Source organism: Ascaphus truei, chromosome 1 (assembly GCF_040206685.1).
Source record: "Ascaphus truei isolate aAscTru1 chromosome 1, aAscTru1.hap1, whole genome shotgun sequence".
Lineage (NCBI taxonomy): Eukaryota > Metazoa > Chordata > Amphibia > Anura > Ascaphidae > Ascaphus > Ascaphus truei.
This window is the reverse complement of record NC_134483.1, coordinates 285,251,815-285,323,903: the sequence shown is the minus strand read 5'-3', so window position 1 is coordinate 285,323,903 and position 72,089 is coordinate 285,251,815.

The window sequence follows — 72,089 nt, the reverse complement described above, 5'->3', positions numbered from 1 at the left end:
ATTTTATGCACTGTATATGAGCTGGCGATTTCTAAGTCTGTGGTTCCGAGAGGGGGTAACCAGGCTCACTAATAAAGGTCAAGCCACTTGGCTGCCAGAATGCCCTGCTTCAGCACAGACCAGAAAGGCATTGTGATAAGCGTATCCCCGGTATAGTCAGGGGTTAATGGGAGTCGTCCCCGTCCCCCCAGTATACGCCCAGAGCCATCGACCCGGTACTTGTGGTTCGGACTGTCTCCAACCAGCCATAATGTTGTGAGAGTGAAATTATGTCTAAGTCCAGCTTTGGTACATTAGAAGCAACTCTGAAACTTAACCTAAGCGTTTTTCGAAGCTACTTTTTGGCTAACTTCTTATAGGAAGGTCTAGGAGCGCTGAAAATGAACGTGCGCGTCTTTCACTTTTCCCGAGGGACTTAGAAGAATTTTGTGATATTTTTTATTAAAATGGTGTATAAGGGTATATATATAAATATATTTTATGCACTGTATATGAGCTTGCGATTTCTAAGTCTGTGGTTCCGAGAGGGGGTAACCAGGCTCACTAATAAAGGTCAAGCCACTTGGCTGCCATAATGCCCTGCTTCAGCACAGACCAGAAAGGCATTGTGATAAGCGTATCCCCGGTATAGTCAGGGGTTCATGGGAGTCGTCCCCGTCCCCCCAGTATACGCCCAGAACCATCGACCCGGTACTTGTGGTTCGGACTGTCTCCAAACAGCCATAATGTTGTGAGAGTGAAATTATGTCTAAGTCCAGCTTTGGTACATTAGAAGCAACTCTGAAACTTAACCTAAGCGTTTTTCGTAGCTACTTTTTGGCTAACTTCTTATAGGAAGGTCTAGGAGCGCTGAAAATGAACATGCGCGTCTTTCACTTTTCCCGAGGGACTTAGAAGAATTTTGTGATATTTTTTATTAAAATGGTGTATAAGGGTATATATATAAATATATTTTATGCACTGTATATGAGCTGGCGATTTCTAAGTCTGTGGTTCCGAGAGGGGGTAACCAGGCTCACTAATAAAGGTCAAGCCACTTGGTTTCCAGAATGCCCTGCTTCAGCACAGACCAGAAAAGCATTGTGATAAGCGTATCCCCGGTATAGTCAGGGGTTCATGGGAGTCGTCCCCGTCCCCCCAGTATACGCCCAGAACCATCGACCCGGTACTTGTGGTTCGGACTGTCTCCAACCAGCCATAATGTTGTGAGAGTGAAATTATGTCTAAGTCCAGCTTTGGTACATTAGAAGCAACTCTGAAACTTAACCTAAGCGTTTTTCGAAGCTACTTTTTGGCTAACTTCTAATAGGAAGGTCAAGGAGCTCTGAAAATGAACGTGCGCGTCTTTCACTTTTCCCGAGGGACTTAGAAGAATTTTGTGATATTTTTTATTAAAATGGTGTATAAGGGTATATATATAAATATATTATATAAATATATTTTATGCACTGTATATGAGCTGGCGATTTCTAAGTCTGTGGTTCCGAGAGGGGGTAACCAGGCTCACTAATAAAGGTCAAGCCACTTGGCTGCCAGAATGCCCTGCTTCAGCACAGACCAGAAAGGCATTGTGATAAGCGTATCCCCGGTATAGTCAGGGGTTAATGGGAGTTGTCCCCGTCCCCCCAGTATACGCCCAGAACCATGGACCCGGTACTTCTGGTTCGGACAGTCTCCAACCAGCCATAATGTTGTGAGAGTGAAATTATGTCTAAGTCCAGCTTTGGTACATTAGAAGCAACTCTGAAACTTAACCTAAGCGTTTTTCGAAGCTACTTTTTGGCTAACTTCTTATAGGAAGTTCTAGGAGCTCTGAAAATGAACGTGCGCGTCTTTCACTCTTCCCGAAGGACTTAGAAGAATTTTGTGATATTTTTTATTAAAATGGTGTATAAGGGTATATATATAAATATATTATATAAATATATTTTATGCACTGTATATGAGCTGGCGATTTCTAAGTCTGTGGTTCCGAGAGGGGGTAACCAGGCTCACTAATAAAGGTCAAGCCACTTGGCTGCCAGAATGCCCTGCTTCAGCACAGACCAGAAAGGCATTGTGATAAGCGTATCCCCGGTATAGTCAGGGGTTAATGGGAGTTGTCCCCGTCCCCCCAGTATACGCCCAGAACCATGGACCCGGTACTTCTGGTTCGGACTGTCTCCAACCAGCCATAATGTTGTGAGAGTGAAATTATGTCTAAGTCCAGCTTTGGTACATTAGAAGCAACTCTGAAACTTAACCTAAGCGTTTTTCGAAGCTACTTTTTGGCTAACTTCTAATAGGAAGGTCAAGGAGCTCTGAAAATGAACGTGCGCGTCTTTCACTTTTCCCGAGGGACTTAGAAGAATTTTGTGATATTTTTTATTAAAATGGTGTATAAGGGTATATATATAAATATATTATATAAATATATTTTATGCACTGTATATGAGCTGGCGATTTCTAAGTCTGTGGTTCCGAGAGGGGGTAACCAGGCTCACTAATAAAGGTCAAGCCACTTGGCTGCCAGAATGCCCTGCTTCAGCACAGACCAGAAAGGCATTGTGATAAGCGTATCCCCGGTATAGTCAGGGGTTAATGGGACTTGTCCCCGTCCCCCCAGTATACGCCCAGAACCATGGACCCGGTACTTCTGGTTCGGACAGTCTCCAACCAGCCATAATGTTGTGAGAGTGAAATTATGTCTAAGTCCAGCTTTGGTACATTAGAAGCAACTCTGAAACTTAACCTAAGCGTTTTTCGAAGCTACTTTTTGGCTAACTTCTTATAGGAAGTTCTAGGAGCTCTGAAAATGAACGTGCGCGTCTTTCACTCTTCCCGAAGGACTTAGAAGAATTTTGTGATATTTTTTATTAAAATGGTGTATAAGGGTATATATATAAATATATTATATAAATATATTTTATGCACTGTATATGAGCTGGCGATTTCTAAGTCTGTGGTTCCGAGAGGGGGTAACCAGGCTCACTAATAAAGGTCAAGCCACTTGGCTGCCAGAATGCCCTGCTTCAGCACAGACCAGAAAGGCATTGTGATAAGCGTATCCCCGGTATAGTCAGGGGTTAATGGGAGTTGTCCCCGTCCCCCCAGTATACGCCCAGAACCATGGACCCGGTACTTCTGGTTCGGACTGTCTCCAACCAGCCATAATGTTGTGAGAGTGAAATTATGTCTAAGTCCAGCTTTGGTACATTAGAAGCAACTCTGAAACTTAACCTAAGCGTTTTTCGAAGCTACTTTTTGGCTAACTTCTTATAGGAAGGTCTAGGAGCTCTGAAAATGAACGTGCGCGTCTTTCACTCTTCCCGAGGGACTTAGAAGAATTTTGTGATATTTTTTATTAAAATGGTGTATAAGGGTATATATATAAATATATTTTATGCACTGTATATGAGCTGGCGATTTCTAAGTCTGTGGTTCCGAGAGGGGGTAACCAGGCGCACTAATAAAGGTCAAGCCACTTGGCTGCCAGAATGCCCTGCTTCAGCACAGACCAGAAAGGCATTGTGATAAGCGTATCCCCGGTATAGTCAGGGGTTAATGGGAGTCGTCCCCGTCCCCCCAGTATACGCCCAGAACCATGGACCCGGTACTTCTGGTTCGGACTGTCTCCAACCAGCCATAATGTTGTGAGAGTGAAATTATGTCAAAGTCCATCTTTGGTACATTAGAAGCAACTCTGAAACTTAACCTAAGCGTTTTTCGAAGCTACTTTTTGGCTAACTTCTTATAGGAAGGTCTAGGAGCGCTGAAAATGAACGTGCGCGTCTTTCACTCTTCCCGAGGGACTTAGAAGAATTTTGTGATATTTTTTATTAAAATGGTGTATAAGGGTATATATAGAAATATATTTTATGCACTGTATATGAGCTGGCGATTTCTAAGTCTGTGGTTCCGAGAGGGGGTAACCAGGCTCACTAATAAAGGTCAAGCCACTTGGCTGCCAGAATGCCCTGCTTCAGCACAGACCAGAAAGGCATTGTGATAAGCGTATCCCCGGTATAGTCAGGGGTTAATGGGAGTCGTCCCCGTCCCCCCAGTATACGCCCAGAGCCATCGACCCGGTACTTGTGGTTCGGACTGTCTCCAACCAGCCATAATGTTGTGAGAGTGAAATTATGTCTAAGTCCAGCTTTGGTACATTAGAAGCAACTCTGAAACTTAACCTAAGCGTTTTTCGAAGCTACTTTTTGGCTAACTTCTAATAGGAAGGTCAAGGAGCTCTGAAAATGAACGTGCGCGTCTTTCACTTTTCCCGAGGGACTTAGAAGAATTTTGTGATATTTTTTATTAAAATGGTGTATAAGGGTATATATATAAATATATTATATAAATATATTTTATGCACTGTATATGAGCTGGCGATTTCTAAGTCTGTGGTTCCGAGAGGGGGTAACCAGGCTCACTAATAAAGGTCAAGCCACTTGGCTGCCAGAATGCCCTGCTTCAGCACAGACCAGAAAGGCATTGTGATAAGCGTATCCCCGGTATAGTCAGGGGTTAATGGGAGTTGTCCCCGTCCCCCCAGTATACGCCCAGAACCATGGACCCGGTACTTCTGGTTCGGACAGTCTCCAACCAGCCATAATGTTGTGAGAGTGAAATTATGTCTAAGTCCAGCTTTGGTACATTAGAAGCAACTCTGAAACTTAACCTAAGCGTTTTTCGAAGCTACTTTTTGGCTAACTTCTTATAGGAAGTTCTAGGAGCTCTGAAAATGAACGTGCGCGTCTTTCACTCTTCCCGAAGGACTTAGAAGAATTTTGTGATATTTTTTATTAAAATGGTGTATAAGGGTATATATATAAATATATTATATAAATATATTTTATGCACTGTATATGAGCTGGCGATTTCTAAGTCTGTGGTTCCGAGAGGGGGTAACCAGGCTCACTAATAAAGGTCAAGCCACTTGGCTGCCAGAATGCCCTGCTTCAGCACAGACCAGAAAGGCATTGTGATAAGCGTATCCCCGGTATAGTCAGGGGTTAATGGGAGTTGTCCCCGTCCCCCCAGTATACGCCCAGAACCATGGACCCGGTACTTCTGGTTCGGACTGTCTCCAACCAGCCATAATGTTGTGAGAGTGAAATTATGTCTAAGTCCAGCTTTGGTACATTAGAAGCAACTCTGAAACTTAACCTAAGCGTTTTTCGAAGCTACTTTTTGGCTAACTTCTTATAGGAAGGTCTAGGAGCTCTGAAAATGAACGTGCGCGTCTTTCACTCTTCCCGAGGGACTTAGAAGAATTTTGTGATATTTTTTATTAAAATGGTGTATAAGGGTATATATATAAATATATTTTATGCACTGTATATGAGCTGGCGATTTCTAAGTCTGTGGTTCCGAGAGGGGGTAACCAGGCGCACTAATAAAGGTCAAGCCACTTGGCTGCCAGAATGCCCTGCTTCAGCACAGACCAGAAAGGCATTGTGATAAGCGTATCCCCGGTATAGTCAGGGGTTAATGGGAGTCGTCCCCGTCCCCCCAGTATACGCCCAGAACCATGGACCCGGTACTTCTGGTTCGGACTGTCTCCAACCAGCCATAATGTTGTGAGAGTGAAATTATGTCAAAGTCCATCTTTGGTACATTAGAAGCAACTCTGAAACTTAACCTAAGCGTTTTTCGAAGCTACTTTTTGGCTAACTTCTTATAGGAAGGTCTAGGAGCGCTGAAAATGAACGTGCGCGTCTTTCACTTTTCCCGAGGGATTTAGAAGAATTTTGTGATATTTTTTATTAAAATGGTGTATAAGGGTATATATATAAATATATTTTATGCACTGTATATGAGCTGGCGATTTCTAAGTCTGTGGTTCCGAGAGGGGGTAACCAGGCTCACTAATAAAGGTCAAGCCACTTGGCTGCCACAATGCCCTGCTTCAGCACAGACCAGAAAGGCATTGTGATAAGCGTATCCCCGGTATAGTCAGGGGTTCATGGGAGTCGTCCCCGTCCCCCCAGTATACGCCCAGAACCATCGACCCGGTACTTGTGGTTCGGACTGTCTCCAACCAGCCATAATGTTGTGAGAGTGAAATTATGTCTAAGTCCAGCTTTGGTACATTAGAAGCAACTCTGAAACTTAACCTAAGCGTTTTTCGAAGCTACTTTTTGGCTAACTTCTTATAGGAAGGTCTAGGAGCGCTGAAAATGAACGTGCGCGTCTTTCACTTTTCCCGAGGGACTTAGAAGAATTTTGTGATATTTTTTATTAAAATGGTGTATAAGGGTATACTGTAAATAGAAATATATTTTATGCACTGTATATGAGCTGGCGATTTCTAAGTCTGTGGTTCCGAGAGGGGGTAACCAGGCTCACTAATAAAGGTCAAGCCACTTGGCTGCCATAATGCCCTGCTTCAGCAGAGACCAGAAAGGCATTGTGATAAGCGTATCCCCAGTATAGTCAGGGGTTCATGGGAGTCGTCCCCGTCCCCCCAGTATACGCCCAGAACCATCGACCCGGTACTTGTGGTTCGGACTGTCTCCAACCAGCCATAATGTTGTGAGAGTGAAATTATGTCTAAGTCCAGCTTTGGTACATTAGAAGCAACTCTGAAACTTAACCTAAGCGTTTTTCGAAGCTACTTTTTGGCTAACTTCTAATAGGAAGGTCTAGGAACTCTGAAAATGAACGTGCGCGTCTTTCACTCTTCCCGTGGGACTTAGAAGAATTTTGTGATATTTTTTATTAAAATGGTGTATAAGGGTATATATATAAATATATTTTATGCACTGTATATGAGCTGGCGATTTCTAAGTCTGTGGTTCCGAGAGGGGGTAACCAGGCGCACTAATAAAGGTCAAGCCACTTGGCTGCCAGAATGCCCTGCTTCAGCACAGACCAGAAAGGCATTGTGATAAGCGTATCCCCGGTATAGTCAGGGGTTAATGGGAGTCGTCCCCGTCCCCCCAGTATACGCCCAGAACCATGGACCCGGTACTTCTGGTTCGGACTGTCTCCAACCAGCCATAATGTTGTGAGAGTGAAATTATGTCAAAGTCCATCTTTGGTACATTAGAAGCAACTCTGAAACTTAACCTAAGCGTTTTTCGAAGCTACTTTTTGGCTAACTTCTTATAGGAAGGTCTAGGAGCGCTGAAAATGAACGTGCGCGTCTTTCACTCTTCCCGAGGGACTTAGAAGAATTTTGTGATATTTTTTATTAAAATGGTGTATAAGGGTATATATAGAAATATATTTTATGCACTGTATATGAGCTGGCGATTTCTAAGTCTGTGGTTCCGAGAGGGGGTAACCAGGCTCACTAATAAAGGTCAAGCCACTTGGCTGCCAGAATGCCCTGCTTCAGCACAGACCAGAAAGGCATTGTGATAAGCGTATCCCCGGTATAGTCAGGGGTTAATGGGAGTCGTCCCCGTCCCCCCAGTATACGCCCAGAGCCATCGACCCGGTACTTGTGGTTCGGACTGTCTCCAACCAGCCATAATGTTGTGAGAGTGAAATTATGTCTAAGTCCAGCTTTGGTACATTAGAAGCAACTCTGAAACTTAACCTAAGCGTTTTTCGAAGCTACTTTTTGGCTAACTTCTTATAGGAAGGTCTAGGAGCGCTGAAAATGAACGTGCGCGTCTTTCACTTTTCCCGAGGGACTTAGAAGAATTTTGTGATATTTTTTATTAAAATGGTGTATAAGGGTATATATATAAATATATTTTATGCACTGTATATGAGCTGGCGATTTCTAAGTCTGTGGTTCCGAGAGGGGGTAACCAGGCTCACTAATAAAGGTCAAGCCACTTGGCTGCCACAATGCCCTGCTTCAGCACAGACCAGAAAGGCATTGTGATAAGCGTATCCCCGGTATAGTCAGGGGTTCATGGGAGTCGTCCCCGTCCCCCCAGTATACGCCCAGAACCATCGACCCGGTACTTGTGGTTCGGACTGTCTCCAACCAGCCATAATGTTGTGAGAGTGAAATTATGTCTAAGTCCAGCTTTGGTACATTAGAAGCAACTCTGAAACTTAACCTAAGCGTTTTTCGAAGCTACTTTTTGGCTAACTTCTTATAGGAAGGTCTAGGAGCGCTGAAAATGAACGTGCGCGTCTTTCACTTTTCCCGAGGGACTTAGAAGAATTTTGTGATATTTTTTATTAAAATGGTGTATAAGGGTATAAATAGAAATATATTTTATGCACTGTATATGAGCTGGCGATTTCTAAGTCTGTGGTTCCGAGAGGGGGTAACCAGGCTCACTAATAAAGGTCAAGCCACTTGGCTGCCATAATGCCCTGCTTCAGCAGAGACCAGAAAGGCATTGTGATAAGCGTATCCCCAGTATAGTCAGGGGTTCATGGGAGTCGTCCCCGTCCCCCCAGTATACGCCCAGAACCATCGACCCGGTACTTGTGGTTCGGACTGTCTCCAACCAGCCATAATGTTGTGAGAGTGAAATTATGTCTAAGTCCAGCTTTGGTACATTAGAAGCAACTCTGAAACTTAACCTAAGCGTTTTTCGAAGCTACTTTTTGGCTAACTTCTAATAGGAAGGTCTAGGAACTCTGAAAATGAACGTGCGCGTCTTTCACTCTTCCCGTGGGACTTAGAAGAATTTTGTGATATTTTTTATTAAAATGGTGTATAAGGGTATATATATAAATATATTTTATGCACTGTATATGAGCTGGCGATTTCTAAGTCTGTGGTTCCGAGAGGGGGTAACCAGGCGCACTAATAAAGGTCAAGCCACTTGGCTGCCAGAATGCCCTGCTTCAGCACAGACCAGAAAGGCATTGTGATAAGCGTATCCCCGGTATAGTCAGGGGTTAATGGGAGTCGTCCCCGTCCCCCCAGTATACGCCCAGAACCATGGACCCGGTACTTCTGGTTCGGACTGTCTCCAACCAGCCATAATGTTGTGAGAGTGAAATTATGTCAAAGTCCATCTTTGGTACATTAGAAGCAACTCTGAAACTTAACCTAAGCGTTTTTCGAAGCTACTTTTTGGCTAACTTCTTATAGGAAGGTCTAGGAGCGCTGAAAATGAACGTGCGCGTCTTTCACTCTTCCCGAGGGACTTAGAAGAATTTTGTGATATTTTTTATTAAAATGGTGTATAAGGGTATATATAGAAATATATTTTATGCACTGTATATGAGCTGGCGATTTCTAAGTCTGTGGTTCCGAGAGGGGGTAACCAGGCTCACTAATAAAGGTCAAGCCACTTGGCTGCCAGAATGCCCTGCTTCAGCACAGACCAGAAAGGCATTGTGATAAGCGTATCCCCGGTATAGTCAGGGGTTAATGGGAGTCGTCCCCGTCCCCCCAGTATACGCCCAGAGCCATCGACCCGGTACTTGTGGTTCGGACTGTCTCCAACCAGCCATAATGTTGTGAGAGTGAAATTATGTCTAAGTCCAGCTTTGGTACATTAGAAGCAACTCTGAAACTTAACCTAAGCGTTTTTCGAAGCTACTTTTTGGCTAACTTCTTATAGGAAGGTCTAGGAGCGCTGAAAATGAACGTGCGCGTCTTTCACTTTTCCCGAGGGACTTAGAAGAATTTTGTGATATTTTTTATTAAAATGGTGTATAAGGGTATAAATAGAAATATATTTTATGCACTGTATATGAGCTGGCGATTTCTTAGTCTGTGGTTCCGAGAGGGGGTAACCAGGCTCACTAATAAAGGTCAAGCCACTTGGCTGCCATAATGCCCTGCTTCAGCAGAGACCAGAAAGGCATTGTGATAAGCGTATCCCCAGTATAGTCAGGGGTTCATGGGAGTCGTCCCCGTCCCCCCAGTATACGCCCAGAACCATCGACCCGGTACTTGTGGTTCGGACTGTCTCCAACCAGCCATAATGTTGTGAGAGTGAAATTATGTCTAAGTCCAGCTTTGGTACATTAGAAGCAACTCTGAAACTTAACCTAAGCGTTTTTCGAAGCTACTTTTTGGCTAACTTCTAATAGGAAGGTCAAGGAGCTCTGAAAATGAACGTGCGCGTCTTTCACTTTTCCCGAGGGACTTAGAAGAATTTTGTGATATTTTTTATTAAAATGGTGTATAAGGGTATATATATAAATATATTATATAAATATATTTTATGCACTGTATATGAGCTGGCGATTTCTAAGTCTGTGGTTCCGAGAGGGGGTAACCAGGCTCACTAATAAAGGTCAAGCCACTTGGCTGCCAGAATGCCCTGCTTCAGCACAGACCAGAAAGGCATTGTGATAAGCGTATCCCCGGTATAGTCAGGGGTTAATGGGATTTGTCCGCGTCCCCCCAGTATACGCCCAGAACCATGGACCCGGTACTTCTGGTTCGGACAGTCTCCAACCAGCCATAATGTTGTGAGAGTGAAATTATGTCTAAGTCCAGCTTTGGTACATTAGAAGCAACTCTGAAACTTAACCTAAGCGTTTTTCGAAGCTACTTTTTGGCTAACTTCTTATAGGAAGGTCTAGGAACGCTGAAAATGAACGTGCGCGTCTTTCACTCTTCCCGAAGGACTAAGAATAATTTTGTGATATTTTTTATTAAAATGGTGTATAAGGGTATATATATAAATATATTATATAAATATATTTTATGCACTGTATATGAGCTGGCGATTTCTAAGTCTGTGGTTCCGAGAGGGGGTAACCAGGCTCACTAATAAAGGTCAAGCCACTTGGCTGCCATAATGCCCTGCTTCAGCACAGACCAGAAAGGCATTGTGATAAGCGTATCCCCGGTATAGTCAGGGGTTCATGGGAGTCGTCCCCGTCCCCCCAGTATACGCCCAGAACCATCGACCCGGTACTTGTGGTTCGGACTGTCTCCAACCAGCCATAATGTTGTGAGAGTGAAATTATGTCTAAGTCCAGCTTTGGTACATTAGAAGCAACTCTGAAACTTAACCTAAGCGTTTTTCGAAGCTACTTTTTGGCTAACTTCTTATAGGAAGGTCTATGAGCTCTGAAAATGAACGTGCGCGTCTTTCACTCTTCCCGAGGGACTTAGAAGAATTTTGTGATATTTTTTATTAAAATGGTGTATAAGGGTATATATAGAAATATATTTTATGCACTGTATATGAGCTGGCGATTTCTAAGTCTGTGGTTCCGAGAGGGGGTAACCAGGCTCACTAATAAAGGTCAAGCCACTTGCCTGCCATAATGCCCTGCTTCAGCACAGACCAGAAAGGCATTGTGATAAGCGTATCCCCGGTATAGTCAGGGGTTCATGGGAGTCGTCCCCGTCCCCCCAGTATACGCCCAGAACCATCGACCCGGTACTTGTGGTTCGGACTGTCTCCAACCAGCCATAATGTTGTGAGAGTGAAATTATGTCTAAGTCCAGCTTTGGTACATTAGAAGCAACTCTGAAACTTAACCTAAGCGTTTTTCGAAGCTACTTTTTGGCTAACTTCTTATAGGAAGGTCTAGGAGCTCTGAAAATGAACGTGCGCGTCTTTCACTCTTCCCGAGGGACTTAGAAGAATTTTGTGATATTTTTTATTAAAATGGTGTATAAGGGTATATATATAAATATATTTTATGCACTGTATATGAGCTGGCGATTTCTAAGTCTGTGGTTCCGAGAGGGGGTAACCAGGCTCACTAATAAAGGTCAAGCCACTTGGCTGCCAGAATGCCCTGCTTCAGCACAGACCAGAAAGGCATTGTGATAAGCGTATCCCCGGTATAGTCAGGGGTTCATGGGAGTCGTCCCCGTCCCCCCAGTATACGCCCAGAACCATGGACCCGGTACTTCTGTTTCGGACTGTCTCCAACCAGCCATAATGTTGTGAGAGTGAAATTATGTCTAAGTCCAGCTTTGGTACATTAGAAGCAACTCTGAAACTTAACCTAAGCGTTTTTCGAAGCTACTTTTTGGCTAACTTCTAATAGGAAGGTCAAGGAGCTCTGAAAATGAACGTGCGCGTCTTTCACTTTTCCCGAGGGACTTAGAAGAATTTTGTGATATTTTTTATTAAAATGGTGTATAAGGGTATATATATAAATATATTATATAAATATATTTTATGCACTGTATATGAGCTGGCGATTTCTAAGTCTGTGGTTCCGAGAGGGGGTAACCAGGCTCACTAATAAAGGTCAAGCCACTTGGCTGCCAGAATGCCCTGCTTCAGCACAGACCAGAAAGGCATTGTGATAAGCGTATCCCCGGTATAGTCAGGGGTTAATGGGATTTGTCCCCGTCCCCCCAGTATACGCCCAGAACCATGGACCCGGTACTTCTGGTTCGGACAGTCTCCAACCAGCCATAATGTTGTGAGAGTGAAATTATGTCTAACTCCAGCTTTGGTACATTAGAAGCAACTCTGAAACTTAACCTAAGCGTTTTTCGAAGCTACTTTTTGGCTAACTTCTTATAGGAAGTTCTAGGAGCTCTGAAAATGAACGTGCGCGTCTTTCACTCTTCCCGAAGGACTTAGAAGAATTTTGTGATATTTTTTATTAAAATGGTGTATAAGGGTATATATATAAATATATTATATAAATATATTTTATGCACTGTATATGAGCTGGCGATTTCTAAGTCTGTGGTTCCGAGAGGGGGTAACCAGGCTCACTAATAAAGGTCAAGCCACTTGGCTGCCAGAATGCCCTGCTTCAGCACAGACCAGAAAGGCATTGTGATAAGCGTATCCCCGGTATAGTCAGGGGTTAATGGGAGTTGTCCCCGTCCCCCCAGTATACGCCCAGAACCATGGACCCGGTACTTCTGGTTCGGACTGTCTCCAACCAGCCATAATGTTGTGAGAGTGAAATTATGTCTAAGTCCAGCTTTGGTACATTAGAAGCAACTCTGAAACTTAACCTAAGCGTTTTTCGAAGCTACTTTTTGGCTAACTTCTTATAGGAAGGTCTAGGATCTCTGAAAATGAACGTGCGTCTTTCACTCTTCCTGAGGGACTTAGAAGAATTTTGTGATATTTTTTATTAAAATGGTGTATAAGGGTATATATATATAAATATATTATATAAATATATTTTATGCACTGTATATGAGCTGGCGATTTCTAAGTCTGTGGTTCCGAGAGGGGGTAACCAGGCGCACTAATAAAGGTCAAGCCACTTGGCTGCCAGAATGCCCTGCTTCAGCACAGACCAGAAAGGCATTGTGATAAGCGTATCCCCGGTATAGTCAGGGGTTAATGGGAGTCGTCCCCGTCCCCCCAGTATACGCCCAGAACCATGGACCCGGTACTTGTGGTTCGGACTGTCTCCAACCAGCCATAATGTTGTGAGAGTGAAATTATGTCTAAGTCCAGCTTTGGTACATTAGAAGCAACTCTGAAACTTAACCTAAGCGTTTTTCGAAGCTACTTTTTGGCTAACTTCTTATAGGAAGGTCTAGGAACGCTGAAAATGAACGTGCGCGTCTTTCACTCTTCCCGAAGGACTAAGAATAATTTTGTGATATTTTTTATTAAAATGGTGTATAAGGGTATATATATAAATATATTATATAAATATATTTTATGCACTGTATATGAGCTGGCGATTTCTAAGTCTGTGGTTCCGAGAGGGGGTAACCAGGCTCACTAATAAAGGTCAAGCCACTTGGCTGCCATAATGCCCTGCTTCAGCACAGACCAGAAAGGCATTGTGATAAGCGTATCCCCGGTATAGTCAGGGGTTCATGGGAGTCGTCCCCGTCCCCCCAGTATACGCCCAGAACCATCGACCCGGTACTTGTGGTTCGGACTGTCTCCAACCAGCCATAATGTTGTGAGAGTGAAATTATGTCTAAGTCCAGCTTTGGTACATTAGAAGCAACTCTGAAACTTAACCTAAGCGTTTTTCGAAGCTACTTTTTGGCTAACTTCTTATAGGAAGGTCTATGAGCTCTGAAAATGAACGTGCGCGTCTTTCACTCTTCCCGAGGGACTTAGAAGAATTTTGTGATATTTTTTATTAAAATGGTGTATAAGGGTATATATAGAAATATATTTTATGCACTGTATATGAGCTGGCGATTTCTAAGTCTGTGGTTCCGAGAGGGGGTAACCAGGCTCACTAATAAAGGTCAAGCCACTTGGCTGCCAGAATGCCCTGCTTCAGCACAGACCAGAAAGGCATTGTGATAAGCGTATCCCCGGTATAGTCAGGGGTTAATGGGAGTTGTCCCCGTCCCCCCAGTATACGCCCAGAACCATGGACCCGGTACTTCTGGTTCGGACTGTCTCCAACCAGCCATAATGTTGTGAGAGTGAAATTATGTCTAAGTCCAGCTTTGGTACATTAGAAGCAACTCTGAAACTTAACCTAAGCGTTTTTCGAAGCTACTTTTTGGCTAACTTCTTATAGGAAGGTCTAGGATCTCTGAAAATGAACGTGCGTCTTTCACTCTTCCTGAGGGACTTAGAAGAATTTTGTGATATTTTTTATTAAAATGGTGTATAAGGGTATATATATATAAATATATTATATAAATATATTTTATGCACTGTATATGAGCTGGCGATTTCTAAGTCTGTGGTTCCGAGAGGGGGTAACCAGGCTCACTAATAAAGGTCAAGCCACTTGGCTGCCAGAATGCCCTGCTTCAGCACAGACCAGAAAGGCATTGTGATAAGCGTATCCCCGGTATAGTCAGGGGTTAATGGGAGTTGTCCCCGTCCCCCCAGTATACGCCCAGAACCATGGACCCGGTACTTCTGGTTCGGACTGTCTCCAACCAGCCATAATGTTGTGAGAGTGAAATTATGTCTAAGTCCAGCTTTGGTACATTAGAAGCAACTCTGAAACTTAACCTAAGCGTTTTTCGAAGCTACTTTTTGGCTAACTTCTAATAGGAAGGTCTAGGAGCTCTGAAAATGAACGTGCGCGTCTTTCACTCTTCCCGTGGGACTTAGAAGAATTTTGTGATATTTTTTATTAAAATGGTGTATAAGGGTATATATATAAATATATTTTATGCACTATATATGAGCTGGCGATTTCTAAGTCTGTGGTTCCGAGAGGGGGTAACCAGGCGCACTAATAAAGGTCAAGCCACTTGGCTGCCAGAATGCCCTGCTTCAGCACAGACCAGAAAGGCATTGTGATAAGCGTATCCCCGGTATAGTCAGGGGTTAATGGGAGTCGTCCCCGTCCCCCCAGTATACGCCCAGAACCATGGACCCGGTACTTCTGGTTCGGACTGTCTCCAACCAGCCATAATGTTGTGAGAGTGAAATTATGTCAAAGTCCATCTTTGGTACATTAGAAGCAACTCTGAAACTTAACCTAAGCGTTTTTCGAAGCTACTTTTTGGCTAACTTCTTATAGGAAGGTCTAGGAGCGCTGAAAATGAACGTGCGCGTCTTTCACTCTTCCCGAGGGACTTAGAAGAATTTTGTGATATTTTTTATTAAAATGGTGTATAAGGGTATATATAGAAATATATTTTATGCACTGTATATGAGCTGGCGATTTCTAAGTCTGTGGTTCCGAGAGGGGGTAACCAGGCTCACTAATAAAGGTCAAGCCACTTGGCTGCCAGAATGCCCTGCTTCAGCACAGACCAGAAAGGCATTGTGATAAGCGTATCCCCGGTATAGTCAGGGGTTAATGGGAGTCGTCCCCGTCCCCCCAGTATACGCCCAGAGCCATCGACCAGGTACTTGTGGTTCGGACTGTCTCCAACCAGCCATAATGTTGTGAGAGTGAAATTATGTCTAAGTCCAGCTTTGGTACATTAGAAGCAACTCTGAAACTTAACCTAAGCGTTTTTCGAAGCTACTTTTTGGCTAACTTCTTATAGGAAGGTCTAGGAGCGCTGAAAATGAACGTGCGCGTCTTTCACTTTTCCCGAGGGACTTAGAAGAATTTTGTGATATTTTTTATTAAAATGGTGTATAAGGGTATATATATAAATATATTTTATGCACTGTATATGAGCTGGCGATTTCTAAGTCTGTGGTTCCGAGAGGGGGTAACCAGGCTCACTAATAAAGGTCAAGCCACTTGGCTGCCATAATGCCCTGCTTCAGCACAGACCAGAAAGGCATTGTGATAAGCGTATCCCCGGTATAGTCAGGGGTTCATGGGAGTCGTCCCCGTCCCCCCAGTATACGCCCAGAACCATCGACCCGGTACTTGTGGTTCGGACTGTCTCCAACCAGCCATAATGTTGTGAGAGTGAAATTATGTCTAAGTCCAGCTTTGGTACATTAGAAGCAACTCTGAAACTTAACCTAAGCGTTTTTCGAAGCTACTTTTTGGCTAACTTCTTATAGGAAGGTCTAGGAGCGCTGAAAATGAACGTGCGCGTCTTTCACTTTTCCCGAGGGACTTAGAAGAATTTTGTGATATTTTTTATTAAAATGGTGTATAAGGGAATATATATAAATATATTTTATGCACTGTATATGAGCTGGCGATTTCTAAGTCTGTGGTTCCGAGAGGGGGTAACCAGGCTCACTAATAAAGGTCAAGCCACTTGGCTGCCAGAATGCCCTGCTTCAGCACAGACCAGAAAGGCATTGTGATAAGCGTATCCCCGGTATAGTCAGGGGTTAATGGGAGTCGTCCCCGTCCCCCCAGTATACGCCCAGAACCATGGACCCGGTACTTGTGGTTCGGACTGTCTCCAACCAGCCATAATGTTGTGAGAGTGAAATTATGTCTAAGTCCAGCTTTGGTACATTAGAAGCACCTCTGAAACTTAACCTAAGCGTTTTTCGAAGCTACTTTTTGGCTAACTTCTTATAGGAAGGTCTAGGAGCTCTGAAAATGAACCTGCGCGTCTTTCACTCTTCCCGAGGGACTTAGAAGAATTTTGTGATATTTTTTATTAAAATGGTGTATAAGGGTATATATATAAATATATTTTATGCACTGTATATGAGCTGGCGATTTCTAAGTCTGTGGTTCCGAGAGGGGGTAACCAGGCTCACTAATAAAGGTCAAGCCACTTGGCTGCCAGAATGCCCTGCTTCAGCACAGACCAGAAAGGCATTATGATAAGCGTATCCCCGGTATAGTCAGGGGTTAATGGGAGTCGTCCCCGTCCCCCCAGTATACGCCCAGAACCATGGACCCGGTACTTGTGGTTCGGACTGTCTCCAACCAGCCATAATGTTGTGAGAGTGAAATTATGTCTAAGTCCAGCTTTGGTACATTAGAAGCAACTCTGAAACTTAACCTAAGCGTTTTTCGAAGCTACTTTTTGGCTAACTTCTTATAGGAAGGTCTAGGAGCACTGAAAATGAACGTGCACGTCTTTCACTCTTCCCGAGGGACTTAGAAGAATTTTGTGATATTTTTTATTAAAATGGTGTATAAGGGTATATATATAAATATATTTTATGCACTGTATATGAGCTGGCGATTTCTAAGTCTGTGGTTCCGAGAGGGGGTAACCAGGCTCACTAATAAAGGTCAAGCCACTTGGCTGCCATAATGCCCTGCTTCAGCACAGACCAGAAAGGCATTGTGATAAGCGTATCCCCGGTATAGTCAGGGGTTCATGGGAGTCGTCCCCGTCCCCCCAGTATACGCCCAGAACCATCGACCCGGTACTTGTGGTTCGGACTGTCTCCAACCAGCCATAATGTTGTGAGAGTGAAATTATGTCTAAGTCCAGCTTTGGTACATTAGAAGCAACTCTGAAACTTAACCTAAGCGTTTTTCGAAGCTACTTTTTGGCTAACTTCTTATAGGAAGGTCTAGGAGCGCTGAAAATGAACGTGCGCGTCTTTCACTTTTCCCGAGGGACTTAGAAGAATTTTGTGATATTTTTTATTAAAATGGTGTATAAGGGAATATATATAAATATATTTTATGCACTGTATATGAGCTGGCGATTTCTAAGTCTGTGGTTCCGAGAGGGGGTAACCAGGCTCACTAATAAAGGTCAAGCCACTTGGCTGCCAGAATGCCCTGCTTCAGCACAGACCAGAAAGGCATTGTGATAAGCGTATCCCCGGTATAGTCAGGGGTTAATGGGAGTCGTCCCCGTCCCCCCAGTATACGCCCAGAACCATGGACCCGGTACTTGTGGTTCGGACTGTCTCCAACCAGCCATAATGTTGTGAGAGTGAAATTATGTCTAAGTCCAGCTTTGGTACATTAGAAGCACCTCTGAAACTGAACCTAAGCGTTTTTCGAAGCTACTTTTTGGCTAACTTCTTATAGGAAGGTCTAGGAGCTCTGAAAATGAACCTGCGCGTCTTTCACTCTTCCCGAGGGACTTAGAAGAATTTTGTGATATTTTTTATTAAAATGGTGTATAAGGGTATATATATAAATATATTTTATGCACTGTATATGAGCTGGCGATTTCTAAGTCTGTGGTTCCGAGAGGGGGTAACCAGGCTCACTAATAAAGGTCAAGCCACTTGGCTGCCAGAATGCCCTGCTTCAGCACAGACCAGAAAGGCATTATGATAAGCGTATCCCCGGTATAGTCAGGGGTTAATGGGAGTCGTCCCCGTCCCCCCAGTATACGCCCAGAACCATGGACCCGGTACTTGTGGTTCGGACTGTCTCCAACCAGCCATAATGTTGTGAGAGTGAAATTATGTCTAAGTCCAGCTTTGGTACATTAGAAGCAACTCTGAAACTTAACCTAAGCGTTTTTCGAAGCTACTTTTTGGCTAACTTCTTATAGGAAGGTCTAGGAGCACTGAAAATGAACGTGCACGTCTTTCACTCTTCCCGAGGGACTTAGAAGAATTTTGTGATATTTTTTATTAAAATGGTGTATAAGGGTATATATATAAATATATTTTATGCACTGTATATGAGCTGGCGATTTCTAAGTCTGTGGTTCCGAGAGGGGGTAACCAGGCTCACTAATAAAGGTCAAGCCACTTGGTTGCCAGAATGCCCTGCTTCAGCACAGACCAGAAAGGCATTGTGATAAGCGTATCCCCGGTATAGTCAGGGGTTAATGGGAGTCATCCCCGTCCCCCCAGTATACGGCAAGAACCATGGACCCGGTACTTGTGGTTCGGACTGTCTCCAACCAGCCATAATGTTGTGAGAGTGAAATTATGTCTAAGTCCAGCTTTGGTACATTAGAAGCAACTCTGAAACTTAACCTAAGCGTTTTTCGAAGCTACTTTTTGGCTAACTTCTTATAGGAAGGTCTAGCAGCACTGAAAATGAACGTGCACGTCTTTCACTCTTCCCGAGGGACTTAGAAGAATTTTGTGATTTTTTTTATTAAAATGGTGTATAAGGGTATATATAGAAATATATTTTATGCACTGTATATGAGCTGGCGATTTCTAAGTCTGTGGTTCCGAGAGGGGGTAACCAGGCTCACTAATAAAGGTCAAGCCACTTGGCTGCCAGAATGCCCTGCTTCAGCACAAACCAGAAAGGCATTGTGATAAGCGTATCCCCGGTATAGTCAGGGGTTAATGGGAGTCGTCCCCGTCCCCCCAGTATACGCCCAGAACCATGGACCCGGTACTTGTGGTTCGGACTGTCTCCAACCAGCCATAATGTTGTGAGAGTGAAATTATGTCTAAGTCCAGCTTTGGTACATTAGAAGCAACTCTGAAACTTAACCTAAGCGTTTTTCGAAGCTACTTTTTGGCTAACTTCTTATAGGAAGGTCTAGGAGCTCTGAAAATGAACCTGCGCGTCTTTCACTCTTCCCGAGGGACTTAGAAGAATTTTGTGATATTTTTTATTAAAATCGTGTATAAGGGTATATATATAAATATATTATATAAATATATTTTATGCACTGTATACAGTATGAGCTGGCGATTTCTAAGTCTGTGGTTCCGAGAGGGGGTAACCAGGCTCACTAATAAAGGTCAAGCCACTTGGCTGCCAGAATGCCCTGCTTCAGCACAGACCAGAAAGGCATTGTGATAAGCGTATCCCCGGTATAGTCAGGGGTTAATGGGAGTTGTCCCCGTCCCCCCAGTATACGCCCAGAACCATGGACCCGGTACTTCTGGTTCGGACTGTCTCCAACCAGCCATAATGTTGTGAGAGTGAAATTATGTCTAAGTCCAGCTTTGGTACATTAGAAGCAACTCTGAAACTTAACCTAAGCGTTTTTCGAAGCTACTTTTTGGCTAACTTCTAATAGGAAGGTCTAGGAGCTCTGAAAATGAACGTGCGCGTCTTTCACTCTTCCCGTGGGACTTAGAAGAATTTTGTGATATTTTTTATTAAAATGGTGTATAAGGGTATATATATAAATATATTTTATGCACTGTATATGAGCTGGCGATTTCTAAGTCTGTGGTTCCGAGAAGGGGTAACCAGGCGCACTAATAAAGGTCAAGCCACTTGGCTGCCAGAATGCCCTGCTTCAGCACAGACCAGAAAGGCATTGTGATAAGCGTATCCTCGGTATAGTCAGGGGTTAATGGGAGTCGTCCCCGTCCCCCCAGTATACGCCCAGAACCATGGACCCGGTACTTGTGGTTCGGACTGTCTCCAACCAGCCATAATGTTGTGACAGTGAAATTATGTCAAAGTCCATCTTTGGTACATTAGAAGCAACTCTGAAACTTAACCTAAGCATTTTTCGAAGCTACTTTTTGGCTAACTTCTTATAGGAAGGTCAAGGAGCTCTGAAAATGAACGTGCGCGTTTTTCACTTTTCCCGAGGGACTTAGAAGAATTTTGTGATATTTTTTATTAAAATGGTGTATAAGGGTATATATATAAATATATTTTATGCACTGTATATGAGCTGGCGATTTCTAAGTCTGTGGTTCCGAGAGGGGGTAACCAGGCTCACTAATAAAGGTCAAGCCACTTGGCTGCCATAATGCCCTGCTTCAGCACAGACCAGAAAGGCATTGTGATAAGCGTATCCCCAGTATAGTCAGGGGTTAATGGGAGTCGTCCCCGTCCCCCCAGTATACGCCCAGAACCATGGACCCGGTACTTGTGGTTCGGACTGTCTCCAACCAGCCATAATGTTGTGAGAGTGAAATTATGTCTAAGTCCAGCTTTGGTACATTAGAAGCAACTCTGAAACTTAACCTAAGCGTTTTTCGAAGCTACTTTTTGGCTAACTTCTTATAGGAAGGTCTAGCAGCACTGAAAATTAACGTGCACGTCTTTCACTCTTCCCGAGGGACTTAGAAGAATTTTGTGATATTTTTTATTAAAATGGTGTATAAGGGTATATATAGAAATATATTTTATGCACTGTATATGAGCTGGCGATTTCTAAGTCTGTGGTTCCGAGAGGGGGTAACCAGGCTCACTAATAAAGGTCAAGCCACTTGGCTGCCAGAATGCCCTGCTTCAGCACAGACCAGAAAGGCATTGTGATAAGCGTATCCCCGGTATAGTCAGGGGTTAATGGGAGTCGTCCCCGTCCCCCCAGTATACGCCCAGAACCATGGACCCGGTACTTGTGGTTCGGACTGTCTCCAACCAGCCATAATGTTGTGAGAGTGAAATTATGTCTAAGTCCAGCTTTGGTACATTAGAAGCACCTCTGAAACTTAACCTAAGCGTTTTTCGAAGCTACTTTTTGGCTAACTTCTTATAGGAAGGTCTAGGAGCTCTGAAAATGAACCTGCGCGTCTTTCACTCTTCCCGAGGGACTTAGAAGAATTTTGTGATATTTTTTATTAAAATGGTGTATAAGGGTATATATATAAATATATTTTATGCACTGTATATGAGCTGGCGATTTCTAAGTCTGTGGTTCCGAGAGGGGGTAACCAGGCTCACTAATAAAGGTCAAGCCACTTGGCTGCCAGAATGCCCTGCTTCAGCACAGACCAGAAAGGCATTATGATAAGCGTATCCCCGGTATAGTCAGGGGTTAATGGGAGTCGTCCCCGTCCCCCCAGTATACGCCCAGAACCATGGACCCGGTACTTGTGGTTCGGACTGTCTCCAACCAGCCATAATGTTGTGAGAGTGAAATTATGTCTAAGTCCAGCTTTGGTACATTAGAAGCAACTCTGAAACTTAACCTAAGCGTTTTTCGAAGCTACTTTTTGGCTAACTTCTTATAGGAAGGTCTAGGAGCACTGAAAATGAACGTGCACGTCTTTCACTCTTCCCGAGGGACTTAGAAGAATTTTGTGATATTTTTTATTAAAATGGTGTATAAGGGTATATATATAAATATATTTTATGCACTGTATATGAGCTGGCGATTTCTAAGTCTGTGGTTCCGAGAGGGGTTAACCAGGCTCACTAATAAAGGTCAAGCCACTTGGTTGCCAGAATGCCCTGCTTCAGCACAGACCAGAAAGGCATTGTGATAAGCGTATCCCCGGTATAGTCAGGGGTTAATGGGAGTCATCCCCGTCCCCCCAGTATACGGCAAGAACCATGGACCCGGTACTTGTGGTTCGGACTGTCTCCAACCAGCCATAATGTTGTGAGAGTGAAATTATGTCTAAGTCCAGCTTTGGTACATTAGAAGCAACTCTGAAACTTAACCTAAGCGTTTTTCGAAGCTACTTTTTGGCTAACTTCTTATACCAGTAGGAAGGTCTAAGAGCTCTGAAAATGAACGTGCGCGTCTTTCACTCTTCCCGAGGGACTTAGAAGAATTTTGTGATATTTTTTATTAAAATGGTGTATAAGGGTATATATATAAATATATTATATAAATATATTTTATGCACTGTATATGAGCTGGCGATTTCTAAGTCTGTGGTTCCGAGAGGGGGTAACCAGGCTCACTAATAAAGGTCAAGCCACTTGGCTGCCAGAATGCCCTGCTTCAGCACAGACCAGAAAGGCATTGTGATAAGCGTATCCCCGGTATAGTCAGGGGTTAATGGGAGTCGTCCCCGTCCCCCCAGTATACGCCCAGAACCATGGACCCGGTACTTGTGGTTCGGACTGTCTCCAACCAGCCATAATGTTGTGAGAGTGAAATTATGTCTAAGTCCAGCTTTGGTACATTAGAAGCAACTCTGAAACTTAACCTAAGCGTTTTTCGAAGCCACTTTTTGGCTAACTTCTTATAGGAAGGTCTAGGAGCTCTGAAAATGAACATGCGCGTCTTTCACTCTTCCCGAGGGACTTAGAAGAATTTTGTGATATTTTTTATTAAAATCGTGTATAAGGGTATATATATAAATATATTATATAAATATATTTTATGCACTGTATACAGTATGAGCTGGCGATTTCTAAGTCTGTGGTTCCGAGAGGGGGTAACCAGGCTCACTAATAAAGGTCAAGCCACTTGGCTGCCAGAATGCCCTGCTTCAGCACAGACCAGAAAGGCATTGTGATAAGCGTATCCCCGGTATAGTCAGGGGTTAATGGGAGTTGTCCCCGTCCCCCCAGTATACGCCCAGAACCATGGACCCGGTACTTCTGGTTCGGACTGTCTCCAACCAGCCATAATGTTGTGAGAGTGAAATTATGTCTAAGTCCAGCTTTGGCACATTAGAAGCAACTCTGAAACTTAACCTAAGCGTTTTTCGAAGCTACTTTTTGGCTAACTTCTAATAGGAAGGTCTAGGAGCTCTGAAAATGAACGTGCGCGTCTTTCACTCTTCCCGTGGGACTTAGAAGAATTTTGTGATATTTTTTATTAAAATGGTGTATAAGGGTATATATATAAATATATTTTATGCACTGTATATGAGCTGGCGATTTCTAAGTCTGTGGTTCCGAGAAGGGGTAACCAGGCGCACTAATAAAGGTCAAGCCACTTGGCTGCCAGAATGCCCTGCTTCAGCACAGACCAGAAAGGCATTGTGATAAGCGTATCCTCGGTATAGTCAGGGGTTAATGGGAGTCGTCCCCGTCCCCCCAGTATACGCCCAGAACCATGGACCCGGTACTTGTGGTTCGGACTGTCTCCAACCAGCCATAATGTTGTGACAGTGAAATTATGTCAAAGTCCATCTTTGGTACATTAGAAGCAACTCTGAAACTTAACCTAAGCATTTTTCGAAGCTACTTTTTGGCTAACTTCTTATAGGAAGGTCAAGGAGCTCTGAAAATGAACGTGCGCGTCTTTCACTTTTCCCGAGGGACTTAGAAGAATTTTGTGATATTTTTTATTAAAATGGTGTATAAGGGTATATATATAAATATATTTTATGCACTGTATATGAGCTGGCGATTTCTAAGTCTGTGGTTCCGAGAGGGGGTAACCAGGCGCACTAATAAAGGTCAAGCCACTTGGCTGCCAGAATGCCCTGCTTCAGCACAGACCAGAAAGGCATTGTGATAAGCGTATCCCCGGTATAGTCAGGGGTTAATGGGAGTCGTCCCCGTCCCCCCAGTATACGCCCAGAACCATGGACCCGGTACTTGTGGTTCGGATTGTCTCCAACCAGCCATAATGTTGTGAGAGTGAAATTATGTCTAAGTCCAGCTTTGGTACATTAGAAGCAACTCTGAAACTTAACCTAAGCGTTTTTCGAAGCTACTTTTTGGCTAACTTCTTATAGGAAGGTCTAGGAGCTCTGAAAATGAACGTGCGCGTCTTTCACTCTTCCCGAGGAACTTAGAAGAATTTTGTGATATTTTTTATTAAAATGGTGTATAAGGGTATATATATAAATATATTTTATGCACTGTATATGAGCTGGCGATTTCTAAGTCTGTGGTTCCGAGAAGGGGTAACCAGGCGCACTAATAAAGGTCAAGCCACTTGGCTGCCAGAATGCCCTGCTTCAGCACAGACCAGAAAGGCATTGTGATAAGCGTATCCCCGGTATAGTCAGGGGTTAATGGGAGTCATCCCCGTCCCCCCAGTATACGCCCAGAACCATGGACCCGGTACTTGTGGTTCGGACTGTCTCCAACCAGCCATAATGTTGTGACAGTGAAATTATGTCAAAGTCCATCTTTGGTACATTAGAAGCAACTCTGAAACTTAACCTAAGCATTTTTCGAAGCTACTTTTTGGCTAACTTCTTATAGGAAGGTCAAGGAGCTCTGAAAATGAACGTGCGCGTCTTTCACTTTTCCCGAGGGACTTAGAAGAATTTTGTGATATTTTTTATTAAAATGGTGTATAAGGGTATATATATAAATATATTTTATGCACTGTATATGAGCTGGCGATTTCTAAGTCTGTGGTTCCGAGAAGGGGTAACCAGGCGCACTAATAAAGGTCAAGCCACTTGGCTGCCAGAATGCCCTGCTTCAGCACAGACCAGAAAGGCATTGTGATAAGCGTATCCCCGGTATAGTCAGGGGTTAATGGGAGTCATCCCCATCCCCCCAGTATACGCCCAGAACCATGGACCCGGTACTTGTGGTTCGGACTGTCTCCAACCAGCCATAATGTTGTGACAGTGAAATTATGTCAAAGTCCATCTTTGGAACATTAGAAGCAACTCTGAAACTTAACCTAAGCATTTTTCGAAGCTACTTTTTGGCTAACTTCTTATAGGAAGGTCAAGGAGCTCTGAAAATGAACGTGCGCGTCTTTCACTTTTCCCGAGGGACTTAGAAGAATTTTGTGATATTTTTTATTAAAATGGTGTATAAGGGTATATATATAAATATATTTTATGCACTGTATATGAGCTGGCGATTTCTAAGTCTGTGGTTCCGAGAGGGGGTAACCAGGCGCACTAATAAAGGTCAAGCCACTTGGCTGCCAGAATGCCCTGCTTCAGCACAGACCAGAAAGGCATTGTGATAAGCGTATCCCCGGTATAGTCAGGGGTTAATGGGAGTCGTCCCCGTCCCCCCAGTATACGCCCAGAACCATGGACCCGGTACTTGTGGTTCGGACTGTCTCCAACCAGCCATAATGTTGTGAGAGTGAAATTATGTCTAAGTCCAGCTTTGGTACATTAGAAGCAACTCTGAAACTTAACCTAAGCGTTTTTCGAAGCTACTTTTTGGCTAACTTCTAATAGGAAGGTCAAGGAGCTCTGAAAATGAACGTGCGCGTCTTTCACTTTTCCCGAGGGACTTAGAAGAATTTTGTGATATTTTTTATTAAAATGGTGTATAAGGGTATATATATAAATATATTATATAAATATATTTTATGCACTGTATATGAGCTGGCGATTTCTAAGTCTGTGGTTCCGAGAGGGGGTAACCAGGCTCACTAATAAAGGTCAAGCCACTTGGCTGCCAGAATGCCCTGCTTCAGCACAGACCAGAAAGGCATTGTGATAAGCGTATCCCCGGTATAGTCAGGGGTTAATGGGATTTGTCCGCGTCCCCCCAGTATACGCCCAGAACCATGGACCCGGTACTTCTGGTTCGGACAGTCTCCAACCAGCCATAATGTTGTGAGAGTGAAATTATGTCTAAGTCCAGCTTTGGTACATTAGAAGCAACTCTGAAACTTAACCTAAGCGTTTTTCGAAGCTACTTTTTGGCTAACTTCTTATAGGAAGGTCTAGGAACGCTGAAAATGAACGTGCGCGTCTTTCACTCTTCCCGAAGGACTAAGAATAATTTTGTGATATTTTTTATTAAAATGGTGTATAAGGGTATATATATAAATATATTATATAAATATATTTTATGCACTGTATATGAGCTGGCGATTTCTAAGTCTGTGGTTCCGAGAGGGGGTAACCAGGCTCACTAATAAAGGTCAAGCCACTTGGCTGCCATAATGCCCTGCTTCAGCACAGACCAGAAAGGCATTGTGATAAGCGTATCCCCGGTATAGTCAGGGGTTCATGGGAGTCGTCCCCGTCCCCCCAGTATACGCCCAGAACCATCGACCCGGTACTTGTGGTTCGGACTGTCTCCAACCAGCCATAATGTTGTGAGAGTGAAATTATGTCTAAGTCCAGCTTTGGTACATTAGAAGCAACTCTGAAACTTAACCTAAGCGTTTTTCGAAGCTACTTTTTGGCTAACTTCTTATAGGAAGGTCTATGAGCTCTGAAAATGAACGTGCGCGTCTTTCACTCTTCCCGAGGGACTTAGAAGAATTTTGTGATATTTTTTATTAAAATGGTGTATAAGGGTATATATAGAAATATATTTTATGCACTGTATATGAGCTGGCGATTTCTAAGTCTGTGGTTCCGAGAGGGGGTAACCAGGCTCACTAATAAAGGTCAAGCCACTTGCCTGCCATAATGCCCTGCTTCAGCACAGACCAGAAAGGCATTGTGATAAGCGTATCCCCGGTATAGTCAGGGGTTCATGGGAGTCGTCCCCGTCCCCCCAGTATACGCCCAGAACCATCGACCCGGTACTTGTGGTTCGGACTGTCTCCAACCAGCCATAATGTTGTGAGAGTGAAATTATGTCTAAGTCCAGCTTTGGTACATTAGAAGCAACTCTGAAACTTAACCTAAGCGTTTTTCGAAGCTACTTTTTGGCTAACTTCTTATAGGAAGGTCTAGGAGCTCTGAAAATGAACGTGCGCGTCTTTCACTCTTCCCGAGGGACTTAGAAGAATTTTGTGATATTTTTTATTAAAATGGTGTATAAGGGTATATATATAAATATATTTTATGCACTGTATATGAGCTGGCGATTTCTAAGTCTGTGGTTCCGAGAGGGGGTAACCAGGCTCACTAATAAAGGTCAAGCCACTTGGCTGCCAGAATGCCCTGCTTCAGCACAGACCAGAAAGGCATTGTGATAAGCGTATCCCCGGTATAGTCAGGGGTTAATGGGAGTTGTCCCCGTCCCCCCAGTATACGCCCAGAACCATGGACCCGGTACTTCTGTTTCGGACTGTCTCCAACCAGCCATAATGTTGTGAGAGTGAAATTATGTCTAAGTCCAGCTTTGGTACATTAGAAGCAACTCTGAAACTTAACCTAAGCGTTTTTCGAAGCTACTTTTTGGCTAACTTCTAATAGGAAGGTCAAGGAGCTCTGAAAATGAACGTGCGCGTCTTTCACTTTTCCCGAGGGACTTAGAAGAATTTTGTGATATTTTTTATTAAAATGGTGTATAAGGGTATATATATAAATATATTATATAAATATATTTTATGCACTGTATATGAGCTGGCGATTTCTAAGTCTGTGGTTCCGAGAGGGGGTAACCAGGCTCACTAATAAAGGTCAAGCCACTTGGCTGCCAGAATGCCCTGCTTCAGCACAGACCAGAAAGGCATTGTGATAAGCGTATCCCCGGTATAGTCAGGGGTTAATGGGATTTGTCCCCGTCCCCCCAGTATACGCCCAGAACCATGGACCCGGTACTTCTGGTTCGGACAGTCTCCAACCAGCCATAATGTTGTGAGAGTGAAATTATGTCTAACTCCAGCTTTGGTACATTAGAAGCAACTCTGAAACTTAACCTAAGCGTTTTTCGAAGCTACTTTTTGGCTAACTTCTTATAGGAAGTTCTAGGAGCTCTGAAAATGAACGTGCGCGTCTTTCACTCTTCCCGAAGGACTTAGAAGAATTTTGTGATATTTTTTATTAAAATGGTGTATAAGGGTATATATATAAATATATTATATAAATATATTTTATGCACTGTATATGAGCTGGCGATTTCTAAGTCTGTGGTTCCGAGAGGGGGTAACCAGGCTCACTAATAAAGGTCAAGCCACTTGGCTGCCAGAATGCCCTGCTTCAGCACAGACCAGAAAGGCATTGTGATAAGCGTATCCCCGGTATAGTCAGGGGTTAATGGGAGTTGTCCCCGTCCCCCCAGTATACGCCCAGAACCATGGACCCGGTACTTCTGGTTCGGACTGTCTCCAACCAGCCATAATGTTGTGAGAGTGAAATTATGTCTAAGTCCAGCTTTGGTACATTAGAAGCAACTCTGAAACTTAACCTAAGCGTTTTTCGAAGCTACTTTTTGGCTAACTTCTTATAGGAAGGTCTAGGATCTCTGAAAATGAACGTGCGTCTTTCACTCTTCCTGAGGGACTTAGAAGAATTTTGTGATATTTTTTATTAAAATGGTGTATAAGGGTATATATATATAAATATATTATATAAATATATTTTATGCACTGTATATGAGCTGGCGATTTCTAAGTCTGTGGTTCCGAGAGGGGGTAACCAGGCGCACTAATAAAGGTCAAGCCACTTGGCTGCCAGAATGCCCTGCTTCAGCACAGACCAGAAAGGCATTGTGATAAGCGTATCCCCGGTATAGTCAGGGGTTAATGGGAGTCGTCCCCGTCCCCCCAGTATACGCCCAGAACCATGGACCCGGTACTTGTGGTTCGGACTGTCTCCAACCAGCCATAATGTTGTGAGAGTGAAATTATGTCTAAGTCCAGCTTTGGTACATTAGAAGCAACTCTGAAACTTAACCTAAGCGTTTTTCGAAGCTACTTTTTGGCTAACTTCTTATAGGAAGGTCTAGGAACGCTGAAAATGAACGTGCGCGTCTTTCACTCTTCCCGAAGGACTAAGAATAATTTTGTGATATTTTTTATTAAAATGGTGTATAAGGGTATATATATAAATATATTATATAAATATATTTTATGCACTGTATATGAGCTGGCGATTTCTAAGTCTGTGGTTCCGAGAGGGGGTAACCAGGCTCACTAATAAAGGTCAAGCCACTTGGCTGCCATAATGCCCTGCTTCAGCACAGACCAGAAAGGCATTGTGATAAGCGTATCCCCGGTATAGTCAGGGGTTCATGGGAGTCGTCCCCGTCCCCCCAGTATACGCCCAGAACCATCGACCCGGTACTTGTGGTTCGGACTGTCTCCAACCAGCCATAATGTTGTGAGAGTGAAATTATGTCTAAGTCCAGCTTTGGTACATTAGAAGCAACTCTGAAACTTAACCTAAGCGTTTTTCGAAGCTACTTTTTGGCTAACTTCTTATAGGAAGGTCTATGAGCTCTGAAAATGAACGTGCGCGTCTTTCACTCTTCCCGAGGGACTTAGAAGAATTTTGTGATATTTTTTATTAAAATGGTGTATAAGGGTATATATAGAAATATATTTTATGCACTGTATATGAGCTGGCGATTTCTAAGTCTGTGGTTCCGAGAGGGGGTAACCAGGCTCACTAATAAAGGTCAAGCCACTTGGCTGCCAGAATGCCCTGCTTCAGCACAGACCAGAAAGGCATTGTGATAAGCGTATCCCCGGTATAGTCAGGGGTTAATGGGAGTTGTCCCCGTCCCCCCAGTATACGCCCAGAACCATGGACCCGGTACTTCTGGTTCGGACTGTCTCCAACCAGCCATAATGTTGTGAGAGTGAAATTATGTCTAAGTCCAGCTTTGGTACATTAGAAGCAACTCTGAAACTTAACCTAAGCGTTTTTCGAAGCTACTTTTTGGCTAACTTCTTATAGGAAGGTCTAGGATCTCTGAAAATGAACGTGCGTCTTTCACTCTTCCTGAGGGACTTAGAAGAATTTTGTGATATTTTTTATTAAAATGGTGTATAAGGGTATATATATATAAATATATTATATAAATATATTTTATGCACTGTATATGAGCTGGCGATTTCTAAGTCTGTGGTTCCGAGAGGGGGTAACCAGGCTCACTAATAAAGGTCAAGCCACTTGGCTGCCAGAATGCCCTGCTTCAGCACAGACCAGAAAGGCATTGTGATAAGCGTATCCCCGGTATAGTCAGGGGTTAATGGGAGTTGTCCCCGTCCCCCCAGTATACGCCCAGAACCATGGACCCGGTACTTCTGGTTCGGACTGTCTCCAACCAGCCATAATGTTGTGAGAGTGAAATTATGTCTAAGTCCAGCTTTGGTACATTAGAAGCAACTCTGAAACTTAACCTAAGCGTTTTTCGAAGCTACTTTTTGGCTAACTTCTAATAGGAAGGTCTAGGAGCTCTGAAAATGAACGTGCGCGTCTTTCACTCTTCCCGTGGGACTTAGAAGAATTTTGTGATATTTTTTATTAAAATGGTGTATAAGGGTATATATATAAATATATTTTATGCACTATATATGAGCTGGCGATTTCTAAGTCTGTGGTTCCGAGAGGGGGTAACCAGGCGCACTAATAAAGGTCAAGCCACTTGGCTGCCAGAATGCCCTGCTTCAGCACAGACCAGAAAGGCATTGTGATAAGCGTATCCCCGGTATAGTCAGGGGTTAATGGGAGTCGTCCCCGTCCCCCCAGTATACGCCCAGAACCATGGACCCGGTACTTCTGGTTCGGACTGTCTCCAACCAGCCATAATGTTGTGAGAGTGAAATTATGTCAAAGTCCATCTTTGGTACATTAGAAGCAACTCTGAAACTTAACCTAAGCGTTTTTCGAAGCTACTTTTTGGCTAACTTCTTATAGGAAGGTCTAGGAGCGCTGAAAATGAACGTGCGCGTCTTTCACTCTTCCCGAGGGACTTAGAAGAATTTTGTGATATTTTTTATTAAAATGGTGTATAAGGGTATATATAGAAATATATTTTATGCACTGTATATGAGCTGGCGATTTCTAAGTCTGTGGTTCCGAGAGGGGGTAACCAGGCTCACTAATAAAGGTCAAGCCACTTGGCTGCCAGAATGCCCTGCTTCAGCACAGACCAGAAAGGCATTGTGATAAGCGTATCCCCGGTATAGTCAGGGGTTAATGGGAGTCGTCCCCGTCCCCCCAGTATACGCCCAGAGCCATCGACCAGGTACTTGTGGTTCGGACTGTCTCCAACCAGCCATAATGTTGTGAGAGTGAAATTATGTCTAAGTCCAGCTTTGGTACATTAGAAGCAACTCTGAAACTTAACCTAAGCGTTTTTCGAAGCTACTTTTTGGCTAACTTCTTATAGGAAGGTCTAGGAGCGCTGAAAATGAACGTGCGCGTCTTTCACTTTTCCCGAGGGACTTAGAAGAATTTTGTGATATTTTTTATTAAAATGGTGTATAAGGGTATATATATAAATATATTTTATGCACTGTATATGAGCTGGCGATTTCTAAGTCTGTGGTTCCGAGAGGGGGTAACCAGGCTCACTAATAAAGGTCAAGCCACTTGGCTGCCATAATGCCCTGCTTCAGCACAGACCAGAAAGGCATTGTGATAAGCGTATCCCCGGTATAGTCAGGGGTTCATGGGAGTCGTCCCCGTCCCCCCAGTATACGCCCAGAACCATCGACCCGGTACTTGTGGTTCGGACTGTCTCCAACCAGCCATAATGTTGTGAGAGTGAAATTATGTCTAAGTCCAGCTTTGGTACATTAGAAGCAACTCTGAAACTTAACCTAAGCGTTTTTCGAAGCTACTTTTTGGCTAACTTCTTATAGGAAGGTCTAGGAGCGCTGAAAATGAACGTGCGCGTCTTTCACTTTTCCCGAGGGACTTAGAAGAATTTTGTGATATTTTTTATTAAAATGGTGTATAAGGGAATATATATAAATATATTTTATGCACTGTATATGAGCTGGCGATTTCTAAGTCTGTGGTTCCGAGAGGGGGTAACCAGGCTCACTAATAAAGGTCAAGCCACTTGGCTGCCAGAATGCCCTGCTTCAGCACAGACCAGAAAGGCATTGTGATAAGCGTATCCCCGGTATAGTCAGGGGTTAATGGGAGTCGTCCCCGTCCCCCCAGTATACGCCCAGAACCATGGACCCGGTACTTGTGGTTCGGACTGTCTCCAACCAGCCATAATGTTGTGAGAGTGAAATTATGTCTAAGTCCAGCTTTGGTACATTAGAAGCACCTCTGAAACTTAACCTAAGCGTTTTTCGAAGCTACTTTTTGGCTAACTTCTTATAGGAAGGTCTAGGAGCTCTGAAAATGAACCTGCGCGTCTTTCACTCTTCCCGAGGGACTTAGAAGAATTTTGTGATATTTTTTATTAAAATGGTGTATAAGGGTATATATATAAATATATTTTATGCACTGTATATGAGCTGGCGATTTCTAAGTCTGTGGTTCCGAGAGGGGGTAACCAGGCTCACTAATAAAGGTCAAGCCACTTGGCTGCCAGAATGCCCTGCTTCAGCACAGACCAGAAAGGCATTATGATAAGCGTATCCCCGGTATAGTCAGGGGTTAATGGGAGTCGTCCCCGTCCCCCCAGTATACGCCCAGAACCATGGACCCGGTACTTGTGGTTCGGACTGTCTCCAACCAGCCATAATGTTGTGAGAGTGAAATTATGTCTAAGTCCAGCTTTGGTACATTAGAAGCAACTCTGAAACTTAACCTAAGCGTTTTTCGAAGCTACTTTTTGGCTAACTTCTTATAGGAAGGTCTAGGAGCACTGAAAATGAACGTGCACGTCTTTCACTCTTCCCGAGGGACTTAGAAGAATTTTGTGATATTTTTTATTAAAATGGTGTATAAGGGTATATATATAAATATATTTTATGCACTGTATATGAGCTGGCGATTTCTAAGTCTGTGGTTCCGAGAGGGGGTAACCAGGCTCACTAATAAAGGTCAAGCCACTTGGCTGCCATAATGCCCTGCTTCAGCACAGACCAGAAAGGCATTGTGATAAGCGTATCCCCGGTATAGTCAGGGGTTCATGGGAGTCGTCCCCGTCCCCCCAGTATACGCCCAGAACCATCGACCCGGTACTTGTGGTTCGGACTGTCTCCAACCAGCCATAATGTTGTGAGAGTGAAATTATGTCTAAGTCCAGCTTTGGTACATTAGAAGCAACTCTGAAACTTAACCTAAGCGTTTTTCGAAGCTACTTTTTGGCTAACTTCTTATAGGAAGGTCTAGGAGCGCTGAAAATGAACGTGCGCGTCTTTCACTTTTCCCGAGGGACTTAGAAGAATTTTGTGATATTTTTTATTAAAATGGTGTATAAGGGAATATATATAAATATATTTTATGCACTGTATATGAGCTGGCGATTTCTAAGTCTGTGGTTCCGAGAGGGGGTAACCAGGCTCACTAATAAAGGTCAAGCCACTTGGCTGCCAGAATGCCCTGCTTCAGCACAGACCAGAAAGGCATTGTGATAAGCGTATCCCCGGTATAGTCAGGGGTTAATGGGAGTCGTCCCCGTCCCCCCAGTATACGCCCAGAACCATGGACCCGGTACTTGTGGTTCGGACTGTCTCCAACCAGCCATAATGTTGTGAGAGTGAAATTATGTCTAAGTCCAGCTTTGGTACATTAGAAGCACCTCTGAAACTGAACCTAAGCGTTTTTCGAAGCTACTTTTTGGCTAACTTCTTATAGGAAGGTCTAGGAGCTCTGAAAATGAACCTGCGCGTCTTTCACTCTTCCCGAGGGACTTAGAAGAATTTTGTGATATTTTTTATTAAAATGGTGTATAAGGGTATATATATAAATATATTTTATGCACTGTATATGAGCTGGCGATTTCTAAGTCTGTGGTTCCGAGAGGGGGTAACCAGGCTCACTAATAAAGGTCAAGCCACTTGGCTGCCAGAATGCCCTGCTTCAGCACAGACCAGAAAGGCATTATGATAAGCGTATCCCCGGTATAGTCAGGGGTTAATGGGAGTCGTCCCCGTCCCCCCAGTATACGCCCAGAACCATGGACCCGGTACTTGTGGTTCGGACTGTCTCCAACCAGCCATAATGTTGTGAGAGTGAAATTATGTCTAAGTCCAGCTTTGGTACATTAGAAGCAACTCTGAAACTTAACCTAAGCGTTTTTCGAAGCTACTTTTTGGCTAACTTCTTATAGGAAGGTCTAGGAGCACTGAAAATGAACGTGCACGTCTTTCACTCTTCCCGAGGGACTTAGAAGAATTTTGTGATATTTTTTATTAAAATGGTGTATAAGGGTATATATATAAATATATTTTATGCACTGTATATGAGCTGGCGATTTCTAAGTCTGTGGTTCCGAGAGGGGGTAACCAGGCTCACTAATAAAGGTCAAGCCACTTGGTTGCCAGAATGCCCTGCTTCAGCACAGACCAGAAAGGCATTGTGATAAGCGTATCCCCGGTATAGTCAGGGGTTAATGGGAGTCATCCCCGTCCCCCCAGTATACGGCAAGAACCATGGACCCGGTACTTGTGGTTCGGACTGTCTCCAACCAGCCATAATGTTGTGAGAGTGAAATTATGTCTAAGTCCAGCTTTGGTACATTAGAAGCAACTCTGAAACTTAACCTAAGCGTTTTTCGAAGCTACTTTTTGGCTAACTTCTTATAGGAAGGTCTAGCAGCACTGAAAATGAACGTGCACGTCTTTCACTCTTCCCGAGGGACTTAGAAGAATTTTGTGATTTTTTTTATTAAAATGGTGTATAAGGGTATATATAGAAATATATTTTATGCACTGTATATGAGCTGGCGATTTCTAAGTCTGTGGTTCCGAGAGGGGGTAACCAGGCTCACTAATAAAGGTCAAGCCACTTGGCTGCCAGAATGCCCTGCTTCAGCACAAACCAGAAAGGCATTGTGATAAGCGTATCCCCGGTATAGTCAGGGGTTAATGGGAGTCGTCCCCGTCCCCCCAGTATACGCCCAGAACCATGGACCCGGTACTTGTGGTTCGGACTGTCTCCAACCAGCCATAATGTTGTGAGAGTGAAATTATGTCTAAGTCCAGCTTTGGTACATTAGAAGCAACTCTGAAACTTAACCTAAGCGTTTTTCGAAGCTACTTTTTGGCTAACTTCTTATAGGAAGGTCTAGGAGCTCTGAAAATGAACCTGCGCGTCTTTCACTCTTCCCGAGGGACTTAGAAGAATTTTGTGATATTTTTTATTAAAATCGTGTATAAGGGTATATATATAAATATATTATATAAATATATTTTATGCACTGTATACAGTATGAGCTGGCGATTTCTAAGTCTGTGGTTCCGAGAGGGGGTAACCAGGCTCACTAATAAAGGTCAAGCCACTTGGCTGCCAGAATGCCCTGCTTCAGCACAGACCAGAAAGGCATTGTGATAAGCGTATCCCCGGTATAGTCAGGGGTTAATGGGAGTTGTCCCCGTCCCCCCAGTATACGCCCAGAACCATGGACCCGGTACTTCTGGTTCGGACTGTCTCCAACCAGCCATAATGTTGTGAGAGTGAAATTATGTCTAAGTCCAGCTTTGGTACATTAGAAGCAACTCTGAAACTTAACCTAAGCGTTTTTCGAAGCTACTTTTTGGCTAACTTCTAATAGGAAGGTCTAGGAGCTCTGAAAATGAACGTGCGCGTCTTTCACTCTTCCCGTGGGACTTAGAAGAATTTTGTGATATTTTTTATTAAAATGGTGTATAAGGGTATATATATAAATATATTTTATGCACTGTATATGAGCTGGCGATTTCTAAGTCTGTGGTTCCGAGAAGGGGTAACCAGGCGCACTAATAAAGGTCAAGCCACTTGGCTGCCAGAATGCCCTGCTTCAGCACAGACCAGAAAGGCATTGTGATAAGCGTATCCTCGGTATAGTCAGGGGTTAATGGGAGTCGTCCCCGTCCCCCCAGTATACGCCCAGAACCATGGACCCGGTACTTGTGGTTCGGACTGTCTCCAACCAGCCATAATGTTGTGACAGTGAAATTATGTCAAAGTCCATCTTTGGTACATTAGAAGCAACTCTGAAACTTAACCTAAGCATTTTTCGAAGCTACTTTTTGGCTAACTTCTTATAGGAAGGTCAAGGAGCTCTGAAAATGAACGTGCGCGTTTTTCACTTTTCCCGAGGGACTTAGAAGAATTTTGTGATATTTTTTATTAAAATGGTGTATAAGGGTATATATATAAATATATTTTATGCACTGTATATGAGCTGGCGATTTCTAAGTCTGTGGTTCCGAGAGGGGGTAACCAGGCTCACTAATAAAGGTCAAGCCACTTGGCTGCCATAATGCCCTGCTTCAGCACAGACCAGAAAGGCATTGTGATAAGCGTATCCCCAGTATAGTCAGGGGTTAATGGGAGTCGTCCCCGTCCCCCCAGTATACGCCCAGAACCATGGACCCGGTACTTGTGGTTCGGACTGTCTCCAACCAGCCATAATGTTGTGAGAGTGAAATTATGTCTAAGTCCAGCTTTGGTACATTAGAAGCAACTCTGAAACTTAACCTAAGCGTTTTTCGAAGCTACTTTTTGGCTAACTTCTTATAGGAAGGTCTAGCAGCACTGAAAATTAACGTGCACGTCTTTCACTCTTCCCGAGGGACTTAGAAGAATTTTGTGATATTTTTTATTAAAATGGTGTATAAGGGTATATATAGAAATATATTTTATGCACTGTATATGAGCTGGCGATTTCTAAGTCTGTGGTTCCGAGAGGGGGTAACCAGGCTCACTAATAAAGGTCAAGCCACTTGGCTGCCAGAATGCCCTGCTTCAGCACAGACCAGAAAGGCATTGTGATAAGCGTATCCCCGGTATAGTCAGGGGTTAATGGGAGTCGTCCCCGTCCCCCCAGTATACGCCCAGAACCATGGACCCGGTACTTGTGGTTCGGACTGTCTCCAACCAGCCATAATGTTGTGAGAGTGAAATTATGTCTAAGTCCAGCTTTGGTACATTAGAAGCACCTCTGAAACTTAACCTAAGCGTTTTTCGAAGCTACTTTTTGGCTAACTTCTTATAGGAAGGTCTAGGAGCTCTGAAAATGAACCTGCGCGTCTTTCACTCTTCCCGAGGGACTTAGAAGAATTTTGTGATATTTTTTATTAAAATGGTGTATAAGGGTATATATATAAATATATTTTATGCACTGTATATGAGCTGGCGATTTCTAAGTCTGTGGTTCCGAGAGGGGGTAACCAGGCTCACTAATAAAGGTCAAGCCACTTGGCTGCCAGAATGCCCTGCTTCAGCACAGACCAGAAAGGCATTATGATAAGCGTATCCCCGGTATAGTCAGGGGTTAATGGGAGTCGTCCCCGTCCCCCCAGTATACGCCCAGAACCATGGACCCGGTACTTGTGGTTCGGACTGTCTCCAACCAGCCATAATGTTGTGAGAGTGAAATTATGTCTAAGTCCAGCTTTGGTACATTAGAAGCAACTCTGAAACTTAACCTAAGCGTTTTTCGAAGCTACTTTTTGGCTAACTTCTTATAGGAAGGTCTAGGAGCACTGAAAATGAACGTGCACGTCTTTCACTCTTCCCGAGGGACTTAGAAGAATTTTGTGATATTTTTTATTAAAATGGTGTATAAGGGTATATATATAAATATATTTTATGCACTGTATATGAGCTGGCGATTTCTAAGTCTGTGGTTCCGAGAGGGGTTAACCAGGCTCACTAATAAAGGTCAAGCCACTTGGTTGCCAGAATGCCCTGCTTCAGCACAGACCAGAAAGGCATTGTGATAAGCGTATCCCCGGTATAGTCAGGGGTTAATGGGAGTCATCCCCGTCCCCCCAGTATACGGCAAGAACCATGGACCCGGTACTTGTGGTTCGGACTGTCTCCAACCAGCCATAATGTTGTGAGAGTGAAATTATGTCTAAGTCCAGCTTTGGTACATTAGAAGCAACTCTGAAACTTAACCTAAGCGTTTTTCGAAGCTACTTTTTGGCTAACTTCTTATACCAGTAGGAAGGTCTAAGAGCTCTGAAAATGAACGTGCGCGTCTTTCACTCTTCCCGAGGGACTTAGAAGAATTTTGTGATATTTTTTATTAAAATGGTGTATAAGGGTATATATATAAATATATTATATAAATATATTTTATGCACTGTATATGAGCTGGCGATTTCTAAGTCTGTGGTTCCGAGAGGGGGTAACCAGGCTCACTAATAAAGGTCAAGCCACTTGGCTGCCAGAATGCCCTGCTTCAGCACAGACCAGAAAGGCATTGTGATAAGCGTATCCCCGGTATAGTCAGGGGTTAATGGGAGTCGTCCCCGTCCCCCCAGTATACGCCCAGAACCATGGACCCGGTACTTGTGGTTCGGACTGTCTCCAACCAGCCATAATGTTGTGAGAGTGAAATTATGTCTAAGTCCAGCTTTGGTACATTAGAAGCAACTCTGAAACTTAACCTAAGCGTTTTTCGAAGCCACTTTTTGGCTAACTTCTTATAGGAAGGTCTAGGAGCTCTGAAAATGAACATGCGCGTCTTTCACTCTTCCCGAGGGACTTAGAAGAATTTTGTGATATTTTTTATTAAAATCGTGTATAAGGGTATATATATAAATATATTATATAAATATATTTTATGCACTGTATACAGTATGAGCTGGCGATTTCTAAGTCTGTGGTTCCGAGAGGGGGTAACCAGGCTCACTAATAAAGGTCAAGCCACTTGGCTGCCAGAATGCCCTGCTTCAGCACAGACCAGAAAGGCATTGTGATAAGCGTATCCCCGGTATAGTCAGGGGTTAATGGGAGTTGTCCCCGTCCCCCCAGTATACGCCCAGAACCATGGACCCGGTACTTCTGGTTCGGACTGTCTCCAACCAGCCATAATGTTGTGAGAGTGAAATTATGTCTAAGTCCAGCTTTGGCACATTAGAAGCAACTCTGAAACTTAACCTAAGCGTTTTTCGAAGCTACTTTTTGGCTAACTTCTAATAGGAAGGTCTAGGAGCTCTGAAAATGAACGTGCGCGTCTTTCACTCTTCCCGTGGGACTTAGAAGAATTTTGTGATATTTTTTATTAAAATGGTGTATAAGGGTATATATATAAATATATTTTATGCACTGTATATGAGCTGGCGATTTCTAAGTCTGTGGTTCCGAGAAGGGGTAACCAGGCGCACTAATAAAGGTCAAGCCACTTGGCTGCCAGAATGCCCTGCTTCAGCACAGACCAGAAAGGCATTGTGATAAGCGTATCCTCGGTATAGTCAGGGGTTAATGGGAGTCGTCCCCGTCCCCCCAGTATACGCCCAGAACCATGGACCCGGTACTTGTGGTTCGGACTGTCTCCAACCAGCCATAATGTTGTGACAGTGAAATTATGTCAAAGTCCATCTTTGGTACATTAGAAGCAACTCTGAAACTTAACCTAAGCATTTTTCGAAGCTACTTTTTGGCTAACTTCTTATAGGAAGGTCAAGGAGCTCTGAAAATGAACGTGCGCGTCTTTCACTTTTCCCGAGGGACTTAGAAGAATTTTGTGATATTTTTTATTAAAATGGTGTATAAGGGTATATATATAAATATATTTTATGCACTGTATATGAGCTGGCGATTTCTAAGTCTGTGGTTCCGAGAGGGGGTAACCAGGCGCACTAATAAAGGTCAAGCCACTTGGCTGCCAGAATGCCCTGCTTCAGCACAGACCAGAAAGGCATTGTGATAAGCGTATCCCCGGTATAGTCAGGGGTTAATGGGAGTCGTCCCCGTCCCCCCAGTATACGCCCAGAACCATGGACCCGGTACTTGTGGTTCGGATTGTCTCCAACCAGCCATAATGTTGTGAGAGTGAAATTATGTCTAAGTCCAGCTTTGGTACATTAGAAGCAACTCTGAAACTTAACCTAAGCGTTTTTCGAAGCTACTTTTTGGCTAACTTCTTATAGGAAGGTCTAGGAGCTCTGAAAATGAACGTGCGCGTCTTTCACTCTTCCCGAGGAACTTAGAAGAATTTTGTGATATTTTTTATTAAAATGGTGTATAAGGGTATATATATAAATATATTTTATGCACTGTATATGAGCTGGCGATTTCTAAGTCTGTGGTTCCGAGAGGGGGTAACCAGGCGCACTAATAAAGGTCAAGCCACTTGGCTGCCAGAATGCCCTGCTTCAGCACAGACCAGAAAGGCATTGTGATAAGCGTATCCCCGGTATAGTCAGGGGTTAATGGGAGTCGTCCCCGTCCCCCCAGTATACGCCCAGAACCATGGACCCGGTACTTGTGGTTCGGATTGTCTCCAACCAGCCATAATGTTGTGAGAGTGAAATTATGTCTAAGTCCAGCTTTGGTACATTAGAAGCAACTCTGAAACTTAACCTAAGCGTTTTTCGAAGCTACTTTTTGGCTAACTTCTTATAGGAAGGTCTAGGAGCTCTGAAAATGAACGTGCGCGTCTTTCACTCTTCCCGAGGAACTTAGAAGAATTTTGTGATATTTTTTATTAAAATGGTGTATAAGGGTATATATATAAATATATTTTATGCACTGTATATGAGCTGGCGATTTCTAAGTCTGTGGTTCCGAGAAGGGGTAACCAGGCGCACTAATAAAGGTCAAGCCACTTGGCTGCCAGAATGCCCTGCTTCAGCACAGACCAGAAAGGCATTGTGATAAGCGTATCCCCGGTATAGTCAGGGGTTAATGGGAGTCATCCCCGTCCCCCCAGTATACGCCCAGAACCATGGACCCGGTACTTGTGGTTCGGACTGTCTCCAACCAGCCATAATGTTGTGACAGTGAAATTATGTCAAAGTCCATCTTTGGTACATTAGAAGCAACTCTGAAACTTAACCTAAGCATTTTTCGAAGCTACTTTTTGGCTAACTTCTTATAGGAAGGTCAAGGAGCTCTGAAAATGAACGTGCGCGTCTTTCACTTTTCCCGAGGGACTTAGAAGAATTTTGTGATATTTTTTATTAAAATGGTGTATAAGGGTATATATATAAATATATTTTATGCACTGTATATGAGCTGGCGATTTCTAAGTCTGTGGTTCCGAGAAGGGGTAACCAGGCGCACTAATAAAGGTCAAGCCACTTGGCTGCCAGAATGCCCTGCTTCAGCACAGACCAGAAAGGCATTGTGATAAGCGTATCCCCGGTATAGTCAGGGGTTAATGGGAGTCATCCCCATCCCCCCAGTATACGCCCAGAACCATGGACCCGGTACTTGTGGTTCGGACTGTCTCCAACCAGCCATAATGTTGTGACAGTGAAATTATGTCAAAGTCCATCTTTGGAACATTAGAAGCAACTCTGAAACTTAACCTAAGCATTTTTCGAAGCTACTTTTTGGCTAACTTCTTATAGGAAGGTCAAGGAGCTCTGAAAATGAACGTGCGCGTCTTTCACTTTTCCCGAGGGACTTAGAAGAATTTTGTGATATTTTTTATTAAAATGGTGTATAAGGGTATATATATAAATATATTTTATGCACTGTATATGAGCTGGCGATTTCTAAGTCTGTGGTTCCGAGAGGGGGTAACCAGGCGCACTAATAAAGGTCAAGCCACTTGGCTGCCAGAATGCCCTGCTTCAGCACAGACCAGAAAGGCATTGTGATAAGCGTATCCCCGGTATAGTCAGGGGTTAATGGGAGTCGTCCCCGTCCCCCCAGTATACGCCCAGAACCATGGACCCGGTACTTGTGGTTCGGACTGTCTCCAACCAGCCATAATGTTGTGAGAGTGAAATTATGTCTAAGTCCAGCTTTGGTACATTAGAAGCAACTCTGAAACTTAACCTAAGCGTTTTTCGAAGCTACTTTTTGGCTAACTTCTTATAGGAAGGTCTAGGAGCTCTGAAAATGAACGTGCGCGTCTTTCACTCTTCCCGAGGGACTTAGAAGAATTTTGTGATATTTTTTATTAAAATGGTGTATAAGGGTATATATATAAATATATTATATAAATATATTTTATGCACTGTATATGAGCTGGCGATTTCTACGTCTGTGGTTCCGAGAGGGGGTAACCAGGCTCACTAATAAAGGTCAAGCCACTTGGCTGCCAGAATGCCCTGCTTCAGCACAGACCAGAAAGGCATTGTGATAAGCGTATCCCCGGTATAGTCAGGGGTTAATGGGAGTCATCCCCATCCCCCCAGTATACGCCCAGAACCATGGACCCGGTACTTGTGGTTCGGACTGTCTCCAACCAGCCATAATGTTGTGACAGTGAAATTATGTCAAAGTCCATCTTTGGAACATTAGAAGCAACTCTGAAACTTAACCTAAGCATTTTTCGAAGCTACTTTTTGGCTAACTTCTTATAGGAAGGTCAAGGAGCTCTGAAAATGAACGTGCGCGTCTTTCACTTTTCCCGAGGGACTTAGAAGAATTTTGTGATATTTTTTATTAAAATGGTGTATAAGGGTATATATATAAATATATTTTATGCACTGTATATGAGCTGGCGATTTCTAAGTCTGTGGTTCCGAGAGGGGGTAACCAGGCGCACTAATAAAGGTCAAGCCACTTGGCTGCCAGAATGCCCTGCTTCAGCACAGACCAGAAAGGCATTGTGATAAGCGTATCCCCGGTATAGTCAGGGGTTAATGGGAGTCGTCCCCGTCCCCCCAGTATACGCCCAGAACCATGGACCCGGTACTTGTGGCTCGGATTGTCTCCAACCAGCCATAATGTTGTGAGAGTGAAATTATGTCTAAGTCCAGCTTTGGTACATTAGAAGCAACTCTGAAACTTAACCTAAGCGTTTTTCGAAGCTACTTTTTGGCTAACTTCTTATAGGAAGGTCTAGGAGCTCTGAAAATGAACGTGCGCGTCTTTCACTCTTCCCGAGGGACTTAGAAGAATTTTGTGATATTTTTTATTAAAATGGTGTATAAGGGTATATATATAAATATATTATATAAATATATTTTATGCACTGTATATGAGCTGGCGATTTCTACGTCTGTGGTTCCGAGAGGGGGTAACCAGGCTCACTAATAAAGGTCAAGCCACTTGGCTGCCAGAATGCCCTGCTTCAGCACAGACCAGAAAGGCATTGTGATAAGCGTATCCCCGGTATAGTCAGGGGTTAATGGGAGTTGTCCCCGTCCCCCCAGTATACGCCCAGAACCATGGACCCGGTACTTGTGGTTCGGACTGTCTCCAACCAGCCATAATGTTGTGAGAGTGAAATTATGTCTAAGTCCAGCTTTGGTACATTAGAAGCAACTCTGAAACTTAACCTAAGCGTTTTTCGAAGCTACTTTTTGGCTAACTTCTTATAGGAAGGTCTAGGAGCTCTGAAAATGAACGTGCGCGTCTTTCACTCTTCCCGAGGGACTTAGAAGAATTTTGTGATATTTTTTATTAAAATGGTGTATAAGGGTAAATATATAAATATATTTTATGCACTGTATATGAGCTGGCGATTTCTAAGTCTGTGGTTGCGAGAGGGGGTAACCAGGCTCACTAATAAAGGTCAAGCCACTTGATTGCCAGAATGCCCTGCTTCAGCACAGACCAGAAAGGCATTGTGATAAGCGTATCCCCGGTATAGTCAGGGGTTAATGGGAGTTGTCCCCGTCCCCCCAGTATACGGCCAGAACCATGGACCCGGTACTTGTGGTTCGGACTGTCTCCAACCAGCCATAATGTTGTGAGAGTGAAATTATGTCTAAGTCCAGCTTTGGTACATTAGAAGCAACTCTGAAACTTATCCTAAGCGTTTTTCGAAGCTACTTTTTGGCTAACTTCTTATACCAGTAGGAAGGTCTAGGAGCTCTGAAAATGAACGTGCGCGTCTTTTACTCTTCCGGAGGGACTTAGAAGAATTTTGTGATATTTTTATTAAAATGGTGTATAAGGGTATATATATATAAATATATTTTATGCACTGTATATGAGCTGGCGATTTCTAAGTCTGTGGTTCCGAGAGGGGGTAACCAGGCGCACTATTAAAGGTCAAGCCACTTGGCTGCAAGAATGCCCTGCTTCAGCACAGACCAGAAAGGCATTGTGATAAGCGTATCCCCGGTATAGTCAGGGGTTAATGGGAGTCGTCCCCGTCCCCCCAGTATACGCCCAGAACCATGGACCCGGTACTTGTGGTTCGGACTGTCTCCAACCAGCCATAATGTTGTGAGAGTGAAATTATGTCTAAGTCCAGCTTTGGTACATTAGAAGCAAATCTGAAACTTAACCTAAGCGTTTTTCGAAGCTACTTTTTGGCTAACTTCTTAAACCAGTAGGAAGGTCTAGGAGCTCTGAAAATGAACGTGCGCGTCTTTCACTCTTCCGGAGGGACTTAGAAGAATTTTGTGATATTTTTTATTAAAATGGTGTATAAGGGTATATATATATAAATATATTTTATGCACTGTATATGAGCTGGCGATTTCTAAGTCTGTGGTTCCGAGAGGGGGTAACCAGGCGCACTAATAAAGGTCAAGCCACTTGGCTGCAAGAATGCCCTGCTTCAGCACAGACCAGAAAGGCATTGTGAGAAGCGCATCCCCGGTATATTCAGGGGTTAATGGGAGTCGTCCCCGTCCCCCCAGTATACGCCCAGAACCATGGACCCGGTACTTGTGGTTCGGACTGTCTCCAACCAGCCATAATGTTGTGAGAGTGAAATTATGTCTAAGTCCAGCTTTGGTACATTAGAAGCAACTCTGAAACTTAACCTAAGCGTTTTTCGAAGCTACTTTTTGGCTAACTTCTTATAGGAAGGTCTAGGAGCTCTGAAAATGAACGTGCGCGTCTTTCACTCTTCCCGAGGGACTTAGAAGAATTTTGTGATATTTTTTATTAAAATGGTGTATAAGGGTATATATATAAATATATTTTATGCACTGTATATGAGCTGGCGATTTCTAAGTCTTTGGTTCCGAGAGGGGGTAACCAGGCTCACTAATAAAGGTCAAGCCACTTGGCTGCCAGAATGCCCTGCTTCAGCACAGACCAGAAAGGCATTGTGATAAGCGTATCCCCGGTATAGTCAGGGGTTAATGGGAGTCGTCCCCGTCCCCCCAGTATACGCCCAGAACCATGCACCCGGTACTTGTGGTTCGGACTGTCTCCAACCAGCCATAATGTTGTGAGAGTGAAATTATGTCAAAGTCCATCTTTGGTACATTAGAAGCAACTCTGAAACTTAACCTAAGCGTTTTTCGAAGCTACTTTTTGGCTAACTTCTTATAGGAAGGTCTAGGAGCTCTGAAAATGAACGTGCGCGTCTTTCACTCTTCCCGAGGGACTTAGAAGAATTTTGTGATATTTTTTATTAAAATGGTGTATAAGGGTATATATATAAATATATTTTATGCACTGTATATGAGCTGGCGATTTCTAAGTCTGTGGTTCCGAGAGGGGGTAACCAGGCGCACTAATAAAGGTCAAGCCACTTGGCTGCCAGAATGCCCTGCTTCAGCACAGACCAGAAAGGCATTGTGATAAGCGTATCCCCGGTATAGTCAGGGGTTAATGGGAGTCGTCCCCGTCCCCCCAGTATACGCCCAGAACCATGGACCCGGTACTTGTGGTTCGGACTGTCTCCAACCAGCACATAATGTTGTGAGAGTGAAATTATGTCTAAGTCCAGCTTTGGTACATTAGAAGCAACTCTGAAACTTAACCTAAGCGTTTTTCGAAGCTACTTTTTGGCTAACTTCTTATAGGAAGGTCTAGGAGCTCTGAAAATGAACGTGCGCGTCTTTCACTCTTCCCGAGGGACTTAGAAGAATTTTGTGATATTTTTTATTAAAATGGAGTATAAGGGTATATATATAAATATATTATATAAATATATTTTATGCACTGTATATGAGCTGGCGATTTCTAAGTCTGTGGTTCCGAGAGGGGGTAACCAGGCTCACTAATAAAGGTCAAGCCACTTGGCTGCCAGAATGCCCTGCTTCAGCACAGACCAGAAAGGCATTGTGATAAGCGTATCCCCGGTATAGTCAGGGGTTAATGGGAGTTGTCCCCGTCCCCCCAGTATTAACCCAGAACCATGGACCCGGTACTTGTGGTTCGGACTGTCTCCAACCAGCCATAATGTTGTGAGAGTGAAATTATGTCTAAGTCCAGCTTTGGTACATTAGAAGCAACTCTGAAACTTAACCTAAGCGTTTTTCGAAGCTACTTTTTGGCTAACTTCTTAAACCAGTAGGAAGGTCTAGGAGCTCTGAAAATGAACGTGCGCGTCTTTCACTCTTCCGGAGGGACTTAGAAGAATTTTGTGATATTTTTTATTAAAATGGTGTATAAGGGTATATATATATAAATATATTTTATGCACTGTATATGAGCTGGCGATTTCTAAGTCTGTGGTTCCGAGAGGGGGTAACCAGGCGCACTAATAAAGGTCAAGCCACTTGGCTGCAAGAATGCCCTGCTTCAGCACAGACCAGAAAGGCATTGTGAGAAGCGTATCCCCGGTATAGTCAGGGGTTAATGGGAGTCGTCCCCGTCCCCCCAGTATACGCCCAGAACCATGGACCCGGTACTTGTGGTTCGGACTGTCTCCAACCAGCCATAATGTTGTGAGAGTGAAATTATGTCTAAGTCCAGCTTTGGTACATTAGAAGCAACTCTGAAACTTAACCTAAGCGTTTTTCGAAGCTACTTTTTGGCTAACTTCTTATAGGAAGGTCTAGGAGCTCTGAAAATGAACGTGCGCGTCTTTCACTCTTCCCGAGGGACTTAGAAGAATTTTGTGATATTTTTTATTAAAATGGTGTATAAGGGTATATATAAATATATTTTATGCACTGTATATGAGCTGGCGATTTCTAAGTCTTTGGTTCCGAGAGGGGGTAACCAGGCTCACTATTAAAGGTCAAGCCACTTGGCTGCCAGAATGCCCTGCTTCAGCACAGACCAGAAAGGCATTGTGATAAGCGTATCCCCGGTATAGTCAGGGGTTAATGGGAGTCGTCCCCGTCCCCCCAGTATACGCCCAGAACCATGCACCCGGTACTTGTGGTTCGGACTGTCTCCAACCAGCCATAATGTTGTGAGAGTGAAATTATGTCAAAGTCCATCTTTGGTACATTAGAAGCAACTCTGAAACTTAACTTAAGCGTTTTTCGAAGCTACTTTTTGGCTAACTTCTTATAGGAAGGTCTAGGAGCTCTGAAAATGAACGTGCGCGTCTTTCACTCTTCCCGAGGGACTTAGAAGAATTTTGTGATATTTTTTATTAAAATGGTGTATAAGGGTATATATATAAATATATTTTATGCACTGTATATGAGCTGGCGATTTCTAAGTCTGTGGTTCCGAGAGGGGGTAACCAGGCGCACTAATAAAGGTCAAGCCACTTGGCTGCCAGAATGCCCTGCTTCAGCACAGACCAGAAAGGCATTGTGATAAGCGTATCCCCGGTATAGTCAGGGGTTAATGGGAGTCGTCCCCGTCCCCCCAGTATACGCCCAGAACCATGGACCCGGTACTTGTGGCTCGGATTGTCTCCAACCAGCCATAATGTTGTGAGAGTGAAATTATGTCTAAGTCCAGCTTTGGTACATTAGAAGCAACTCTGAAACTTAACCTAAGCGTTTTTCGAAGCTACTTTTTGGCTAACTTCTTATAGGAAGGTCTAGGAGCTCTGAAAATGAACGTGCGCGTCTTTCACTCTTCCCGAGGGACTTAGAAGAATTTTGTGATATTTTTTATTAAAATGGTGTATAAGGGTATATATATAAATATATTATATAAATATATTTTATGCACTGTATATGAGCTGGCGATTTCTACGTCTGTGGTTCCGAGAGGGGGTAACCAGGCTCACTAATAAAGGTCAAGCCACTTGGCTGCCAGAATGCCCTGCTTCAGCACAGACCAGAAAGGCATTGTGATAAGCGTATCCCCGGTATAGTCAGGGGTTAATGGGAGTCATCCCCATCCCCCCAGTATACGCCCAGAACCATGGACCCGGTACTTGTGGTTCGGACTGTCTCCAACCAGCCATAATGTTGTGACAGTGAAATTATGTCAAAGTCCATCTTTGGAACATTAGAAGCAACTCTGAAACTTAACCTAAGCATTTTTCGAAGCTACTTTTTGGCTAACTTCTTATAGGAAGGTCAAGGAGCTCTGAAAATGAACGTGCGCGTCTTTCACTTTTCCCGAGGGACTTAGAAGAATTTTGTGATATTTTTTATTAAAATGGTGTATAAGGGTATATATATAAATATATTTTATGCACTGTATATGAGCTGGCGATTTCTAAGTCTGTGGTTCCGAGAGGGGGTAACCAGGCGCACTAATAAAGGTCAAGCCACTTGGCTGCCAGAATGCCCTGCTTCAGCACAGACCAGAAAGGCATTGTGATAAGCGTATCCCCGGTATAGTCAGGGGTTAATGGGAGTCGTCCCCGTCCCCCCAGTATACGCCCAGAACCATGGACCCGGTACTTGTGGCTCGGATTGTCTCCAACCAGCCATAATGTTGTGAGAGTGAAATTATGTCTAAGTCCAGCTTTGGTACATTAGAAGCAACTCTGAAACTTAACCTAAGCGTTTTTCGAAGCTACTTTTTGGCTAACTTCTTATAGGAAGGTCTAGGAGCTCTGAAAATGAACGTGCGCGTCTTTCACTCTTCCCGAGGGACTTAGAAGAATTTTGTGATATTTTTTATTAAAATGGTGTATAAGGGTATATATATAAATATATTATATAAATATATTTTATGCACTGTATTTGAGCTGGCGATTTCTACGTCTGTGGTTCCGAGAGGGGGTAACCAGGCTCACTAATAAAGGTCAAGCCACTTGGCTGCCAGAATGCCCTGCTTCAGCACAGACCAGAAAGGCATTGTGATAAGCGTATCCCCGGTATAGTCAGGGGTTAATGGGAGTTGTCCCCGTCCCCCCAGTATACGCCCAGAACCATGGACCCGGTACTTGTGGTTCGGACTGTCTCCAACCAGCCATAATGTTGTGAGAGTGAAATTATGTCTAAGTCCAGCTTTGGTACATTAGAAGCAACTCTGAAACTTAACCTAAGCGTTTTTCGAAGCTACTTTTTGGCTAACTTCTTATAGGAAGGTCTAGGAGCTCTGAAAATGAACGTGCGCGTCTTTCACTCTTCCCGAGGGACTTAGAAGAATTTTGTGATATTTTTTATTAAAATGGTGTATAAGGGTAAATATATAAATATATTTTATGCACTGTATATGAGCTGGCGATTTCTAAGTCTGTGGTTGCGAGAGGGGGTAACCAGGCTCACTAATAAAGGTCAAGCCACTTGATTGCCAGAATGCCCTGCTTCAGCACAGACCAGAAAGGCATTGTGATAAGCGTATCCCCGGTATAGTCAGGGGTTAATGGGAGTTGTCCCCGTCCCCCCAGTATACGGCCAGAACCATGGACCCGGTACTTGTGGTTCGGACTGTCTCCAACCAGCCATAATGTTGTGAGAGTGAAATTATGTCTAAGTCCAGCTTTGGTACATTAGAAGCAACTCTGAAACTTATCCTAAGCGTTTTTCGAAGCTACTTTTTGGCTAACTTCTTATACCAGTAGGAAGGTCTAGGAGCTCTGAAAATGAACGTGCGCGTCTTTTACTCTTCCGGAGGGACTTAGAAGAATTTTGTGATATTTTTATTAAAATGGTGTATAAGGGTATATATATATAAATATATTTTATGCACTGTATATGAGCTGGCGATTTCTAAGTCTGTGGTTCCGAGAGGGGGTAACCAGGCGCACTATTAAAGGTCAAGCCACTTGGCTGCAAGAATGCCCTGCTTCAGCACAGACCAGAAAGGCATTGTGATAAGCGTATCCCCGGTATAGTCAGGGGTTAATGGGAGTCGTCCCCGTCCCCCCAGTATACGCCCAGAACCATGGACCCGGTACTTGTGGTTCGGACTGTCTCCAACCAGCCATAATGTTGTGAGAGTGAAATTATGTCTAAGTCCAGCTTTGGTACATTAGAAGCAACTCTGAAACTTAACCTAAGCGTTTTTCGAAGCTACTTTTTGGCTAACTTCTTAAACCAGTAGGAAGGTCTAGGAGCTCTGAAAATGAACGTGCGCGTCTTTCACTCTTCCGGAGGGACTTAGAAGAATTTTGTGATATTTTTTATTAAAATGGTGTATAAGGGTATATATATATAAATATATTTTATGCACTGTATATGAGCTGGCGATTTCTAAGTCTGTGGTTCCGAGAGGGGGTAACCAGGCGCACTAATAAAGGTCAAGCCACTTGGCTGCAAGAATGCCCTGCTTCAGCACAGACCAGAAAGGCATTGTGAGAAGCGCATCCCCGGTATAGTCAGGGGTTAATGGGAGTCGTCCCCGTCCCCCCAGTATACGCCCAGAACCATGGACCCGGTACTTGTGGTTCGGACTGTCTCCAACCAGCCATAATGTTGTGAGAGTGAAATTATGTCTAAGTCCAGCTTTGGTACATTAGAAGCAACTCTGAAACTTAACCTAAGCGTTTTTCGAAGCTACTTTTTGGCTAACTTCTTATAGGAAGGTCTAGGAGCTCTGAAAATGAACGTGCGCGTCTTTCACTCTTCCCGAGGGACTTAGAAGAATTTTGTGATATTTTTTATTAAAATGGTGTATAAGGGTATATATATAAATATATTTTATGCACTGTATATGAGCTGGCGATTTCTAAGTCTTTGGTTCCGAGAGGGGGTAACCAGGCTCACTAATAAAGGTCAAGCCACTTGGCTGCCAGAATGCCCTGCTTCAGCACAGACCAGAAAGGCATTGTGATAAGCGTATCCCCGGTATAGTCAGGGGTTAATGGGAGTCGTCCCCGTCCCCCCAGTATACGCCCAGAACCATGCACCCGGTACTTGTGGTTCGGACTGTCTCCAACCAGCCATAATGTTGTGAGAGTGAAATTATGTCAAAGTCCATCTTTGGTACATTAGAAGCAACTCTGAAACTTAACCTAAGCGTTTTTCGAAGCTACTTTTTGGCTAACTTCTTATAGGAAGGTCTAGGAGCTCTGAAAATGAACGTGCGCGTCTTTCACTCTTCCCGAGGGACTTAGAAGAATTTTGTGATATTTTTTATTAAAATGGTGTATAAGGGTATATATATAAATATATTTTATGCACTGTATATGAGCTGGCGATTTCTAAGTCTGTGGTTCCGAGAGGGGGTAACCAGGCGCACTAATAAAGGTCAAGCCACTTGGCTGCCAGAATGCCCTGCTTCAGCACAGACCAGAAAGGCATTGTGATAAGCGTATCCCCGGTATAGTCAGGGGTTAATGGGAGTCGTCCCCGTCCCCCCAGTATACGCCCAGAACCATGGACCCGGTACTTGTGGTTCGGACTGTCTCCAACCAGCACATAATGTTGTGAGAGTGAAATTATGTCTAAGTCCAGCTTTGGTACATTAGAAGCAACTCTGAAACTTAACCTAAGCGTTTTTCGAAGCTACTTTTTGGCTAACTTCTTATAGGAAGGTCTAGGAGCTCTGAAAATGAACGTGCGCGTCTTTCACTCTTCCCGAGGGACTTAGAAGAATTTTGTGATATTTTTTATTAAAATGGAGTATAAGGGTATATATATAAATATATTATATAAATATATTTTATGCACTGTATATGAGCTGGCGATTTCTAAGTCTGTGGTTCCGAGAGGGGGTAACCAGGCTCACTAATAAAGGTCAAGCCACTTGGCTGCCAGAATGCCCTGCTTCAGCACAGACCAGAAAGGCATTGTGATAAGCGTATCCCCGGTATAGTCAGGGGTTAATGGGAGTTGTCCCCGTCCCCCCAGTATTAACCCAGAACCATGGACCCGGTACTTGTGGTTCGGACTGTCTCCAACCAGCCATAATGTTGTGAGAGTGAAATTATGTCTAAGTCCAGCTTTGGTACATTAGAAGCAACTCTGAAACTTAACCTAAGCGTTTTTCGAAGCTACTTTTTGGCTAACTTCTTAAACCAGTAGGAAGGTCTAGGAGCTCTGAAAATGAACGTGCGCGTCTTTCACTCTTCCGGAGGGACTTAGAAGAATTTTGTGATATTTTTTATTAAAATGGTGTATAAGGGTATATATATATAAATATATTTTATGCACTGTATATGAGCTGGCGATTTCTAAGTCTGTGGTTCCGAGAGGGGGTAACCAGGCGCACTAATAAAGGTCAAGCCACTTGGCTGCAAGAATGCCCTGCTTCAGCACAGACCAGAAAGGCATTGTGAGAAGCGTATCCCCGGTATAGTCAGGGGTTAATGGGAGTCGTCCCCGTCCCCCCAGTATACGCCCAGAACCATGGACCCGGTACTTGTGGTTCGGACTGTCTCCAACCAGCCATAATGTTGTGAGAGTGAAATTATGTCTAAGTCCAGCTTTGGTACATTAGAAGCAACTCTGAAACTTAACCTAAGCGTTTTTCGAAGCTACTTTTTGGCTAACTTCTTATAGGAAGGTCTAGGAGCTCTGAAAATGAACGTGCGCGTCTTTCACTCTTCCCGAGGGACTTAGAAGAATTTTGTGATATTTTTTATTAAAATGGTGTATAAGGGTATATATATAAATATATTTTATGCACTGTATATGAGCTGGCGATTTCTAAGTCTTTGGTTCCGAGAGGGGGTAACCAGGCTCACTATTAAAGGTCAAGCCACTTGGCTGCCAGAATGCCCTGCTTCAGCACAGACCAGAAAGGCATTGTGATAAGCGTATCCCCGGTATAGTCAGGGGTTAATGGGAGTCGTCCCCGTCCCCCCAGTATACGCCCAGAACCATGCACCCGGTACTTGTGGTTCGGACTGTCTCCAACCAGCCATAATGTTGTGAGAGTGAAATTATGTCAAAGTCCATCTTTGGTACATTAGAAGCAACTCTGAAACTTAACTTAAGCGTTTTTCGAAGCTACTTTTTGGCTAACTTCTTATAGGAAGGTCTAGGAGCTCTGAAAATGAACGTGCGCGTCTTTCACTCTTCCCGAGGGACTTAGAAGAATTTTGTGATATTTTTTATTAAAATGGTGTATAAGGGTATATATATAAATATATTTTATGCACTGTATATGAGCTGGCGATTTCTAAGTCTGTGGTTCCGAGAGGGGGTAACCAGGCGCACTAATAAAGGTCAAGCCACTTGGCTGCCAGAATGCCCTGCTTCAGCACAGACCAGAAAGGCATTGTGATAAGCGTATCCCCGGTATAGTCAGGGGTTAATGGGAGTCGTCCCCGTCCCCCCAGTATACGCCCAGAACCATGGACCCGGTACTTGTGGTTCGGACTGTCTCCAACCAGCACATAATGTTGTGAGAGTGAAATTATGTCTAAGTCCAGCTTTGGTACATTAGAAGCAACTCTGAAACTTAACCTAAGCGTTTTTCGAAGCTACTTTTTGGCTAACTTCTTATAGGAAGGTCTAGGAGCTCTGAAAATGAACGTGCGCGTCTTTCACTCTTCCCGAGGGACTTAGAAGAATTTTGTGATATTTTTTATTAAAATGGAGTATAAGGGTATATATATAAATATATTATATAAATATATTTTATGCACTGTATATGAGCTGGCGATTTCTAAGTCTGTGGTTCCGAGAGGGGGTAACCAGGCTCACTAATAAAGGTCAAGCCACTTGGCTGCCAGAATGCCCTGCTTCAGCACAGACCAGAAAGGCATTGTGATAAGCGTATCCCCGGTATAGTCAGGGGTTAATGGGAGTTGTCCCCGTCCCCCCAGTATACGCCCAGAACCATGGACCCGGTACTTGTGGTTCGGACTGTCTCCAACCAGCCATAATGTTGTGAGAGTGAAATTATGTCTAAGTCCAGCTTTGGTACATTAGAAGCAACTCTGAAACTTAACCTAAGCGTTTTTCGAAGCTACTTTTTGGCTAACTTCTTATAGGAAGGTCTAGGAGCTCTGAAAATGAACGTGCGCGTCTTTCACTCTTCCCGAGGGACTTAGAAGAATTTTGTGATATTTTTTATTAAAATGGTGTATAAGGGTAAATATATAAATATATTTTATGCACTGTATATGAGCTGGCGATTTCTAAGTCTGTGGTTGCGAGAGGGGGTAACCAGGCTCACTAATAAAGGTCAAGCCACTTGATTGCCAGAATGCCCTGCTTCAGCACAGACCAGAAAGGCATTGTGATAAGCGTATCCCCGGTATAGTCAGGGGTTAATGGGAGTCGTCCCCGTCCCCCCAGTATACGCCCAGAACCATGGACCCGGTACTTGTGGTTCGGACTGTCTCCAACCAGCCATAATGTTGTGAGAGTGAAATTATGTCTAAGTCCAGCTTTGGTACATTAGAAGCAACTCTGAAACTTATCCTAAGCGTTTTTCGAAGCTACTTTTTGGCTAACTTCTTATACCAGTAGGAAGGTCTAGGAGCTCTGAAAATGAACGTGCGCGTCTTTTACTCTTCCGGAGGGACTTAGAAGAATTTTGTGATATTTTTTATTAAAATGGTGTATAAGGGTATATATATATAAATATATTTTATGCACTGTATATGAGCTGGCGATTTCTAAGTCTGTGGTTCCGAGAGGGGGTAACCAGGCGCACTATTAAAGGTCAAGCCACTTGGCTGCAAGAATGCCCTGCTTCAGCACAGACCAGAAAGGCATTGTGATAAGCGTATCCCCGGTATAGTCAGGGGTTAATGGGAGTCGTCCCCGTCCCCCCAGTATACGCCCAGAACCATGGACCCGGTACTTGTGGTTCGGACTGTCTCCAACCAGCCTTAATGTTGTGAGAGTGAAATTATGTCTAAGTCCAGCTTTGGTACATTAGAAGCAACTCTGAAACTTAACCTAAGCGTTTTTCGAAGCTACTTTTTGGCTAACTTCTTAAACCAGTAGGAAGGTCTAGGAGCTCTGAAAATGAACGTGCGCGTCTTTCACTCTTCCGGAGGGACTTAGAAGAATTTTGTGATATTTTTTATTAAAATGGTGTATAAGGGTATATATATATAAATATATTTTATGCACTGTATATGAGCTGGCAATTTCTAAGTCTGTGGTTCCGAGAGGGGGTAACCAGGCGCACTAATAAAGGTCAAGCCACTTGGCTGCAAGAATGCCCTGCTTCAGCACAGACCAGAAAGGCATTGTGAGAAGCGTATCCCCGGTATAGTCAGGGGTTAATGGGAGTCGTCCCCGTCCCCCCAGTATACGCCCAGAACCATGGACCCGGTACTTGTGGTTCGGACTGTCTCCAACCAGCCATAATGTTGTGAGAGTGAAATTATGTCTAAGTCCAGCTTTGGTACATTAGAAGCAACTCTGAAACTTAACCTAAGCGTTTTTCGAAGCTACTTTTTGGCTAACTTCTTATAGGAAGGTCTAGGAGCTCTGAAAATGAACGTGCGCGTCTTTCACTCTTCCCGAGGGACTTAGAAGAATTTTGTGATATTTTTTATTAAAATGGTGTATAAGGGTATATATATAATTATATTTTATGCACTGTATATGAGCTGGCGATTTCTAAGTCTTTGGTTCCGAGAGGGGGTAACCAGGCTCACTAATAAAGGTCAAGCCACTTGGCTGCCAGAATGCCCAGCTTCAGCACAGACCAGAAAGGCATTGTGATAAGCGTATCCCCGGTATAGTCAGGGGTTAATGGGAGTCGTCCCCGTCCCCCCAGTATACGCCCAGAACCATGCACCCGGTACTTGTGGTTCGGACTGTCTCCAACCAGCCATAATGTTGTGAGAGTGAAATTATGTCAAAGTCCATCTTTGGTACATTAGAAGCAACTCTGAAACTTAACCTAAGCGTTTTTCGAAGCTACTTTTTGGCTAACTTCTTATAGGAAGGTCTAGGAGCTCTGAAAATGAACGTGCGCGTCTTTCACTCTTCCCGAGGGACTTAGAAGAATTTTGTGATATTTTTTATTAAAATGGAGTATAAGGGTATATATATAAATATATTACAGTATATAAATATATTTTATGCACTGTATATGAGCTGGCGATTTCTAAGTCTGTGGTTCCGAGAGGGGGTAACCAGGCTCACTAATAAAGGTCAAGCCACTTGGCTGCCAGAATGCCCTGCTTCAGCACAGACCAGAAAGGCATTGTGATAAGCGTATCCCCGGTATAGTCAGGGGTTAATGGGAGTTGTCCCCGTCCCCCCAGTATACGCCCAGAACCATGGACCCGGTACTTGTGGTTCGGACTGTCTCCAACCAGCCATAATGTTGTGAGAGTGAAATTATGTCTAAGTCCAGCTTTGGTACATTAGAAGCAACTCTGAAACTTAACCTAAGCGTTTTTCGAAGCTACTTTTTGGCTAACTTCTTATAGGAAGGTCTAGGAGCTCTGAAAATGAACGTGCGCGTCTTTCACTCTTCCCGAGGGACTTAGAAGAATTTTGTGATATTTTTTATTAAAATGGTGTATAAGGGTATATATATAAATATATTTTATGCACTGTATATGAGCTGGCGATTTCTAAGTCTGTGGTTGCGAGAGGGGGTAACCAGGCTCACTAATAAAGGTCAAGCCACTTGGCTGCCAGAATGCCCTGCTTCAGCACAGACCAGAAAGGCATTGTGATAAGCGTATCCCCGGTATAGTCAGGGGTTAATGGGAGTCGTCCCGTCCCCCCAGTATACGGCCAGAACCATGGACCCGGTACTTGTTGTTCGGACTGTCTCCAACCAGCCATAATGTTGTGAGAGTGAAATTATGTCTAAGTCCAGCTTTGGTACATTAGAAGCAACTCTGAAACTTAACCTAAGCGTTTTTCGAAGCTACTTTTTGGCTAACTTCTTATAGGAAGGTCTAGGAGCTCTGAAAATGAATGTGCGCGTCTTTCACTCTTCCCGAGGGACTTAGAAGAATTTTGTGATATTTTTTATTAAAATGGTGTATAAGGGTATATATATAAATATATTTTATGCACTGTATATGAGCTGGCGATTTCTAAGTCTGTTGTTCCGAGAGGGGGTAACCAGGCTCACTAATAAAGGTCAAGACACTTGGCTGCCAGAATGCCCTGCTTCAGCACAGACCAGAAAGGCATTGTGATAAGCGTATCCCCGGTATAGTCAGGGGTTAATGGGAGTCGTCCCCGTCCCCCCCAGTATACGCCCAGAACCATGGACCCGGTACTTGTGGTTCGGACTGTCTCCAACCAGCCATAATGTTGTGAGAGTCAAATTATGTCTAAGTCCAGCTTTGGTACATTAGAAGCAACTCTGAAACTTAACCTAAGCGTTTTTCGAAGCTACTTTTTGGCTAACTTCTTAAACCAGTAGGAAGGTCTAGGAGCTCTGAAAATGAACGTGCGCGTCTTTCACTCTTCCGGAGGGACTTAGAAGAATTTTGTGATATTTTTTATTAAAATGGTGTATAAGGGTATATATATAAATATATTTTATGCACTGTATATGAGCTGGCGATTTCTAAGTCTGTGGTTCCGAGAGGGGGTAACCAGGCGCACTAATAAAGGTCAAGCCACTTGGCTGCCAGAATGCCCTGCTTCAGCACAGACCAGAAAGGCATTGTGATAAGCGTATCCCCGGTATAGTCAGGGGTTAATGGGAGTCGTCCCCGTCCCCCCAGTATACGCCCAGAACCATGGACCCGGTACTTGTGGTTCGGACTGTCTCCAACCAGCCATAATGTTGTGAGAGTGAAATTATGTCTAAGTCCAGCTTTGGTACATTAGAAGCAACTCTGAAACTTAACCTAAGCGTTTTTCGAAGCTACTTTTTGGCTAACTTCTTATAGGAAGGTCTAGGAGCTCTGAAAATGAACGTGCGCGTCTTTCACTCTTCCCGAGGGACTTAGAAGAATTTTGTGATATTTTTTATTAAAATGGAGTATAAGGGTATATATATAAATATATTATATAAATATATTTTATGCACTGTATATGAGCTGGCGATTTCTAAGTCTGTGGTTCCGAGAGGGGGTAACCAGGCTCACTAATAAAGGTCAAGCCACTTGGCTGCCAGAATGCCCTGCTTCAGCACAGACCAGAAAGGCATTGTGATAAGCGTATCCCCGGTATAGTCAGGGGTTAATGGGAGTTGTCCCCGTCCCCCCAGTATACGCCCAGAACCATGGACCCGGTACTTGTGGTTCGGACTGTCTCCAACCAGCCATAATGTTGTGAGAGTGAAATTATGTCTAAGTCCAGCTTTGGTACATTAGAAGCAACTCTGAAACTTAACCTAAGCGTTTTTCGAAGCTACTTTTTGGCTAACTTCTTATAGGAAGGTCTAGGAGCTCTGAAAATGAACGTGCGCGTCTTTCACTCTTCCCGAGGGACTTAGAAGAATTTTGTGATATTTTTTATTAAAATGGTGTATAAGGGTATATATATAAATATATTTTATGCACTGTATATGAGCTGGCGATTTCTAAGTCTGTGGTTCCGAGAGGGGGTAACCAGGCTCACTAATAAAGGTCAAGCCACTTGGCTGCCAGAATGCCCTGCTTCAGCACAGACCAGAAAGGCATTGTGATAAGCGTATCCCCGGTATAGTCAGGGGTTAATGGGAGTCGTCCCCGTCCCCCCAGTATACGCCCAGAACCATCGACCCGGTACTTGTGGTTCAGACTGTCTCAAACCAGCCATAATGTTGTGAGAGTGAAATTATGTCTAAGTCCAGCTTTGGTACATTAGAAGCAACTCTGAAACTTAACCTAAGCGTTTTTCGAAGCTACTTTTTGGCTAACTTCTTATAGGAAGGTCTAGGAACTCTGAAAATGAACGTGCGCGTCTTTCACTCTTCCCTAGGGACTTAGAAGAATTTTGTGATATTTTTTATTAAAATGGTGTATAAGGGTATATATATAAATATATTTTATGCACTGTATATGAGCTGGCGATTTCTAAGTCTGTGGTTCCGAGAGGGGGTAACCAGGCTCACTAATAAAGGTCAAGCCACTTGGCTGCCAGAATGCCCTGCTTCAGCACAGACCAGTAAGGCATTGTGATAAGCGTATCCCCGGTATAGTCAGGGGTTAATGGGAGTCGTCCCCGTCCCCCCAATTTACGCCCAGAACCATGGACCCGGTACTTGTGGTTCGGACTGTCTCCAACCAGCCATAATGTTGTGAGAGTCAAATTATGTCTAAGTCCAGCTTTGGTACATTAGAAGCAACTCTGAAACTTAACCTAAGCGTTTTTCGCAGCTACTTTAAGGCTAACTTCTTATAGGAAGGTCTAGGAGCGCTGAAAATGAACGTGCACGTCTTTCACTCTTCCCGAGGGACTTAGAAGATTTTTGTGATATTTTTTATTAAAATGGTGTATAAGGGTATATATATATAAATATATTTTATGCACTGTATATGAGCTGGCGATTTCTAAGTCTGTGGTTCCGAGAGGGGGTAACCAGGCTCACTAATAAAGGTCAAGCCACTTGGCTGCCAGAATGCCCTGCTTCAGCACTGACCAGAAAGGCATTGTGATAAGCGTATCCCCGGTATAGTCAGGGGTTAATGGGAGTCGTCCCCGTCCCCCCAGTATACGCCCAGAACCATCGACCCGGTACTTGTGGTTCAGACTGTCTCCAACCAGCCATAATGTTGTGAGAGTGAAATTATGTCTAAGTCCAGCTTTGGTACATTAGAAGCAACTCTGAAACTTAACCTAAGCGTTTTTCGAAGCTACTTTTTGGCTAACTTCTTATAGGAAGGTCTAGGAGCTCTGAAAATGAACGTGCGCGTCTTTCACTCTTCCCGAGGGACTTAGAAGAATTTTGTGATATTTTTTATTAAAATGGTGTATAAGGGTATATATATAAATATATTTTATGCACTGTATATGAGCTGGCGATTTCTAAGTCTTTGGTTCCGAGAGGGGGTAACCAGGCTCACTATTAAAGGTCAAGCCACTTGGCTGCCAGAATGCCCTGCTTCAGCACAGACCAGAAAGGCATTGTGATAAGCGTATCCCCGGTATAGTCAGGGGTTAATGGGAGTCGTCCCCGTCTCCCCAGTATACGCCCAGAACCATGCACCCGGTACTTGTGGTTCGGACTGTCTCCAACCAGCCATAATGTTGTGAGAGTGAAATTATGTCAAAGTCCATCTTTGGTACATTAGAAGCAACTCTGAAACTTAACCTAAGCGTTTTTCGAAGCTACTTTTTGGCTAACTTCTTATAGGAAGGTCTAGGAGCTCTGAAAATGAACGTGCGCGTCTTTCACTCTTCCCGAGGGACTTAGAAGAATTTTGTGATATTTTTTATTAAAATGGTGTATAAGGGTATATATATAAATATATTTTATGCACTGTATATGAGCTGGCGATTTCTAAGTCTGTGGTTCCGAGAGGGGGTAACCAGGCGCACTAATAAAGGTCAAGCCACTTGGCTGCCAAAATGCCCTGCTTCAGCACAGACCAGAAAGGCATTGTGATAAGCGTATCCCCGGTATAGTCAGGGGTTAATGGGAGTCGTCCCCGTCCCCCCAGTATACGCCCAGAACCATGGACCCGGTACTTGTGGTTCGGACTGTCTCCAACCAGCACATAATGTTGTGAGAGTGAAATTATGTCTAAGTCCAGCTTTGGTACATTAGAAGCAACTCTGAAACTTAACCTAAGCGTTTTTCGAAGCTACTTTTTGGCTAACTTCTTATAGGAAGGTCTAGGAGCTCTGAAAATGAACGTGCGCGTCTTTCACTCTTCCCGAGGGACTTAGAAGAATTTTGTGATATTTTTTATTAAAATGGAGTATAAGGGTATATATATAAATATATTATATAAATATATTTTATGCACTGTATATGAGCTGGCGATTTCTAAGTCTGTGGTTCCGAGAGGGGGTAACCAGGCTCACTAATAAAGGTCAAGCCACTTGGCTGCCAGAATGCCCTGCTTCAGCACAGACCAGAAAGGCATTGTGATAAGCGTATCCCCGGTATAGTCAGGGGTTAATGGGAGTTGTCCCCGTCCCCCCAGTATACGCCCAGAACCATGGACCCGGTACTTGTGGTTCGGACTGTCTCCAACCAGCCATAATGTTGTGAGAGTGAAATTATGTCTAAGTCCAGCTTTGGTACATTAGAAGCAACTCTGAAACTTAACCTAAGCGTTTTTCGAAGCTACTTTTTGGCTAACTTCTTATAGGAAGGTCTAGGAGCTCTGAAAATGAACGTGCGCGTCTTTCACTCTTCCCGAGGGACTTAGAAGAATTTTGTGATATTTTTTATTAAAATGGTGTATAAGGGTAAATATATAAATATATTTTATGCACTGTATATGAGCTGGCGATTTCTAAGTCTGTGGTTGCGAGAGGGGGTAACCAGGCTCACTAATAAAGGTCAAGCCACTTGATTGCCAGAATGCCCTGCTTCAGCACAGACCAGAAAGGCATTGTGATAAGCGTATCCCCGGTATAGTCAGGGGTTAATGGGAGTCGTCCCCGTCCCCCCAGTATACGCCCAGAACCATGGACCCGGTACTTGTGGTTCGGACTGTCTCCAACCAGCCATAATGTTGTGAGAGTGAAATTATGTCTAAGTCCAGCTTTGGTACATTAGAAGCAACTCTGAAACTTATCCTAAGCGTTTTTCGAAGCTACTTTTTGGCTAACTTCTTATACCAGTAGGAAGGTCTAGGAGCTCTGAAAATGAACGTGCGCGTCTTTTACTCTTCCGGAGGGACTTAGAAGAATTTTGTGATATTTTTTATTAAAATGGTGTATAAGGGTATATATATATAAATATATTTTATGCACTGTATATGAGCTGGCGATTTCTAAGTCTGTGGTTCCGAGAGGGGGTAACCAGGCGCACTATTAAAGGTCAAGCCACTTGGCTGCAAGAATGCCCTGCTTCAGCACAGACCAGAAAGGCATTGTGATAAGCGTATCCCCGGTATAGTCAGGGGTTAATGGGAGTCGTCCCCGTCCCCCCAGTATACGCCCAGAACCATGGACCCGGTACTTGTGGTTCGGACTGTCTCCAACCAGCCTTAATGTTGTGAGAGTGAAATTATGTCTAAGTCCAGCTTTGGTACATTAGAAGCAACTCTGAAACTTAACCTAAGCGTTTTTCGAAGCTACTTTTTGGCTAACTTCTTAAACCAGTAGGAAGGTCTAGGAGCTCTGAAAATGAACGTGCGCGTCTTTCACTCTTCCGGAGGGACTTAGAAGAATTTTGTGATATTTTTTATTAAAATGGTGTATAAGGGTATATATATATAAATATATTTTATGCACTGTATATGAGCTGGCGATTTCTAAGTCTGTGGTTCCGAGAGGGGGTAACCAGGCGCACTAATAAAGGTCAAGCCACTTGGCTGCAAGAATGCCCTGCTTCAGCACAGACCAGAAAGGCATTGTGAGAAGCGTATCCCCGGTATAGTCAGGGGTTAATGGGAGTCGTCCCCGTCCCCCCAGTATACGCCCAGAACCATGGACCCGGTACTTGTGGTTCGGACTGTCTCCAACCAGCCATAATGTTGTGAGAGTGAAATTATGTCTAAGTCCAGCTTTGGTACATTAGAAGCAACTCTGAAACTTAACCTAAGCGTTTTTCGAAGCTACTTTTTGGCTAACTTCTTATAGGAAGGTCTAGGAGCTCTGAAAATGAACGTGCGCGTCTTTCACTCTTCCCGAGGGACTTAGAAGAATTTTGTGATATTTTTTATTAAAATGGTGTATAAGGGTATATATATAAATATATTTTATGCACTGTATATGAGCTGGCGATTTCTAAGTCTTTGGTTCCGAGAGGGGGTAACCAGGCTCACTAATAAAGGTCAAGCCACTTGGCTGCCAGAATGCCCAGCTTCAGCACAGACCAGAAAGGCATTGTGATAAGCGTATCCCCGGTATAGTCAGGGGTTAATGGGAGTCGTCCCCGTCCCCCCAGTATACGCCCAGAACCATGCACCCGGTACTTGTGGTTCGGACTGTCTCCAACCAGCCATAATGTTGTGAGAGTGAAATTATGTCAAAGTCCATCTTTGGTACATTAGAAGCAACTCTGAAACTTAACCTAAGCGTTTTTCGAAGCTACTTTTTGGCTAACTTCTTATAGGAAGGTCTAGGAGCTCTGAAAATGAACGTGCGCGTCTTTCACTCTTCCCGAGGGACTTAGAAGAATTTTGTGATATTTTTTATTAAAATGGTGTATAAGGGTATATATATAAATATATTTTATGCACTGTATATGAGCTGGCGATTTCTAAGTCTGTGGTTCCGAGAGGGGGTAACCAGGCGCACTAATAAAGGTCAAGACACTTGGCTGCCAGAATGCCCTGCTTCAGCACAGACCAGAAAGGCATTGTGATAAGCGTATCCCCGGTATAGTCAGGGGTTAATGGGAGTCGTCCCCGTCCCCCCAGTATACGCCCAGAACCATGGACCCGGTACTTGTGGTTCGGACTGTCTCCAACCAGCACATAATGTTGTGAGAGTGAAATTATGTCTAAGTCCAGCTTTGGTACATTAGAAGCAACTCTGAAACTTAACCTAAGCGTTTTTCGAAGCTACTTTTTGGCTAACTTCTTATAGGAAGGTCTAGGAGCTCTGAAAATGAACGTGCGCGTCTTTCACTCTTCCCGAGGGACTTAGAAGAATTTTGTGATATTTTTTATTAAAATGGAGTATAAGGGTATATATATAAATATATTACAGTATATAAATATATTTTATGCACTGTATATGAGCTGGCGATTTCTAAGTCTGTGGTTCCGAGAGGGGGTAACCAGGCTCACTAATAAAGGTCAAGCCACTTGGCTGCCAGAATGCCCTGCTTCAGCACAGACCAGAAAGGCATTGTGATAAGCGTATCCCCGGTATAGTCAGGGGTTAATGGGAGTTGTCCCCGTCCCCCCAGTATACGCCCAGAACCATGGACCCGGTACTTGTGGTTCGGACTGTCTCCAACCAGCCATAATGTTGTGAGAGTGAAATTATGTCTAAGTCCAGCTTTGGTACATTAGAAGCAACTCTGAAACTTAACCTAAGCGTTTTTCGAAGCTACTTTTTGGCTAACTTCTTATAGGAAGGTCTAGGAGCTCTGAAAATGAACGTGCGCGTCTTTCACTCTTCCCGAGGGACTTAGAAGAATTTTGTGATATTTTTTATTAAAATGGTGTATAAGGATATATATATAAATATATTTTATGCACTGTATATGAGCTGGCGATTTCTAAGTCTGTGGTTGCGAGAGGGGGTAACCAGGCTCACTAATAAAGGTCAAGCCACTTGGCTGCCAGAATGCCCTGCTTCAGCACAGACCAGAAAGGCATTGTGATAAGCGTATCCCCGGTATAGTCAGGGGTTAATGGGAGTCGTCCCGTCCCCCCAGTATACGGCCAGAACCATGGACCCGGTACTTGTTGTTCGGACTGTCTCCAACCAGCCATAATGTTGTGAGAGTGAAATTATGTCTAAGTCCAGCTTTGGTACATTAGAAGCAACTCTGAAACTTAACCTAAGCGTTTTTCGAAGCTACTTTTTGGCTAACTTCTTAAACCAGTAGGAAGGTCTAGGAGCTCTGAAAATGAACGTGCGCGTCTTTCACTCTTCCGGAGGGACTTAGAAGAATTTTGTGATATTTTTTATTAAAATGGTGTATAAGGGTATATATATAAATATATTTTATGCACAGTATATGAGCTGGCGATTTCTAAGTCTGTGGTTCCGAGAGGGGGTAACCAGGCGCACTAATAAAGGTCAAGCCACTTGGCTGCCAGAATGCCCTGCTTCAGCACAGACCAGAAAGGCATTGTGATAAGCGTATCCCCGGTATAGTCAGGGGTTAATGGGAGTCGTCCCCGTCCCCCCAGTATACGCCCAGAACCATGGACCCGGTACTTGTGGTTCGGACTGTCTCCAACCAGCCATAATGTTGTGAGAGTGAAATTATGTCTAAGTCCAGCTTTGGTACATTAGAAGCAACTCTGAAACTTAACCTAAGCGTTTTTCGAAGCTACTTTTTGGCTAACTTCTTATAGGAAGGTCTAGGAGCTCTGAAAATGAACGTGCGCGTCTTTCACTCTTCCCGAGGGACTTAGAAGAATTTTGTGATATTTTTTATTAAAATGGAGTATAAGGGTATATATATAAATATATTATATAAATATATTTTATGCACTGTATATGAGCTGGCGATTTCTAAGTCTGTGGTTCCGAGAGGGGGTAACCAGGCTCACTAATAAAGGTCAAGCCACTTGGCTGCCAGAATGCCCTGCTTCAGCACAGACCAGAAAGGCATTGTGATAAGCGTATCCCCGGTATAGTCAGGGGTTAATGGGAGTTGTCCCCGTCCCCCCAGTATACGCCCAGAACCATGGACCCGGTACTTGTGGTTCGGACTGTCTCCAACCAGCCATAATGTTGTGAGAGTGAAATTATGTCTAAGTCCAGCTTTGGTACATTAGAAGCAACTCTGAAACTTAACCTAAGCGTTTTTCGAAGCTACTTTTTGGCTAACTTCTTATAGGAAGGTCTAGGAACTCTGAAAATGAACGTGCGCGTCTTTCACTCTTCCCTAGGGACTTAGAAGAATTTTGTGATATTTTTTATTAAAATGGTGTATAAGGGTATATATATATAAATATATTTTATGCACTGTATATGAGCTGGCGATTTCTAAGTCTGTGGTTCCGAGAGGGGGTAACCAGGCTCACTAATAAAGGTCAAGCCACTTGGCTGCCAGAATGCCCTGCTTCAGCACTGACCAGAAAGGCATTGTGATAAGCGTATCCCCGGTATAGTCAGGGGTTAATGGGAGTCGTCCCCGTCCCCCCAGTATACGCCCAGAACCATCGACCCGGTACTTGTGGTTCAGACTGTCTCCAACCAGCCATAATGTTGTGAGAGTGAAATTATGTCTAAGTCCAGCTTTGGTACATTAGAAGCAACTCTGAAACTTAACCTAAGCGTTTTTCGAAGCTACTTTTTGGCTAACTACTTATAGGAAGTAGGAGCTCTGAAAATGAACGTGCGCGTCTTTCACTCTTCCCGAGGGACTTAGAAGAATTTTGTGATATTTTTTATTAAAATGGTGTATAAGGGTTTATATATAAATATATTATATAAATATATTTTATGCACTGTATATGAGCTGGCGATTTCTAAGTCTGTGGTTCCGAGAGGGGGTAACCAGGCTCACTAATAAAGGTCAAGCCACTTGGCTGCCAGAATGCCCTGCTTCAGCACAGACCAGAAATGCATTGTAATAAGCGTATCCCCGGTATAGTCAGGGGTTAATGGGAGTCGTCCCCTTCCCCCAGTATACGCCCAGAACCATGGACCCGGTACTTGTGGTTCGGACTGTCTCCAACCAGCCATAATGTTGTGAGAGTGAAATTATGTCTAAGTCCAGCTTTGGTACATTAGAAGCAACTCTGAAACTTAACCTAAGCGTTTTTCGAAGCTACTTTTTGGCTAACTTCTTATAGGAAGGTCTAGGAACGCTGAAAATGAACGTGCGCGTCTTTCACTCTTCCCTAGGGACTTAGAAGAATTTTGTGATATTTTTTATTAAAATGGTTTATAAGGGTATATATACTGTATAAATATATTTTATGCACTGTATATGAGCTGGCGATTTCTAAGTCTGTGGTTCCGAGAGGGGGTAACCAGGCTCACTAATAAAGGTCAAACCACTTGGTTTCCAGAATGCCCTGCTTCAGCACAGACCAGAAAGGCATTGTGATAAGCGTATCCCCGGTATAGTCAGGGGTTAATGGGAGTCGTCCCCGTCCCCCCAGTATACGGCCAGAACCATGGACCCGGTACTTGTGGTTCGGACTGTCTCCAACCAGCCATAATGTTGTGAGAGTGAAATTATGTCTAAGTCCAGCTTTGGTACACTAGAAGCAAGTCTGAAACTTAACCTAAGCGTTTTTCGAAGCTACTTTTTGCTAACTTCTTATACCAGTAGGAAGGTCTAGTAGCTCTGAAAATGTACGTGCGCGTCTTTCACTCTTCCCGAGGGACTTACAGTAGAAGAATTTTGTGATATTTTTTATTAAAATGGTGTATAAGGGTATATATATAATTATATTATATAAATATATTTTATGCACTGTATATGAGCTGGCGATTTCTAAGTCTGTGGTTCCGAGAGGGGGTAACCAGGCTCACTAATAAAGGTCAAGCCACTTGGCTGCCAGAATGCCCTGCTTCAGCACAGACCAGAAAGGCATTATGATAAGCGTATCCCCGGTATAGTCAGGGGTTAATGGGAGTCGTCCCCGTCCCCCCAGTATACGCCCAGAACCATGGACCCGGTACTTGTGGTTCGGACTGTCTCCAACCAGCCATAATGTTGTGAGAGTGAAATTATGTCTAAGTCCAGCTTTGGTACATTAGAAGCAACTCTGAAACTTAACCTAAGCGTTTTTCGAAGCTACTTTTTGGCTAACTTCTTATAGGAAGGTCTAGGAGCTCTGAAAATGAACGTGCGCGTCTTTCACTCTTCCCGAGGGACTTAGAAGAATTTTGTGATATTTTTTATTAAAATGGTGTATAAGGGTATATATATAAATATATTTTATGCACTGTAGATGAGCTGGCGATTTCTAAGTTTGTGGTTCCGAGAGGGGGTAACCAGGCTCACTAATAAAGGTCAAGCCACTTGGCTGCCAGAATGCCCTGCTTCAGCACAGACCAGAAAGGCATTATGATAAGCGTATCCCCGGTATAGTCAGGGGTTAATGGGAGTCGTCCCCGTCCCCCCAGTATACGCCCAGAACCATGGACCCGGTACTTGTGGTTCGGACTGTCTCCAACCAGCCATAATGTTGTGAGAGTGAAATTATGTCTAAGTCCAGCTTTGGTACATTAGAAGCAACTCTGAAACTTAACCTAAGCGTTTTTCGAAGCTACTTTTTGGCTAACTTCTTATAGGAAGGTCTAGGAGCTCTGAAAATGAACGTGCGCGTCTTTCACTCTTCCCGAGGGACTTAGAAGAATTTTGTGATATTTTTTATTAAAATGGTGTATAAGGGTATATATATAAATATATTTTATGCACTGTATATGAGCTGGCGATTTCTAAGTCGGTAGTTCCGAGAGGGGGTAACCAGGCTCACTAATAAAGGTCAAGCCACTTGGTTGCCAGAATGCCCTGCTTCAGCACAGACCAGAAAGGCATTGTGATAAGCGTATCCCCGGTATAGTCAGGGGTTAATGGGAGTCGTCCCCGTCCCCCCAGTATACGGCCAGAACCATGGACCCGGTACTTGTGGTTCGGACTGTCTCCAACCAGCCATAATGTTGTGAGAGTGAAATTATGTCTAAGTCCAGCTTTGGTACACTAGAAGCAAGTCTGAAACTTAACCTAAGCGTTTTTCGAAGCTACTTTTTGCTAACTTCTTATACCAGTAGGAAGGTCTAGGATCTCTGAAAATGAACGTGCGCGTCTTTCACTCTTCCCGAGGGACTTACAGTAGAAGAATTTTGTGATATTTTTTATTAAAATGGTGTATAAGGGTATATATATAAATATATTATATAAATATATTTTATGCACTGTATATGAGCTGGCGATTTCTAAGTCTGTGGTTCCGAGAGGGGGTAACCAGGCTCACTAATAAAGGTCAAGCCACTTGGCTGCCAGAATGCCCTGCTTCAGCACAGACCAGAAAGGCATTATTATAAGCGTATCCCCGGTATAGTCAGGGGTTAATGGGAGTCGTCCCCGTCCCCCCAGTATACGCCCAGAACCATCGACCCGGTACTTGTGGTTCGGACTGTGTCCAACCAGCCATAATGTTGTGAGATTGAAATTATGTCTAAGTCCAGCTTTGGTACATTAGAAGCAACTCTGAAACTTAACCTACTGTAAGCGTTTTTCGAAGCTACTTTTTGCTAACTTCTTATACCAGTAGGAAGGTCTAGGAGCTCTGAAAATGAACGTGCGCGTCTTTCACTCTTCCCGAGGGACTTAGAAGAATTTTGTGATATTTTTTATTAAAATGGTGTATAAGGGTATATATATAAATATATTATATAAATATATTTTATGCACTGTATATGAGCTGGCGATTTCTAAGTCTGTGGTTCCGAGAGGGGGTAACCAGGCTCACTAATAAAGGTCAAGCCACTTGGCTGCCAGAATGCCCTGCTTCAGCACAGAACAGAAAGGCATTGTGATAAGCGTATCCCCGGTATAGTCAGGGGTTAATGGGAGTCGTCCCCGTCCCCCCCAGTATACGCCCAGAACCATGGACCCGGTACTTGTGGTTCGGACTGTCTCCAACCAGCCATAATGTTGTGAGAGTGAAATTATGTCTAAGTCCAGCTTTGGTACATTAGAAGCAACTCTGAAACTTAACCTAAGCGTTTTTCGAAGCCACTTTTTGGCTAACTTCTTATAGGAAGGTCTAGGAGCTCTGAAAATGAACATGCACGTCTTTCACTCTTCCCGAGGGACTTAGAAGAATTTTGTGATATTTTTTATTAAAATGGTGTATAAGGGTATATATATAAATATATTTTATGCACTGTATATGAGCTGGCGATTTCTAAGTCTGTGGTTCCGAGAGGGGGTAACCAGGCTCACTAATAAAGGTCAAGCCACTTGGCTGCCAGAATGCCCTGCTTCAGCACAGACCAGAAAGGCATTGTGATAAGCGTATCCCCGGTATAGTCAGGGGTTAATGGGAGTCGTCCCCGTCCCCCCATTATACGCCCAGAACCATCGACCCGGTACTTGTGGTTCGGACTGTCTCCAACCAGCCATAATGTTGTGAGAGTGAAATTATGTCTAAGTCCAGCTTTGGTACATTAGAAGCAACTCTGAAACTTAACCTAAGCGTTTTTCGAAGCTACTTTTTGGCTAACTTCTTATAGGAAGGTCTAGGAGCTCTGAAAATGAACGTCCGCGTCTTTAACTCTTCCCGAGGGACTTAGAAGAATTTTGTGATATTTTTTATTAAAATGGTGTATAAGGGTATATATAGAAATATATTTTATGCACTGTATATGAGCTGGCGATTTCTAAGTCTGTGGTTCCGAGAGGGGGTAACCAGGCTCACTAATAAAGGTCAAGCCACTTGGTTGCCTGAATGCCCTGCTTCAGCACAGACCAGAAAGGCATTGTGATAAGCGTATCCCCGGTATAGTCAGGGGTTAATGGGAGTCGTCCCCGTCCCCCCAGTATATGGTCAGAACCATGGACCCGGTACTTGTGGTTCGGACTGTCTCCAACCAGCCATAATGTTGTGAGAGTGAAATTATGTCTAAGTCCAGCTTTGGTACACTAGAAGCAAGTCTGAAACTTAACCTAAGCGTTTTTCGAAGCTACTTTTTGCTAACTTCTTATACCAGTAGGAAGGTCTAGGAGCTCTGAAAATGAACGTGCGCGTCTTTCACTCTTCCCGAGGGACTTACAGTAGAAGAATTTTGTGATATTTTTTATTAAAATGGTGTATAAGGGTATATATATAAATATATTATATAAATATATTTTATGCACTGTATATGAGCTGGCGATTTCTAAGTCTGTGGTTCCGAGAGGGGGTAACCAGGCTCACTAATAAAGGTCAAGCCACTTGGCTGCCAGAATGCCCTGCTTCAGCACAGACCAGAAAGGCATTATGATAAGCGTATCCCCGGTATAGTCAGGGGTTAATGGGAGTCGTCCCCGTCCCCCCAGTATACGCCCAGAACCATGGACCCGGTACTTGTGGTTACGGACTGTCTCCAACCAGCCATAATGTTGTGAGAGTGAAATTATGTCTAAGTCCAGCTTTGGTACATTAGAAGCAACTCTGAAACTTAACCTAAGCGTTTTTCGAAGCTACTTTTTGGCTAACTTCTTATAGGAAGGTCTAGGAGCACTGAAAATGAACGTGCACGTCTTTCACTCTTCCCGAGGGACTTAGAAGAATTTTGTGATATTTTTTATTAAAATGGTGTATAAGGGTATATATATAAATATATTTTATGCACTGTATATGAGCTGGCGATTTCTAAGTCTGTGGTTCCGAGAGGGGGTAACCAGGCTCACTAATAAAGGTCAAGCCACTTGGCTGCCAGAATGCCCTGCTTCAGCACAGACCAGAAAGGCATTGTGATAAGCGTATCCCCGGTATAGTCAGGGGTTAATAGGAGTCGTCCCCGTCCCCCCAGTATACGCCCAGAACCATCGACCCGGGACTTGTGGTTCGGACTGTCTCCAACCAGCCATAATGTTGTGAGAGTGAAATTATGTCTAAGTCCAGCTTTGGTACATTAGAAGCAACTCTGAAACTTAACCTAAGCGTTTTTCGAAGCTACTTTTTGGCTAACTTCTTATAGGAAGGTCTAGGAGCGCTGAAAATGAACGTGCGCGTCTTTCACTCTTCCCGAGGGACTTAGAAGAATTTTGTGATATTTTTTATTAAAATGGTGTATAAGGGTATATATATAAATATATTTTATGCACTGTATATGAGCTGGCGATTTCTAAGTCTGTGGTTCCGAGAGGGGGTAACCAGGCTCACTAATAAAGGTCAAGCCACTTGGCTGCCAGAATGCCCTGCTTCAGCACAGACCAGAAAGGCATTGTGATAAGCGTATCCCCGGTATAGTCAGGGGTTAATGGGAGTCGTCCCCGTCCCCCCAGTATACGGCCAGAACCATGGACCCGGTACTTGTGGTTCGGACTGTCTCCAACCAGCCATAATGTTGTGAGAGTGAAATTATGTCTAAGTCCAGCTTTGGTACATTAGAAGCAACTCAGAAACTTAACCTAAGCGTTTTTCGAAGCTACTTTTTGGCTAACTTCTTATAGGAAGGTCTAGGAGCTCTGAAAATGAACGTCCGCGTCTTTAACTCTTCCCGAGGGACTTAGAAGAATTTTGTGATTTTTTTTATTAAAATGGTGTATAAGGGTATATATATATAAATATATTTTATGCACTGTATATGAGCTTGCGATTTCTATGTCTGTGGTTCCGAGAGGGGGTAACCAGGCTCACTAATAAAGGTCAAGCCACTTGGC